Source organism: Nannobrachium achirus, assembly GCF_963921795.1.
Source record: "Nannobrachium achirus genome assembly, chromosome: 4".
Lineage (NCBI taxonomy): Eukaryota > Metazoa > Chordata > Actinopteri > Myctophiformes > Myctophidae > Nannobrachium > Nannobrachium achirus.
This window is the reverse complement of record NC_137813.1, coordinates 70,401,368-70,473,456: the sequence shown is the minus strand read 5'-3', so window position 1 is coordinate 70,473,456 and position 72,089 is coordinate 70,401,368. Positions and strand designations below refer to the sequence as shown.

The 72,089-nt window shown below is 41.3% G+C and overlaps 2 protein-coding genes and 1 long non-coding RNA gene across 6 annotated transcripts in view; all 3 read left to right on the top strand.

The window, feature by feature from the left end:
* The window catches only part of LOC308283223 (butyrophilin-like protein 2), a 61,691-nt gene extending 49,353 nt beyond the window's left edge, over positions 1-12,338 (top strand). Inside the window, exons 1-8 of one of the 4 annotated variants that reach the window (XM_080723605.1) lie at positions 2,989-3,120; positions 7,215-7,559; positions 8,081-8,359; positions 9,297-9,563; positions 10,102-10,224; positions 10,484-10,507; positions 10,633-10,662; positions 10,956-12,338. In XM_080723605.1, coding sequence (XP_080579731.1) covers positions 3,036-3,120; positions 7,215-7,559; positions 8,081-8,359; positions 9,297-9,563; positions 10,102-10,224; positions 10,484-10,507; positions 10,633-10,661 — 1,152 coding nt within the window. In that variant the 5' untranslated portion in view covers positions 2,989-3,035 and the 3' untranslated portion in view covers position 10,662; positions 10,956-12,338. Of the gene's footprint in view, positions 1-2,988; positions 3,121-7,214; positions 7,560-8,080; positions 8,360-9,296; positions 9,564-10,101; positions 10,225-10,483; positions 10,508-10,632; positions 10,663-10,955 lie in introns of those variants that run through there. The other 3 variants (XM_080723606.1, XM_080723608.1, XM_080723607.1) reach the window with 3 other exon arrangements.
* A 14,563-nt stretch (positions 12,339-26,901) lies between these two features.
* LOC308283366 lies at positions 26,902-32,486 on the top strand. The gene is made up of 3 exons (XR_013961915.1): positions 26,902-27,011; positions 27,383-27,447; positions 32,447-32,486. It is a non-coding gene; the product is annotated as an uncharacterized lncRNA (long non-coding RNA).
* Positions 32,487-48,086: 15,600 nt separating this feature from the next.
* LOC308283175 (butyrophilin subfamily 3 member A2-like) lies at positions 48,087-48,949 on the top strand (the record flags this gene model as incomplete). The annotated part of the gene is made up of 2 exons (XM_080723553.1): positions 48,087-48,421; positions 48,636-48,949. Exons 1-2 carry the CDS (start codon positions 48,094-48,096, stop codon positions 48,947-48,949), a joined length of 642 nt encoding a protein of 213 aa, XP_080579679.1. The 5' UTR covers positions 48,087-48,093.
* Between the last annotated feature and the right edge of the window lie 23,140 nt (positions 48,950-72,089).

The following is a 72,089-nucleotide window of genomic DNA, read 5'->3' as shown; positions in this document are numbered from 1 at the left end:
CTGTGCATTTACCAAAAAGTGCACATATATAAGCTATCCAGTGCAAATAACTATTTGCCAGGGGAAAGTAGTGACATATACTCCCGGTGGAGGTGAGTCAGTAGGATACAATAGTGTGTGACACGTGTGTGGGGAGGAATTAACTCACCACATTGAAATGCGACGCTAAATTAGAAGGTGCCAGAGGTGTCACACTGCTGGTGCGAATAGGAGGATTCTATGATTCTATCTAATTATAGGTGGGATGGGGGCAGTGGTGGGTTGTGCTGCTCTGTGCAGGTGTTGTGGAGGTGGGGCTGCCATGGGGCAAGAGGGGCTCAGACCTGTAGTCAGTGTTCTCAGTGTGCACTGGCCACTGGGCTCTGGGTGATGGAATCCCTGGTGGTGATGTGACTGCAACAGAGGGCCTCTCTTCATCTCTCTCTGCCATCAGCAGGTCTCTGTCCAGACTGTCTTTGTCCTAGCGCTGCCATCGGCTGGTCTCTCTCTCTCTTCTGTTCCTGAGTCTATGTGAATAGAGGAAGAATGCTGTTTTATCTAATGTGTTTGTTTGTTTGTTTGTTTGTTTGTTTGTTGGTAGGGAAAATATCACTTCACACAAAAGAGAATTGTGATATTGAAGATAGTGAACAGACACTGGACCTCATTATTCAACATTACATAGTGGTTACCGACTGTCCAGGATTGTAGGTGCTGGCCATGCAGCCAACTGGGTATTTTTTAGTTATCCTAGTAATAAAAACGGGATGGTTAAGTTTATTCCGCAGCTGTAAAACAACAGTTTGAATCTGTAGACAGTCTAGAGTTCTCATAAACCCTACCTCACCCGAACTCGACCCGACATTTAGGGTAGGGTAGGGGTAGGCCCTAAAATGTATGCTAATTAGTCGGGCTGGGTAGGGCTCGGGATCAATGAAAAAAGAAAATATATATTTTTATTATTCTTTTATTACTATTACTCTGTGATAGAGTAATGAGAACCCGACCATACCCGAACCCGACCGGACATTTAGGTTAGGGTAGGGCCTAAAATGTATGCTAACTAGTAGGGCCGGGTAGGGCCTCGGGTAGGGTTACCAACCGTCCCGTAAAATACGGGATCGTCCCTTTTTTGGAAACTAAAAGACGTGTCCCGTATTGAACTGATACGGGACACTCTTTGTCCCGTATTTTAAGGTTGGGGGATAAATATGAATGACGGGATGATTTAATTGAGAAATGACAGCGATTCTGCCTGTCAGTGCGCTTCCACTTCCACTCTGCTCTCCTCTCAGACGACAAGTGCTGCATCCCATTGCTGTGTGAGGCACTGCGCTGTCTGTAGGCAGCTCATTGGCTTATTAACGCAGTGTTGCTAAGACACAGTCTCCGCCCCCTACACCAATCCCTTCCCATGGGCTGTAGGTTCAGTCCACAAGTTGCCTGCGAGAGACGATACGAGTGCGTGCGAGCGAGCATACGACAGTGCTCGGCTCAGAACATTGTTTAATGTCTTAAAAAAAACGTGTGACAGAAGATTGTGTACAAACAGATTAGACATGAATGCATGATAGGTGATAGCCCTAAACAACAAGGTGAAAAAGCAGGCAAGCAAGCAGAAAATAAGCCATGGGATGGTATTCCTAGGCTGGGAACACTACAGTAGTCTTGTCTGCCAACTAAAGCGGCCCCAGACAGGCTGGTATGTGAAATAACATAAGCATGCGTTGATTTTGTTTTTAAAACCTAATGGTTATTACTGTATGCCAATATGATTAAACTAGTGTTGGGTAACCAGAGAGTGGGTACTGGGTACTAGCCTGATTTCAAGACTCTACGCTGGAGCTTAAGAGTCTGAGCCTGTCTGCATACTATTTGATTGAAAAGGGGAGGGGATTTCAAATTTGAAATTCCCAATCACAAGCGATCTGGTGGGAGGGGTTGTGTTTGACTTTTGCACACAAAACAATCCCTCCTTCCCCTCCCCTCAATGACATGCACCCAACAGGTCACTGTCTTTGATGTTTCACTGATTAGAGAGAATCACTAACGAGCTATTCGACACTTATATGGCTCAATCAATGACTGCCCTTTTGAAGTTCAAAGGGAGCAATTAAGAACTCTGGTGAGCCACGCAGCCACCCCTCCCTCCACAGTTTCTGTTGATTTTCACCCCACCCCCCCTCTCTCTTGCTTTGAATTCATTGGTCGGTTTCGCTCGGTTTGAGGGGTTTTCGTTAGCAAGAGCCACGTCATATGACACATCCAGACCAAGAGATGCAGTTCACTCAGAGAGTGGGCGGGTCTATTGGCTGGAGCCAGGCTAACTGGGTACATAATGTTTTGGAAAATTGAGAGAAATACAATATAGGACTACTACATGATTTTAAGGTAATATGTTTGGTGGCCCAAAGACACCCAAATTAATATTGTGAAAGGAAAAATATGATTTAATATACTGTAGGAAAATACCAGTTTTAGCCAAATTTATAACCGAAAATACCAGATTTTTCGGCGGAGCCTTCGGCGCCGCATGTTTCATTAGGTGTCCCGTATTTGAAACTCTGGGAGTTGGCAACCCTAGCCTCGGGCCTGCCCAGTTACTGGCAGTTAGGGCCCAGCACTGGCAGTTAGGGCCCAGTTAGGGCCAGGCCTTAATTTTCAGGCCCATTGAGAACTCTAAGTCTGCTAAAAGTCCCTCCCGACCTCCCTCCCTCCCTCCCCTCGCCTCGCCTCGCCTCGCCTCGCCTCGCCTCCCCTCCCCTCCCCTCCCCTCCCCTCCCAGCCATGCAAAAAAAAGAAAAAAAAAAGAAGAAGAAAAAAAAAAAAAACTTTTATAAGGCATATTATAATAGCCTACCTCATATGCCAGATAGGCGTACCGGATAGACCGGATAAAGCCTCGTGCTCGAGGTGAGTGTTGCACAACACAAACAGGATGGGAGGATATTCACTTGCATGGGATTGGGATCACATGACAAAGTGAAAGAGAAAGTAAAGTAGGCTACTTGACGGAGCCACGGAGCAACAGCAGCAATCGTAGGCTAAGGCTACATATGTTCACTATGAAAACATCAGTGAGGATTTATTTAAACATTGTCCTTGTGTGGACCAGCTACATCCCATATGTGACGCTGACGGGTAAGTTATAGGACTACAAGATTTAATGTTTATAAGAATTAAAGAGAAGTTGATGCATGATACTATGATTAGATACTTAGGCCTACAGCTATATCCTGTGCCTCCAATTTTTTTAGCTTTTTGAGGATTTCACCTTTTTGCGTGTAAACCCCCTATGGTAAACCCATGTGCAGACATAGCTCTGGTCCATCGCGTCACCTCCCGCATCGCACCGGGAGCGATGCGGGAGGTGACGCGATGGACCAGACACACACACGCGCGCGCCCGCACACACACACACACACACACACACACACACACACACACACACACACACACACACACACACACACACACACACACACACACACACACACAGCTTATTAGGCCATATTTTTTCCCAACGCTCACCATAGCTCTTTTCGGTACCTCTCCCCCCGCTTATACAAACCTCTCCCCGAGGTCCAGTGCTACGCTGACCAGTGCGACCAAAGTGAAGCGATTGAAGAAACAAAGAAATAGCTTCATAGTCCGGGAAAAAAAGGGTGATTTTTGGCTGAACGTGGATTCGCCTGTAAAAGTTTTTTTCTCAACTGATTCTTGTAGCTTGGGGTCACCTCTTAAGGATTCAAGAAGATGACCAGTGATATCCATTGAGCATTTTTTATTATTAACCCCTTAATGCCTGAAACATGGGCTTCCATTGACTTTCTATACAGGAGGAAAATACCCAGAAAAAGATAATTTTTCGGGGTATTTAAGGAGGATCTGAGGGGTCTAACTAGGGGTTTGTCATGATGCTGAATCCATTGCAGGCATTTGTTTTGCACAAAAAACATTCCGTGGGCTAGAAATAGCCTCAGAAAACAATACACGTATGGGTGAGTATTCATGTTAGTCGGAGGCCTTAGGGTTTTTTTTCTCGTGCTAATCAGTCTAAAAGTGCAACATTTTGCACAGATGTAGCTCAGGGCTTGCTCTAATGATTTAGCTAGGTCGGCGACCTTCGGGGTCACCACAACACCCACAAAACTCTGAAAAGTGATGACTCATCACTTTTCATCACTAAAGTCGATGGGAGCCCAACTTGATTTGGCCGCTGTGGCGACCCCGAATGTCGCAGACTCGGGCGTCCTAGCTAAATCATTAGAGCAAGCCCTGAGCTACATCTGTGCAAAATTTTGCACTTTTAGACTGATTAGCACGAGAAAAAAAAACCCTAAGGCCTCCGACTAACATGAATACTCACCCATACGTGTATTGTTTTCTGAGGCTATTTCTAGCCCACGGAATGTTTTTTGTGCAAAACAAATGCCTGCAATGGATTCAGCATCATGACAAACCCCTAGTTAGACCCCTAAGATCCTCCTTAAATACCCAGAAAAATTATCTTTTTCTGGGTATTTTCCTCCTGTATAGAAAGTCAATGGGAGCCCATGTTTCAGGCATTAAGGGGTTAATAATAAAAAATGCTCAATGGATATCACTGGTCATCCTCTTGAATCCTTAAGAGGTGACCCCAAGCTACAAGAATCAGTTGAGAAAAAAACTTTTACAGGCAAATCCACGTTCACCCCCATTTTTCCCGGACTATCAGGTTTGAACGCAGCATGAAAGACATCAGAGTTTTGGAACAGATAGGCCATTGTCATCATGAGTCATGACTCATGACTCATGATGACAATGGCCTATCTGTTCCAAAACTCTGATGTCATGATCATGAGACAAAAGACAGATAGGCCTATAGACAGTACAACAAATAATGTTTGATATATTTGAATTAGTGGTCTGATGACAAGGCAGTGGGCAGTGGCTAAATAGATCTTATGATCAGAGTAGAACATCCAATGATGCCCATCTGTTCTAACCTTCTTGAAGTACCTTACTGTTTGTGGTACAATATTATTGCCCAGTTATTTTGTGTGATGTCCATCACAAGCTGGCATGCATGACCCCTGACCCTGAGACTGTATGGGCACAGTAGGAATTATTGTAGAACTACTTGTATTGAAAATGTGGGAACAACTCATAGAGTTATTATCCCATTATTGTTCTCAGTTCCACCAACAGATGACACCAGTCAGATAACCTGTTTTAAAAGGGCTACACTTCCAACCTTGAATGAAAGGTTGAGAACCACTGGTCTACATGAATGTGAGGTTATTGTCTGTTCACAAAGTCATGTTTGTAATACCGGTACACAAGTAAGACACCCTAAGGGTGAGAAGCAACCGCCAGGCCATGCTGAAACAGAGCTTCTAAATACACACATTTAAGAAGCAGGAGTTAAACTACTAATCTGTCAACATACGAGCGTGTGTGCGCGTGCACGCACGCACACGCACGCACACACACACACACACACACACACACACACACACACACACACACACACACACACACACACACACACACACACACAGGTTTGCAATTGCTACTTTGTGGGGACATTACACATAGTCTACTATCTTTGTGGGGACATTACATTCATTTTGAACCCTAACCCTAAGGGTCGTTTCATACCGTTATAAGGACCCTAACTAATTTCGGTTCGGGAGTGCTCCCCGACCCGAAATTATTTAGGTTCGGGGGGAGTTCATCCATACTTTCTTAACGGCTATAGTGCCGAAGTCGCTTAAATATTGGAGGTCTGTGGCATGACAACGTTTGTGGCCGATGAATGAGCATTGCAGGGCGGATACATATAGTCTATTTGACTTGCCCTGGCGCTGCACGTTGAATGACTTGAAGTCCAGTGAGTAGCAGGCAGCTCCAGCAGGCAGCAGCACCAGTGACGGGGACATGGGGTCTCTTCCATAGGTCTCTTTCTCTCTCTCACTCACTCTCACAAACGTCGAAAACATTTAATCTACAAGCTCACATTATAGACGTGCCGTGGCCGCCTCTCTTGCTGCATGCATATCATCACGCAGTCACAACTCGTCGTGGACAACACGGAACATTAGCAAAGTTGTGTCTATGCTTTTCTTTTCTCTTTAAAACGGTCGGCGAGTAGCACTAGCAAGACATGCACCAAAGCTGTGTGTGTGTGTGTGTGTGTGCGCGTGTGTGTGTGTGTGTGTGTGTCGCGCGCGCGCCTCCCAGTCCACCACTCGTATGTATCCGCTCTGCGATGCCCAACACACGGCCACACAAGCATTTGGAAGTCGGCGTGTCTCCCTCCCAAACGACCGCTGTTTCCTTGGATTTACAGCCGAGAATATGCACTTGAAGCCGGGCTGAATGAATTAGAAGACACCGCTGAGTACCGAAATTAAGTCGGGAGGTCACAACATTTCGTCAGCACCGTAGAGCCGAATTTAGTCGGTTGACGCCCCCCCGAACCGGGAGATGCGAACCATATTTGGGTTTGCCTACTGCCGAACCGAACTTTGTTAGGCTCCTTATAACGGTATGGATCGACCCTAACCCTTAACCTAACCCCTAAACACCTTGTGGGGACCTATTAATAAGCCCCCACAAGGTTTTTTCCTCTGATTGTACTATCTTTGTGGGGACATGAGGTCCCCACAAAGTAGTAATTCCCTGTCCGTCCACACACACACACACACACAACCACACACACACACACACACACACACACACACACACACACACACACACACACACACACACACACACACACACACATCGGTTGCCCCTGACAAATACTGAGACTGAATAAATACTGACAACAATACAAATGAAACTATTTTTTTAATTAACTAAACTGAAACTAGAATACTCACTTGTGAATATAACTAGGCTAAAACTAAACTGAATGGACAACAAAACTAATGAAAAATATGAAACTATAATAAAGTGACTAAATTATTATCCATTCAGTTTGCTATTAGGACCAGTACAGTATCTATGTGGCATGTTGAATGAGATGATGTGAAATGTTGATGTATTTTATTTTTCTATTGCGCTATATATTAAAAGTAAGAAAACAGCTGAAAGTGTGGTGAGCTTGTAGATCTTAGGCTATCTTCAGCAAATACATTTGTTGTTGAGGGAAAAATCTGCTGTAATGTCAGCCATGTTATCCTGGGGGATCCAGTCAACGAAGTATAGCCTGTTTAAATGGTTAAACCATTTTGTTTTGTTTTAAGGAGATCCTCAGGTGATGGGGTCCTGCAGTGAACCTGTGCTGGCCAAAGCAGGGGATGATGTGATTCTTCCTTGGCACATTAAGCCAGCTTTTGATCCATCCAAGAAGACAGTGCAGTGGTCCAGACCCGACCTGAATCCGCAATACGTACACGTCCTCGCAGATGGACGTGAGGTTTTCTCCCACAGTAACCCGTTGTACAAACGGAGGACGTCTCTGTTTCATGAAGAACTGCCTCGTGGAAACATCTCACTGAAGCTGTTCAGAGTGCAGCTCTCAGACGAGGGGAAGTACAAGTGTTATGTTCCATTCCTGGACAGCAGCAGTGACATCCAGCTCCTTGTTGGTAAGAATTGGTGGTCGAAACATGACAGAAGAAATACCGGTAGCTAATTAAACATTTCTTTTTCTTTTTCTCAAATATGACTCATGAACCATTGAACTGCCACAGCTCAGTTATGAATTACACTTCAATTAATTGATTCATGCATATCAATAGATATGCCAGAGCAGGGCATGTATACATATCAATAAGACATTGTCTGAACATGTTAATGTATAGGTGTAAGCACCGTCCGTGTGACATCATTCAAATCGCGTCCCCCCAAATATTGAATCACCAATGCAACACTGCCCATCCCTAACTACTAGGCAGTTGACGGTTCCACGCGCCACACAAGGTGCCCTTTTTTTTTTCACTTGAGCAGCCCCTCCTCAAAGTGTCTGTGCACGCCCCTGATTACACATCTCTGGAAGGAATGAAGTTATGAAAGATGGATGGATTGATGGATTGATGGATGGATGGATGGATAATCAATCAATCAACCAATCAATCAATCAATCAATCATGTGTATTTGTTTTTGCAGGATTTGTGTCTCCACCAGTGATCTCCTTAATTAGAATAAAAGGCGGCCTCTTATCTTGGTCATGTGATTCTGGGTGCTGGTATCCACAACCTGAGGTGTCTTGGCTGGACAGTGATGGAAACGACATGACTGCTGAACCCTCAGTGACCAGACGTTCCGAGGGCTGTTTCACTGTCCAGAGAGATGTGACAGTGAGGGCAGGAGAGCGAGTGACCTGCAGAGTTCACCTACCACACATCAACCACACCAACACTGTTGAGACACTCAGTGTCATCCCAGGTAATGCACATTCCATAACTCTTTAAAACCTGAGGAGCCTGTGTAACAATTCTTTCATCATACTACAATAATATATAGCATTTTCCCAAATAGCTGTCATTAATTCAATAGTAAATGGGAAGGTTCAAGGTTGTACTTTATGTTACATCTTTTGTACAGGTACATAAGAGTAACACTTATATTTGTTTGGCTTCCTTCAGACAATGCAGTTGTAATAAAATAATAATAATAATTAAAAAAAAAAGATAGCAATGATAATAATGACATAGACAGATTTAGGGAAAAGAAAGAGAGTGCAAAAGGCAAAAGAGCAAAGAGAGAATAAATGTGCAATTCAAAATGTGCAATGAAATGTGCAATACAACCTCACAGTATCTATGTATGTATAGTAGGTGCAGCTCAAGCATAAGAGTGCAAGGAAGGGAGGGGGGGGCATAGCTATCTATGCCTGGTTGCCAGTTATGTTGTGAAAGCTGATCACAGATTCTTTCTTCATCAAGGATAAAACATGCAATGCATTTTCTCTTATTGTAGGCCGCAACATGGCTGCTAGATTCCATTATGGAATAGTCCATCACTGCCATCTACTGGTAGAAGGACATACTTTGTAATAGAAATTAGGCTAGTCACTTCCACTCCTCATGAATCTACCTATTATGCCAGCATTATGCCAGCGGAAGCCATTTTTTGTGTACTATGGGGCTGACACTGATACTCCTTTAGACCTCAGTCAGGTGTGTTTTCATCATAATTGAGGTAAACGTTTGAAATAACCATAATATTTATTTGAAGTCATATCGCCCAGCCCCACTAGCATGATTTTCTTTTCATAATTGTCAGACGGACAGAAAGACAGACACTGTAGATAGATAGTTTATTATTGTTATTATCATCATCATAATCTTTTATTTTATTTTATTTATTTTATTTTTTGCAGAGGCTTTGTCTCAGCCAGCGATCAGTCAACTTGGACAAACACATGATGGCGTATCTTTCTCATGTGATTCTGGATGCTGGTATCCTGAACCTGAGGTGTCTTGGCTGGACGGTGATGGAAACATCCTCCCTGCTGAACCTTCAGTGACTGTCAGACGTTCACACCACTGTTACATTGTCCAGAGGAATGTGACAGTGACCCGTGCAGGCCGCGTGACCTGCAGAGTTCACACACCACACCTTGCTGAGATGCAGATGGACATCTCAGGTAATGAATGTTACCACTTTACATCACTAATTGGAATGCTCCTAGATTTAGATTGCAATAGTTCAACCCGAAACAGTCAAGATTAAATTCACTTTCTGGACATTGATTTATGTTTTAATTAACCAATTCTTGTGCGTGTGCTTGCATCAACATTATTTGTGAAGAAAAAGAGCACCCCTACAATAATACAAAATGATAATAATACTAATCAGATATTACAAGAGACAGAGTCATACCAGTGTTTCCAAAAAGTAGACTGATATCTTCTAACACTGAGGCTACGGTTTGACAGTAGAATGCTGATTAGAGTACATCACATTTCTCAATAGGACTTGAACAATGTTGACTCCTATATTACAGAACAAATCACTTGCGTTGCACCACGTAGCATATATTATGCATACATTCATTATAAGCAACCTGAAGCTTAAGCTTGCCTTCCTGAACCTAACCCACAGGGTTATAAAGGGTTGAAGAGGTTGTCCATCTTGAACTGCATCACCTCACTTCACTAATCATTTTAAACCCATCGTTTCAGAGGATGCCATTCCGAAGGTGCATGGACAAGCTGGACTGATTGTTGGCCTAGTAGTGGCACTGGTGGTCAGCGTGCTCTTTATAGGCCTACCGGTATGTTGCTATTTGAAGCGAAAGAAGACTGGTGAGTTAAATAGCATGGAATATGGTGTAAATATCTAATTAAAGTGCCTTTTGATCAACTTCATATTAAAGAAAATAAAGGTTAAATCGCTCCTGTTACATACCGGTACAGTATGTACAGTAAGTGCATGAGCTACACTCAAGTATAGATGATGGTATAATCTGTATTGTATATGGCTAGAGAGTGATGATATGCTCTCTGTGCATTGAAAGGCAAAAGAATAAAGAGAAATCTGAAATTATATTTCATATTGTTTCAGGTTTCAGGTGTGTTTCCAACCAAGGTGAGAGACTTTAGACTTTATTATATTCATCACACATTTGTTTACACAGATAATGTAGATGTTGTGTTTGTGCGTGTTAATGTGTGTAATATACCTTCCTATACCTATATCATTCCCTCCTATAGATGGTAAAGAGACTCCGACAAAAATTTAGGGTAAGTACAACATCCATTATGTTCTTAGATGTATCAATAGAGTTCACTCTATGCATTTGTGTGCAGCAATGCACCTGTCATTTTGCTCTGGTTAAATAAAGGTAAAAAAAAAACAAAATAAAGTAAAAGTAAGTAAGAAATAAAACTTTACTTGTGTTTTGCTTTTAAATGCGTGAGACTTCAAAGAAATAAATAGCTGCTAATTTATTGAATTCTTAAATACTTTATTGGTTTAGTTTAAGCACATATTACTTTTGAAAACTGACAGTGTTTCTGATTTGAAACTTTTAAAGGAGACATTGCTGCGGGGCGAGGGCGGCGATCACAGGAACACGATAATCTCAGCCAGGGAGGTGAAAGTGGTGTGCATAATATTTGTTAGGAGCTGAGAAACCTGCATGGGAGTGCTGTAAGATATGGTATCATTTATGTATGGGTGGTGGTTTGGGGCAGAAAGGACAGAGGTATTGGAGCGGTATATACTTTGTGGTGGTATTATTGGATGATGTGCACATGGGTGTTCACTGATATGTAATGGGTATGGAATGTGATGGATGTGTAAGTGTAACGTGACTCTTTTTGAGCTTGTAGATCTACTGTTTTTGCCGTATGTTTGCCTACAGTATTATGGTGGTGACTTGTGATTTTTGCAAGTCGACTCGACTCAGTATAAAGTTTGATGACGTCATCACATTGATCGGGGGGTGAACGGGGAACAAACCCCGAAAATGACTTACCTCTGGACTTCATAGAATAGTCTAAAGTGATCCTTTCCCCCTTAATAAGGCTTTTGTTTTGATGTTGATATTATAGATTCCACTGCAACCAGCATCATTGAATAATTTTGCCCTTGACAATAAGCAATCCTACAGTTTGAATGCTGTTTGAATTCTGTACACATGCACACATGGAGCAAAAATAATGATTGAAAAAAATACAAAGCACTTTTTTGTTTAATTTCGACTTCGACTTTCCCTGGTGGGAGTCGACTTGTGTAATGAAGTCGACTTGTCGACTTTTTGGTTAATGCCCTACTATACTATACTATAGTATTGGCCAAATTGCTTGACATGTCCGTGTTCTATGACCTAATAAGGTCATACATTTATGTTACACTGTGGCTTTGTTTTCCCAAGCGAATAAGCTTTTACAAGTGACTTTGTTACTGGTCATAATACGGTATTATGCTCAGTCTAGTATTCTTCCTGTTTGTCAGGTCATAGTAACTGTCTTTTATCTGGGAATCTGTTTTGTACATTGGCCTGGAACTGATTTTTATTTCATTTATTTTGCTCTGTATATGACTTGGGCTGTTTTGAATTTGATGAGATCAGGGAAATTGCTGTTTTGTATGTATTTCCCAAAACTTCTACACAGTTGTTTCTACATTGATATTATGTGATGTTTCTACTTTGATATTGTGATGCTTTTACATTGATATTATTGGATGTTTTTACATTGATATTATGGGATGTTTCTATGTCTTTTTTTTATGTGACTAGTCAGAAAGATAGATGATATACATAGCCATGGGGTCTGTTATAAAATAATGTCCTTAATCAGCTGTCATGCAGTCTTTGCTTGGTCACTAGGTGCATGCCAAAGTTTAATTTGTATGTACTTATAAAGATGTCCTGTTCTAACATTTCTAACCTGAATAAAATCAAAACATTGTTGCTGTTGTTGTAGGTTGGTTGGTTGAAGTGAAGCAATACAGAAGTGAGTTGTAATCCCTTTTTTTCCCCCCTGAATAGTATTACTTGTTTCTTATACAGTAGCTTGGCATAGCAAGTTAGACTAGAAATGTAGTTTTGCTATACACAAGCAATATAAACACAGTTTCGTTGAGCAGTTTGTCAGATTAGCACAGACACGGACACCAGACAGACAGACAGACAGGTTTGGAAATGGAATCTCTCATCTATGTCTTGTTGGCTCTGGCAGATATTAAGATACATTACTAGATGAAATACTGTGGACAAAACAATTGCATATTTGTATTTACTGTAATAATAATAATGAATATTGCATTTTTATAGCGCTTTTCCAAGCGCTAAAATCGCTTTACAATGGTTCATTCATTCATACATACTGTACTTGCAAGAACAACATTATATATGAAAAACTAAACATAGAAAAACTCTTTGCAGATTTATTTTTTGTTGTTTTTAATTTGTATGATGCGTATATTAAAAGCAGATTTAGACATAACTCAAAACTTAAATCAACATGTAAATATAAAAATAATGCATGAATGTCAAGTGAGGTTTAATTCTCTGAAGACTTCAAGAGAGACACTTTTGTTTAATCAGAACGTCTGCATTAATGTAGCCCCTCTATCCAAAGCACTTTACTATGTGTTTTACATTCAGTCAAAACATGGAGGCAGCCAATGCAAGGCAACCTGCTCATCAGTAGCCGTTTCAGTGTCTTGCTCAAGGACACTTCGACACCAAGTCAAGTTAGCGATTGAACCAGGAACCATCCGCTTCCCAAACCACTGCTCTACCTCCTGAGCCATCCAAAGAAGGTGAAAGTATTAAGCTCCCATTATTGTAAGTTAGTATAGTAAGTAGGTTGGAGGGGCTTATTGCTGGAACGTAGGAGTCTATGTCTGTTAAAATGTGCTAGACCCCTGAGTGATGGATTGCTGAGGTGCAGGTACCTTTGGTACCATGATTTGATACCAAAAAGGTATCAAATCATAACCTCAAAAAAGTCGATAACTTCACAATCAAAGTGGGTGACAAGGTCATCACACGTAAAAATGAAATCGACTTAGGATGTATCCTTGAAGCTAATCTTTCCAGCGAAAATATGACTTTTAAAGTAATAAATACAGAGGATCGCCCCTATGGTCAATTTCAACACACTGAAAACTAGCTGGTGCAATAGTCCAGCCCCTCTTTGACTACGGAGTCCACGTATGGTATCGTGACACTCCACAAGCCCTACAAACTAAGCTCCAAACAGCCCAAAACAAACTAATTAGGGTCCTGCTTAACCTTCCCTATCAGACTCACCTCACCGCTACTCACCAGTTAAGAGTGGGGTGGCTCAGAGTAGATGACAGAGTACAGCACCTTGCAATGGGCCTGGTGTACAAGATACACTACACCACTAAGATACCCATGTACCTGGCAAAATACTTTATAAACGTTAAGGATGTCCATAATTACAACACCAGAGGCAGCGCCACAGATCACGTTCAACCCAGAGTCAACTCAAACAAAGGGTCAAACTCGTTCTTCTGCTATACCACAAAAATGTGGAACACCTGACCGAAGGCCTTAAAGGAGTGTGGATCACTAGCATCCTCTAAAATCGCCCTGAAAAACCACTTACAGGCAGCAGCAGTTCACAACTGGTAAAAACAAACCTAGCCCAGCCTTACCCTCCCCCGACCCTTCTTTGTATTTACCTACTGTATGTTTTTTTTCTTTTTTTCCCGACTATATCTACTGTGTTCTATCCGTCTGTCATTCAATGTTATATGAGATACTTCAATTGTTTCCTATGGAAATAAGCTTAGTCTTTTCTAGGATCTCCTTTTAGTAGACCTTGTACCAGTGAACTGTACCGTCATGAAACTGTACCTTTTCCTATGCAAACTTCTAATAAAGTCTTCAATCAATCAATCAAAAGGCTGGACAATATATCAAAAATGTATCGATATCGAGGAATCAACATGCAAGGTATAAATATCGACGAAGGCGGCTTGAAATGAGGTATTAGTGTATGTGTCAAATTAATTAACAGACACACTATGCATGCACGTACATGCAAAATAGCAGTCCATCTGTAACCAGTTATGGTTATTTCAATAAAACAATTGTTGGAAAATGAAAATAAGGCATTTCATTTCTTTATGCTATGTGTACTGTGCAGTGTGCATGCATGCTATTCATTATCTGGGTTAAACAGGCAGTGGACCTAAAGCAGAAAAACTTTAAAAACTGTATAATGCAAGTAATATCGATATCAAGGTATTCAACAATCTTATCGAATATCAAAGGTTTTCCTAATATCGCTCAGCCTTAACATTGTCTGGCAATCTGTACTGCATTTGATTGATTGAAGACTTTATTAGAAGTTTGTATAGGAAAAGGTACAGTTTCATGACGGTACAGTTCACTGGTACAAGGACTACTAAAAGGAGATCCTAGAAAAGACTAAGCTTATTTCCACAGGAAACCATTAAAGTATCTCATATAACATTGAATGACAGACGAATAGAACACAGTACTATGCAGTAGATATAGGCCTAGTACGTAAAAAATAAAGAAATAAATGAAAGAACAAAATACAGTAAGTAAATACAAACAGAAAGTATATACAAAGAAGGGGCAGGGGAGGGTAGGGCTGGGATGGGCTAGGTTTGTTTTTACCAGTTGCAAACGGCTGCTGCCTGTAAGTGGTTTTTCAGGGCGATTTTAAAGGATGCTAGTGATCCACACTCCTTTAAGACCTTCGGTAAGGCATGAGATGCTTTATGAGATGCTTTATATGTTTATTCTTTAACATGCAATACCAGTCAACCATTAGATTGTGATTATATTGTTCAATTTATACATTTTACATTGTATTGTGTGTGCGTGCGTGCGTGCGTGCGTGCGTGCGTGCGTGCGAGCGTGCGTGCGTGTGCGTGTGTGTATGTGTGTAGGCTATTCAGGAAGCAGATGAACATGCATTGCATTGCAGACACAGTAATGCATGTAAAAACACAGAGAACAGGAAACATCTAAAGAACAGAAAAGGCGTGTGATGGTGTTTGTGTGGTGAGTGTGGTGTGAGTTACTCTACCTCTCCTCTCCCTTGGCTGTTTCTTATTCACAGAAGCATACATCACATCTGGCATGGCACTGTCTGTCCTACTGCCTGCACTAGACAACATCAGCTCACATACGTTAAAAATGTGCAAGTGCATCGTTTTCCCTTCATGTAAACCAGGCTGATGAGTGAACCCTGATTCTCTGGTTGAAAGTAGGGGTGTCCAGATAATTAAAGGACAACTCCAGATCTACAATCATTTTCCTATTTACAGTATATTGATCCTAAAAAGACTGTCCATGGGGTCTATTAGGCAGAACTGCCCCTGTTGTCCAGTTTCCCCAGTAGAACCCAGCAGTCTGCTCTCATATGTGGAGCCCTATCGCTTTTACTAACCCTGCTTTATATTTAGGGGATAGAGATACATGCTAGGCTAGCAGTGTGTGTGTGTGTGTGTGTGTGTGTGTGTGTGTGTGTGTGTGTGTGTGTGTGCGTGCGTGCGTGCGTGCGTGCGTGCGCGCGCGCGTGGGAGGGAGGGAGGGGGAAGAGGTGGGCGGCTTGCTGCGCGTCTTACTAAAAAGGAAATAGACACTTCAGCCATCAAGAAGCAGAGGGGTTTGATGTCAAGCAATGTAGTTGTTAATTAACCAGTAAGTTAGTCCATTTGTCAGGATGAAATTTGCATCGACCATAATACCATGTGAGTACTTTATTACTATTGGACTTTAACAATTAAACTATAGTTAGCCTGTCCCCGTTTTCACTGAGTCAAACTTCTGGAAGTTTTTTCCAAAATGACGGCAATTTTGAAATTCACGCCATGTGAAAACGGCCACTTATTTTGTCTTCCGTGAGTTTTGTAGTCCAAAATTTGACGGGAAAATACCTAGTAATTTTTGCCTAAAGTACTGGGAGATTAGACATTTCCCCACAGTGAAAACGGCATACCGTGATTTTTACTTTTTTCGGACAAGCAGGTGCATGCAAGGAGCCAATATTAACAGTTAAAGCATTGTAATTGGGATTGAAAGCTTCAGAATCCATATTGCATTCGAATGTTATAAGCCTGCCAAACACAGAAGACATTTCTTTCTACAATCTCCAGCCTATACGGCCGCGGTGCTGATAAATGCAAGCTTGCTCAATTCATGGTTCAAGCTTATTTGTAGGCTATTCTATAGCCTATTTGTAATTAAGCTGTGTGGGTTTTGATACAAGTCCGGTCTGGAGAAAGGGAGACGGGATGCGCTCGTAATGTGATGAAAGCTGGAATCTTTACCAACTCTTTTTACGGTGCTATAGCCTATTTTTTGTCTGATTGGGACGCAATGCGCTCATGTGATGTGATGGAAGTTGGAAGCTACCAACTCAAAGAGCTGCATCTGCATCAAATAGTTTCTCGTCGTAAAGTGTTTTACTGAGCAGCGAGCGACGAGGAATACAGTCTGGTCATCCATCGGTGACGCGTAAAAAGAAAAAACAACACGTTGCATAAGCGATCCTTTCTGAACCTTATTCTGAACCTTATGTGACACATAAGGTTCACGTGTGTTGTTTCATGAAGAATATTTCTTGTAACTTGTTAAATCCATTGGTGAGAGAGTAAAAGAGAGACGAACAGAAGTGAGTCGCTGCTGGCGTCCAGACTCCAGACAGTGTGGTGCGGGCTGCAGGTTCCGTTGCCATGTCTGCTAATTATAAGAGACTATGGTCTTGATTTCCGTAAAGTTGCTTGTTGATCGTTTCTGGCTGCGTTTTATTTGTTGTGATCTTTTAGGTCGGCAATTGTCAAGTAGCTGATGTGGCGATGCTTATAGTTTTAAATTGCTTGTGTGGCCTAGATAATATCACTTTTTGGGGCTTATTTTCGTACACCTGGTTGCTTATTTCTCTCGCAAAGTCTGGCAACACAGACTTTCATACCGCCACGGTTTAGTAGTGAAAACGATGTATTTTATTGCTATGCCAGCATTTTTGCTCATGTGAAAACACCCAAAAAACAAAACTCCCGGCAAGTTGAAAATGATTATGCAAATTATTTTGCAGGAAAAATTCCGGAACTGTAGTGAAAACATGCCTTTACCTGCACCTGTACTGTGTTTTAAACGTACTGCAGTGCTGCTATGGCACCTGCATTTCCCCCAAAGGATCAATACAATGTATATCTCTCTAGTCGAGGCAGATCATTAGAGATATTTGCTCAACAAACAGGTTTGGAGGTTTAGATTTTTTTTCATGAAGCGTAGTTAAAGTCTGGAGGTCATATGTCTGTTAAATGTGGTTGTGAAACTGTTAAGAAACGAGGAAAAGGTCAGTATTCAATATAGGTACCAGTTGTTCCAACTTCCCATTAGTCCGACGATACCTAACCTTAACCCTAACCTCAGTAAAACTATGCCTAAACCTAACCTTAACCCGACCCTAACCTCAGTTAAACTATGCCTAAACCTAACCTTAACCCTGGCCCTAAGCTCAGTAAAACGCACACAAGACACAGCTGAGCTAGGAGGGGAAAGAGGCACAACACTGCAGAGCTCAAAACCCTGATGCTAGACAGGAGGGTGTGGAGGGCAGAGTTTTGGATTCTTTGGATTAGGATTTACTCGCATTTCAGGGGATTCTGTTCTGGACGGACTGGTCTAGATCATCTGTGAGCTGCAGGGGAATATTGAATATGGAAAATGATTAATTATTGATTCATTTAAAGTGAAATATATCTTTCTACCCCCCCCCCCCCCCCCCCTCTCTCTCTCTCTCTCTCTCTCTCTCTCCACAGTGCTGTATCTCCTGGTCTGCAGTGGACCTGCTCAAACAGAAGGTGAGACCACTTGCATTATGGGTAGTTAAAACCAAGCCATCTTTGGCCCAATTCCAATGTCCCCCATAAGTCCTCTCTTCAAAAAGTTCAAAAGCTATGTAATCAACAGGGTTTCACTCAGCTCATCACCAAGCCAACTAGGGTTACAGATAACTCTCAAACTACCATAGATCTCATTGTAACCACAGACAAAGCTAAAGTCACCGCGAGTGGGACTATTGAATGTGGTGGTCTAAGCGACCATGATATCATTTACTGCACCCGTAAAGTACATAAGTCCAAAGCTGACGGCCACAAAACAGTTGAAGCTAGAAACCTCAAAACCTACTCTAGCGAAGCCTTTAATCTCAAACTGGAGAAATCAGACTGGTCCCCAGTACTAGCTAGCACTCAGGTCGATGAAGCCTGGCTGGGCTTTAAATCCGTTTTCAACACTACCCTAGACGAAGTGGCTCCTTTGCCAGGGTTGCCTTTGTCAGGGTTAAAGCCCGCTCACAGCCATGGTGGAATTCGGATATCTGTGAATCAGAGACAAAAAATACTCTGAGAAACACAAATATACTATACTGAGAAACGCAAATGTAATCACAAACTCAAAAAAGGCATCCAGATACAATAATGTGTAGTGTCATAAATAATATTAAAATTAAGTGAACAGGCAGTATCTTCAAAGATCTGTATTAGCATTTTACATAGCCTAAGTAAGGCTAAATCAAACCTCTCTGCAATAATTTCACTATCAGATGAATCAGCACTTACTGGGCCTCATTCACTAAGATGTTTGTAAATGTCCAAACAGTGTAGATTATTAGTGTAGATTATTGTGAGTGTAGATTATTGTGTACATGAAAGGGAGTGTAGAGCCTTGATTAGCCTTGTTATGAATCCTATAGCTGTAATCAGTAATCACTAGTGCGTTCCCATGTACATCATCTCCATTTGGGTTCTATTTTAGGACCAAAACTGTTTATACTTTATATAAATGACATATGCAAGGTTTCTGATATTTTAAAATGTGTTTTATTTGCTGACGACACTAATATTTTCTGCTCTGGAGACAACTTGCAGCAGCTCTTGAAGGTGATCACATCAGAAATGAATAAACTAAAAAAGTGGTTTGACAGAAACAAACTGTCATTAAATTTGAAGAAAACAAAGATCATGTTCTTTGGTCATCGTAAAATTGATTCACAGGCAACTGTAATGATAGACAACGTTAACATAGAAAGAGTAGAGCAAATTAAATTTCTTGGTGTGATACTTGACCACAAGATCTGCTGGAAGCCACATATTGCATACGCAAGAGCTAAGCTGGCAAGAAGTGTTTCTATCATGGGAAAAACAAGACAAATTTTGAATCAAAGGGCATTGTACATTTTGTATTGTTCAATGGTTCTGCCATATCTCTGTTATTGTGTTGAGATCTGGGGTAACACATATAAAAGTAACTTACAACCTTTGGTAGTCCTACAAAAGAGAGCAATAAGGATTGTGAGCAATGTAGGTTTTCAGGAACACACAAACTCTCTTTTTTACATTTAAACACCTTGAAGTTAATGGATATGATCAAATTCAAAACAGCACAGATCATATTTAAAGCAAGACATAATATACTACCAGGGAACATACAGAATATGTTTTTTGACAGAGAGGGTGGTTACAACTTAAGAAGGGAGCTTAACTTTAAGCAACTTCTTATACACACCACTATGAAAAGTCAGTGTATCACGGTATGTGGGGTCAATTTATGGAATGGTTTGGATTTGGAACTCCAAAAAAGCACAAATGTTATACAATTTAAGAGGATGTATAAGAACCAAATTATCAAGTGTTATAGAGAGGAGGAAAGTGGATGTTGATTGTATTTGTGTAGGGGTGTATATGTAGTTGTGTATGCATGTATACATATGTGTATATGTATATATGTATGGGTATGTATGTGTGTACAGGTATATATGTATGTAGGTAATTGTATAGATATAAAATAGTTATAATATAGATAAATTGGAAATATATGGATAATGTATAAAGATATCATAGGAATAGATGATTATATAATATAGATACATTGGAAATATAGGGATAATGTATAAATATATCATAGGAATAGATGATATACAGTATTGATTATGGATTATGATTATTATTATATAATAGGGGGGTAGGAGTTAATAAGTATTCACTTCGTCCTACTCCTTTTTGGACTTTTGAAGAAAATGATGATTACACTTTATTTACTTTATTTTTGTTTATGTATCACGTTTTTTATATATTGTGACCATTATTATTTGTTTTAATGTTTTGTTTTTAACTGTGAGTTCAAAATAAAGATTATCAAATCAAATCAAATTGAACACCATAAAAGGCAACCAGAAATATCCAACTTGCAAGAAAAAGAACAGATCTGAAAGCTGACGTGTCACCTCTCACTGCCTTGACAACTTGTAGTTGAGAAACAGTCGAAAACACGTGAGCTAACTCTAGAGAACAATGGCGCCAGATCTGATCTTCACAGAACACATATTTTTTACACCCCTATCTATTTTATTCAACTCTGAAACAGTGTAGTGAGAACAAAGAACTCTTCTGGTCTCCGCCCATAATGCATGGTTTCCTGTGCTTGTGTGGTTGCTGAACAACCCTTGTGGTTACTGGGGGCGTTAAGTGGCGATCATACTCTTTCTCTCATTCTAGTCAGGAACACTCCCGTCAAAGTGGATTTAACCATTCATTGTATAAATGTAATACAGTTAATCTTAAGGGCCCCCATAGAGATATAGCATGCAGAAGAATAGCAATACATTGACACATACCGGTAACTTAAATCAACAGACGTAATCACAAGTATTTGAGCTTTGCCATGAATGATGATGAGTTAACTGGTGTTATTTGTACTGTATGTAGCTCTCTCATACCTGTTCTTTCTTCTTTTCTTCCAGTGTTTCTGAGAATCAGTGCTGAAAGACTGCAATTCTTTACGGAGGGGTCCATGACACTGAGCTGTGAGGAAGACGGGAGAACTATGCCGGGTTGGTCTGTGAAAAGACACACTAAGGAGGGGTGGGATGGCTGCAACGATGAGGGAGTCACACAAGGTGTGTGTGTGTGTGTGTGTGTGTGTGTGTGTGTGTGTGTGTGTGTGTGTGTGTGTGTGTGTGTGTGTGTGTGTAGTCAGTGTTTAACTGAAATCTCGTTTTCCTTTCAATGTCATTCTGTACAGGCGTGTGTCTCAAACATTTCCTGGGTCCATGGGACAGTGGAGCTTATTGGTGTCAGTCAGAGTCAGGAGAACACAGCCGGTCCATCAACATCATGATCTCTGGTACAATCTATAAAACTACACCACTGTATAAACCGATGCAATCATATGGGTAATTGTTGGGTACAGTATATAATCATTGTTAAGATACAACGTTATTCCTATGATGTACAGTATATGATGGATTTCACAATTTGGCTATGTCTAGTATTTTGTTGTTGTGTTGATGGATTGATTGATTGATTGATTGATTGACTAATAATTTATGATCAGAGGTTCTGAAATGTGTCTTGCATCAACTGTAACTGTAATTTCAACACCAAAGACAAGGAACAAATAATCATACATTTAACATAAGATTACAATCACAAGACATAATGAGTCTAACCTCATTAAATCAGGGAACCCAATTCATGATTCCCACCTCTCTGCCTCGAACCTCCGTCTAGAATCACAGCCGCCTCTATTGGGATCATTCACTTGAATGTAAATAGGCTATCGCTGATTTTTACACATTAAAGGAGTAGTTCACCCCCTAAATGTTTTTTTTTCTATTGATTAGTCACGCCATGGAGACTAGAGTTCAATAATATTTTTAGGTTTTTGTCGCATTCCTAAGACAAAAATGTGATAACAATAAATTTACCCCCATTGATTCCGGATGGTGACCCGTTTCGAAAAGGGTCACCATCCGGAATCAATGGGGGTAAATTACTCGAATCAAATTTTTGTCTTAGGAATGCGACAAAAAACTAAAAATATTATATTATATTATATCTATGGCGTGACTAATCAATAGAAAAAAAATCATTTTGGGGGTGAACTACTCCTTTAAATATTAATTCCGTTTTGGACCCAGAGCTTCGAAATCTCTTCCATTCCGTCAACAAGGCCTGGATATGCATTGGAAAATATCTAGACCTTTAAACTTTTAAAACAATACGACAGAGGAATATATAAGGACACAGCAGCAGAATGAGGAAATCGCCTGGCTGCTGGACCTACAGAGCCGTTTACACTGATTCGTTTAGAGGCTATACTCTCCATTACACAAACAACCAACCAGAATAAACTGCTTCAAATGTAGGCTACATGTTGCTTATAAATCTATAACATTTGATATCTCTGGCGTGAAATGGTCGCGATTCCTGAAAAGTTTAGCTTCCGAGCCGCAGAGGGAGAGCCAAGGGTGTCGCACCAAATTTTGGTGCGACACCCTTGGCTCTCCCTCAGCATTTAATGCTGGGCCCTGGGTACAAGGATTCACTGAGGGCCCCCCATGAATGTTCTTCATCGGGGGATTTAAAAAATAGCAGATCTACAAGCTCGCAGCTGTGAGCTTGTATATCTGCTATTTTTCAATAGATTAAGTCTAAAAATAAATACTTCCACCTTGAGCCCTAGTAACTCAGTCCCACTTTTCCCCCCCTTGTGACGCCCCTGCCCACAGCCTGCAGTCGAAAGCAGAGCTGACATACAACACTTCGTGTTGGCTAGCCCTGTTCATTCACACTTCACAGACGTACATTACTTAATCAGTTGCTATTTAACCTAACAAATAAGGTGTAATCATGGGTCATTCGCGTTTTAGCCATTACAGTCTATTCATATTTAAATCGGTTTGAAACGGCTTTCTGTGGTCCAGCAGCCATGGACATGTTCCTTATTCCGCTACTGCGTCCTTATATATTCCTCTGTCGTATTGTTTTAAAAGTTTAAAGGTCTAGATATTTTTCCAATGCATATCCAGGCCTTGTTGACGGATTGGAAGAGATTTCGAAGCTCTGGGTCCAAAACGGAATGAATATTTAATGTGTACAAATCTGCTGTATTTACATTCAAGTGAATGGGCCCATTAGAGGCGGCTGTGATTCTAGACAGAGGTCTAGGCGGAGACAGCGTTTGGAGGGGCGGAGTTGCGATTCGTCCATTGCGGATTGCGGAAACCTCCATAACATGGCATTGGTTCGACCTCCTGTTGGTCCGACCACCTAAACCTAACCTCAGTAAAACTATGCCTATGCGTGCATAGTAAAACTATGCCTAACCCTAACCTCAGTAAAGCTATGCCTAAACCTAACCTAGACCCATAGGCAAATGGCTAGACCCCAGTATCTCAGCCCCTCCGAGCACTCAACTTTAGTCAAAATAAACAAAACTACTTCACTACTCACCAAAGCACCCCACCCACTCTGCAAAATACACTATTTTTGGCATGAAATAAAGTGCATCCAACTCGACCGCCGCTTATTTCCGGGTTGTGAACCATTGTATCTGCGGTGGCTGCTAGGTGGCTCGAGGTGGGTGCGTTTTATTTCATGACAAAAATAATGTATTTTACAGAGTAGGTGGGGTGCTGAGGGGTTCACCACCGCGGAGAATAGACTTTCAACAGCGCAAAACTACCTTTGGTTTGGTGAGTAGTGAAATAGTTTTGTTTATTTTGACTGAAGTTGAGCGCTCGGAGGGGCTGAGATACTAGGGTCTAGCCATTTGCCGACGGGTCTGTCAGAGCGTCACCGGGAGGTGACGTGATGGACCAGAGCTAGGCCTAACCCTAACCTCAGTAAAGCTATGCCTAAACCTAACCTTAACCCTAAGTTACCCTAACCTCAGTAAAACTATGCCTAAACCTACCTTAACCCTAACCCTAACCTCAGTAAAACTATGCCCAAATCTAACCCTAACCGTGGTCGAATCAACGGGAGGTCGTCCCCAAAATCTTGTTAAATGAGGGCCATAGTCTGGTACAAATGCAGAGTTGCACCGTGATCCAAGGTATCCTGGGGCAAATAATTTTTGATTGTCCTACAGTTCAAGTGTTATAGGCCAAAACATGAAGTGGGCTGTTATGACGCCCCCATGAGGCCAATTTGAAATATTTGGAAGGGGGTCCTTCCATGGCCTACTGCTGGGACTGTGCAGTTTCAATGCAATCATCAGCTGCTTTCATGATTTGTGAAATGTTGTGCAAAACAGCCCCTCCTTCAAAAATGTAAAGCCAATTGGAATGGAATCTGAAAAATGTCATTGCACGTCAGAGAGATATCAAATTAATTTGGTGTTTCGGGCTTCAGGTCGGGCTCAGGCTTTCATGGATAGCAGATCAACAAGTGCGTGCTTCCCTTGTGTTGTGACCCTCTCTGCCTATATTTCAGCTAAAGCTTTCCCCACTATAACAGAAAACAAAGACATTGTATTGATCATAAATGTAAAATGGTGCATTTGTGTCTTACACTCATCAGGAGCAGTTAGTGGTCTTGTCCTATAGATGTTCATAACAAAACCTGCTGTTTGTTCTAGATAAAACTGTGATCCTGGAGAGTCCTGTAGTTCCTGTGAAGGAGGGAAGTGATGTCACGCTCCGCTGCCTGTACAAAACCAAGACAGCAAAGACACCATCCTCCAACCTCCCAGCTGATTTCTATAGAGATGGATCCATCATCAGCAGTGAGTCTACAGGAGAGATGACCATCCGCGGTGTCTCCAAGTCTGATGAAGGATTCTACAAGTGTAACATCTCTGACCTTGGAGAGGCCCCAGAGACCTGGATGGATGTGAGAGGTGAGATAGTCATGCAATAATGAATAAATCAATTAACTACGGCAAGGCACTCCACAGCATGGCATGGAAAGAAAGGCAAAACGAGTTCATTTGTATAGCACAATTATAAAATAAAATATATACAAATATAAAATATTAAAAAATAGGATACAAATAAAATGACAGTGCAGAAAGAATTATGTAACAAAAAACTCAATAAACGGCAGTAAGAAACAGAACATGTTTTTGTTGATTGTTTTGTTGTTTTAAAAACTCAGTTTTCCAGACCTATGTTCCATCATGTTATATGATGCATAAAACTAGACACTGCTTCTCCACGTTTTGTTCTAATTCTGGGGACAGAAAGTACACCTGTCCCAGATGACCAGAGAGGTCTGGACCATGTTGGTTACCATGGGAGTGATTTGTTGAAAGCATTTACTCAGGGTTTGTATTAGACTACAGTCTGTGCAGCAAGAGCCGCTGATACAAACGACCTACGGCCTGGTCGCGACTTAGGCCACGACTTGGAGGTCGTAGGTCCCGGTTCTGGAGGTTTTGCGCGATCTCGGTCGTAATTCAGCGACCTGGGAAGTCCGCGATCGAAACTCTACGCTTGCTAAGGGAAGGGACGCGAGTTTAGAAACTCTACGCTTGCTAAGGGAAGGAGCGCCGCGATCGAAACTCTACGCTTGCTAAGGGAAGGGACGCGAGTTTAGAAACTCTACGCTTGCTAAGGGAAGGAGCGCTCGTTTTCAACAGCGTCGGCAGGTTAGCTACTCAGTGTCGGCAGGTTAGGGTTAGGGTTAGGGTTAGGGTTAGGGTTAGGGTTAGGGTTAGGGTTAGAGTTGGGGTTAGGGTTAAGGTTAGGGTTAGAGTTAGAGTTGGGGTTAGGGTTAAGGATAGGTTTTGGTGCACCTCGCGCGGTCCAAGTGACTACAATGGAGCGCTTCCTACCTCCGGTTCAGCCAATCACAAGCTTCAAAAGGTTGAATAGCGCTGCTGCTCTAGAATATTCTGCAAAAAGACGGCCCGGGGACGACCGAGGTGGCGCAACCACGGCCGGGGGTCGCGAAACTAGACCGGCCGCGACCTAACAAGTATGTACCGCGAACTACGACCTCCAGAACCGGGACCTACGACCTCCAGGTCGTGGCCTAGGTCGCGACCAGGCCGTAGGTCGTTCGTATCAGCGGCTGTCTCTCAGTCTGTGCCGTGCTGTTCTCTGCTAATACACATGATCAAATTAGTTTGTACAGTCGACTATAGCTATAGCGGGGCTAAACATAATAAAGTCTAATTTGTCTTGGTGTTTATGCCCTTCTCTTCTAAATTTAAATCAGTAAATATCTACTGAGACAGCGATAGTTCAGATAGACACAGAAGGCAGGATGTGTGCACGCTGATCCTCACACTTCTCCCCCTATTCTCATTTGCTAACAAGTTAATATATAACACTTCAGTTAGATGGCCTTTCCACTTTCACTCAGCTCCCTCCTTCATTCCCCCATTCTCTAGTCTAACAAGCTAAAATATGAGGAGGAAACCTTTTTTTCTCTCTACCTTTTAATAAACACACACTGTCGGCCACATGATAAACCTTCAGTCTCTACTACTATCACTTATACTGTGACTGGCATTGTTTCTTTTTTATTTCTCCACTTGCCCTTTGTTAATTAAAACATATTTGTGTGTAAACAAACAATAAACACTTCAATTTGTATTACAAGCAGGGGAAGGACATTAAATAAAATGAAACAGAACATATTAAATAGACAGACAATGGCGCCTCTAACATCAACTAGTGGTTTTCCATTACATTGAACATTTTTTGGATGTCTCTGATTCCAGGTCACCGTCAGCAGTTGGATCCACTTGTCATCGTAGTGGTGGTACAGGGGTTACTGTTGGTGTGCTGTGTGATCCTGATTGTCATTCTTATTTGCACCAGAAAACAAGGTAAAATAGGTTAATTATATATGCATTATAATGCCTTATTATCTGTTTCTCATGGCTGTTACAGTTTCTATTATTAAAAATAGGGTTTGCATTTAAATACATTTAATAAAATACTTGATGTAAGGGAAACTTCATAAATCCATGAAAATACTCCAAAGTAACCAAATAAACCTAATGCACACATATTGTATGGGGCACTACAGCAGTGTTAAACCAGTAACATTATTTCTAATGCTATTGGTCACAAAATTAACTATTATATCATCCCTGTCACGTGGAAACCTTGATACTCCATACCTCAACTTCTATCTTTTTTTGAATTACATTAATTCCATAGTTTTACTTCTTAATTCCATGTCTTTACTTTATAGGAACTCGGAACATTTCATCTCATCGTGGACATGACCAGACAGCTGTCAATCAGCCAAGTGGTCCGGTAATTATTTTTCAAGCAACCAAATTCAGTGACTTGTATTAATGATGCACCCTTATCTAGCCGCCTTACACCAAATGGCTAAACGTTTTAGGCATGTTTTACTATTTTGAAAAACATTTTAAAATAGTTCAAATAGTACATTGAACCGTTGTGAGCTTGTCACATTTGAACCATAGCTGGGCGATTTGAGCTATTTAATGTTTAGGCATAAGGGCAAGCGTCGCACAAAATAGTACCATGACTTTAAATGATACTTTAAATTTCCCCCTTACCATGAAGGAGAGGACCTGATAGTGCTGTGGAAACATGTTTAAAAGTATTTTTTTTGCTGTCAACATAATCAGCTGTTGTTTCAAAGCAAATCGATTGAACATTTTGTATCTTACATGTTGATGAACTACCAACTTATACATCCATGTGATAGATGCTAGCTGAAGATTACCCTGAATTGATACGAGATGTCCTTTTCCCCCAAAATGTGGCTGTGGGGTAAAGTGAGACAATTGCTTCGGGGTAAAGTGAGACACTATCTCACATTACCCCAACATGACAGACAGGGAGAAAGCTGTAACAACCTGATTAAAGGGTCTACCAAACTTGTCTCAGTTGATTCTTATTGCGACCGTCAGGGAGCAGTTTACTATGAAAACCTCCACCGGCCGTCCATCGGGCGGTCGGTCGGTCGGTCGGTCGGTCGGTCGGTCGGTCGGTCGGTCACACGTCACACGTCACACCTTTGCCCTGCTCATATCTGGGCTCGTTTGTGTATTGTATGACATCACGCCACATCATCGGCTGAGGACTGTGTGATGTCATCATATCTCCATATATGGAGACATAAGTTGCTCATGCCCAAATATGGGCTGGTGAGGTCAGACTTAGTGTGATGCGTAGGTTATCTCCATATATGGAGATTCAACTTCAATGAGTAACCATGGCAAATCACACCGTACACAAATGACCCTTATATAAGACCGGCATTATCTACCGACAGCTGCTATAAGCCAACCCTGGCGATAAGGTCTGAGTCGAAGAAATGCTTCTTTCCTGGTATAAGACCGGCATTGTCTGTCGTACATTTCGGTCAATTCCAGTGGGGATGCCATTGAAAAGTTAATCTAGTTGTACAAAGTAATCAAAGAATGGGTTGACTGGTAGGCTGGTTGACTGCTTTATCTGTGGAGAGTGTATGTCACTGAGAGTCCTTTTATAGCGATTGAAATCATGATGAGGTCACGATGAGTCATCTATGCCCAAATATAGATTTCTAGGTCAGATGGCACATGGAGTTTGTGATGTCAAACCTAGCAACCCAATATAAACAAACCTGATGTCAGACCTGAAGTATCCTTTTATACCCATATATGGAGATACAGAGATCTCCATATATGGGCATATTAGAAAGCCCATATATGGGCATATACGGATGACATCAGGGATATCCATATATGGGCATAAAAGGGACAAGGGCTTACAGTTAAGAGATCTCCATATATGGGCATATCAGAAAGCCCATATATGTTCATATACTGATGACATCAGGAATATCCATATATGGGCATAAAAGGGACAAGGACTTACAGTTAAGAGATCTCCGGGCATAAAGGGACAAGGACTGTTACAGTAGATATAGAGATGTCCAGATATGGGCATAAATGAACAAGGACTGACAAACACTGAGATCTCCATATAACCTATGGGAATATAAGGGACGAGGACAATGCGTAGCATTGTGAGCTTGTAGACCTATTTTCTAAATATTGTTGTACATTAAAAACTTGAAATGGGTCGTTCTGCATAGTACTTGGGATTTGTTGATGTAAATGTTCACATAGAGTGTAATAATTGGTAAAACAAACTTTTGGCCTATTTGTGGAGATAAGCGACCAACGGTCGCTTATCTCCCGATTAGGGAGTCTTACTGGTGTATTTTCCCCTGTATAATCCATTTATTGCGACCGTCAGGGAGCAGTTTACTATGAAAACCTCCACCGGCCGTCACGTCACACCTTTGCCCTGCTCATATCTCCGCATCAGTATATAGGGCTTGTTTGTTTATTGCGACCGTCAGGGAGCAGTTTACTACCAGTAAGACTCCCTAATCGGGAGATAAGCGACCGTTGGTCGCTTATCTCCACAAATAGGCCAAAAGTTTGTTTTACCAGCCCATACTTGGGCATGGACGACTTATATCTCCATATACGGAGATGGCCATATATGGAGATACGATGACATCACAGAGTCCACAGCTGATGATGTGGCGTGATGTCATACAATAAACAAACAAGCCCTATATACTGATGCGATACGATGACATCACAGAGTCCACAGCTGATGATGTGGCGTGATGTCATACAATAAACAAACAAGCCCTATATACTGATGCGGAGATATGAGCAGGGCAAAGGTGTGACGTGTGACGTGTGACCGACCGACCGACCGACTGACGGACGGACGGACGGCCGGTGGAGGTTTTCATAGTAAACTGCTCCCTGACGGTCGCAATGAAAACCTCACCCGGCCGTCCGTCGGTCGGTCGGTCGGTCGGTCGGTCGGTCGGTCGGTCGGTCGGTCACACGTCACACGTCACACCTTTGCCCTGCTCATATCTCCGCATCAATATATAGGGCTTGTTTGTTTATTGTATGACATCACGCCACATCATCAGCTGTGGACTCTGTGATGTCATCGTATCGCATCAGTATATAGGGCTTGTTTGTTTATTGTATGACATCACGCCACATCATCAGCTGTGGACTCTGTGATGTCATCGTATCTCCATATATGGCCATCTCCGTATATGGAGATATAAGTCGTCCATGCCCAAGTATGGGCTGGTGAGGTCAGACTTTGTGTGATGCGTAGGTTATCTCCATATATGGAGATTCAACATTCCAGGCAATGCTCTCTTCCCTGGTGAGAATTGCCCCTTTATATAGGGCTTGTTTGTGTATTGTATGACATCACGCCACATCATCAGCTGTGGACTCTGTGATGTCATCGTATCTCCATATATGGCCATCTCCGTATATGGAGATATAAGTCGTCCATGCCCAAGTATGGGCTGGTGAGGTCAGACTTTGTGTGATGCGTAGGTTATCTCCATATATGGAGATTCAACATTCCAGGTGTAACTATGGCTACCCGTATGACGTGAGAGGTGGAGGTTGTGATATTTGTGGAGATAAGCGACCAACGGTCGCTTATCTCCCGATTAGGGAGTCTTACTGGTATATATATTAGTATATATATATATATATATATATATATATATATATATATATATATATATATATATATATATATATATTAGTTTTATATTGTGCATAATTAATGTACTAATTCGCATATTTGACTAAATATGCTAATTATCTCATTAGTTATGCACAATACAACAATATACTTTGCAGAAATGCATTCTACAGGAAAAAATACATTAGGATCAACTGAGGAAAGTTTGGTAAACCCTTTTAAATTATTTTATTGCGGCCGTAGGTCGCAGTTTAGTATCAAAACCTCCACCGGCCGTCCGTCGGTCGGTCGGTCGGTCGGTCGGTCGGTCGGTCGGTCGGTCGGTCGGTCGGTCGGTCACACGTCACACGTCACACCTTTGCCCTGCTCATATCTCCGCATCAGTATGACATCACACCACATGTGTACACAAACCTTTGTGTACGTTGCTGTGGCAACAGTCTGTTGTTGCTGGTCTGTTAGTGTACGTTAGCAACCACCTTAGCAACCATGGTTTTACCCTAGCAACCAACTGTTTACCCTAGCAACCAACTGTTTACCATAGCAACCATGTTTTTTTACCCTAGCAACCAACTGGGCATAAAAGGGATTCTGTTAGGGATCTCCATATATGGGCATAAAAGGGATTCTGTTAGGGATCTCCATATATTGGCATAAAAGGGATTCTGTTAGCTGTTAGTGATCTCCATATATGGGCATAAAAGGGATGCTGTTAGGGATCTCCATATATGGGCATAAAAGGGATTCTGTTAGGGATCTCCATATATGGGCATAAAAGGGATTGTATCCCAGATGATGCCCTGTTAGGAGATCCACACTAACAGAATCCATATATGGTCCTACCGACAGCTGCTATAAGCCAACCCTGGCGATAAGGTCTGAGTCGAAGAAATGCTTCTTTCCTGGCAAGAATTGCCCCTTTATACTGTAGGGCTCGTTTGTGTATTGTATGACATCACGCCACATCATCGGCTGAGGACTGTGTGATGCCATCATATATGGAGATTCAACTTCAATGAGTAACCATGGCAAACTGTCAACTGCCCGTATGTCTTGATAATTGGTAAAACAATTGTTTTGGCCTATTTGTGGAGATAAGCGACCAACGGTCGCTTAACTCCCGATTAGGGAGTCTTACTGGTATATATATATATATATATATATATATATTTTTTTTTTTCTGCCCATGTGTCACACTATTTGACACATGGGTGGAAATGACAGGACAAACGCTATTAAAATAATGTCATTATTTTAATCATTAATCATTAATGTACATTTTTGTATTGTGCATATTTAACCTGGCTAACCAGGTTTTTGTGTTTTTATGGTAGTTTTAAAGTGAAAAAAGTAAGTGGATCACTTTACCCCGTTGATTTCTCGGATCTGTCTCAGTTGTGGTGCAGGTGTAAACTGAGACACTTTTTTTTTTTAAATCATATTTTCTCTGCCTTTTCTCTTGAATACGTTCTGATATCTTCCATTGTTAGGAAACATCCCAAATTTCTGGGAAATGTGTACATTTTTACTGATATATATTTTAGTTCGCCTAGAGGGGAGCAAATGTAAAAAGTGTCTTAGTTTACCTTGCTCTCCCCTAAACCGGAGATCCTGTTCTTGGGACTGAACAAATAACTGTTCTATAGTTCCCCCTGCTGACTGTTAGGGTGATTAAATGCAGAGGACAAGGGTGTGTGCAAAATGTATTTGACCAAAGAAATGTTGTTTCCTACTCTACATTTGTCAGACCACAGGTCCAGACTCCACCTATCAGAGCCTCCAAGCAGCCACTGTGGGTCAGGATACCTATGATGTCCTGACACCATCTACCTCACAAGCTCATGAGTATGAACATATAATCACCACCTTTTCACATTATTGCTGTTGGCTGTGTGATGCTCATACTGTAAAATCCTTTTAACAGATTTTAAATCTATTATTGGCCTGGCCCCCACTTACCTGGCTAAACTGGTCGAACAAGCCAGTTAGGGCTTTATGGTCAGCTAGCTGACCTCTCTTTGCTATCCCCTACGGCTACCTCCCGACTTAGGGGCAAGGCCTTTGCCATGGTTGCCCCTAGGCTTTGAAACGACCTTCCCCTTCATGTCAGGTCTTCCCAGTCCATTGAGGCTTTATAAGTCCCTCCTCAAGACTCACTTTTTTATAAGTCCCTCCTCAAGACTCACTTTTTTAATTTGGCTTTTAATAGTTTTTCTCTTGTTGTACAGCACTTTGGTCGACACTATCGTTTTTAAGCATGCTTTATAAATAAAGTATGATTTGATTTACTGTTACTTGTTGTGTTCTGGTCTTCTTTCAGGAAGAGACCGCAGCATGGACGTCGTTAGTGGGAGAAGCCTCACCTGGTTGGATGTTCTGGAGAACGTTTAGCTTCCCAGCTCTGTCTGCTTTCTTTTCAAGATGTGCTCCTGGCTTTTGTTTGATTTATCATTACATTCTTCTTTATTTTCCATTCATATGCACTTCCCTATATATACACTGTTACACGGTTGTCTTTTTATTGACGTTTACGTATGAATGTACTTTTCTTCTGCTCTTCAGATGTTGTAGCTACATTCATGACAACAATTTTGTTAAAATGTCTTTACTTGTTTTGTAAGTAGTTGTTTAATAAACAGTTTTCTTTTGACTGACAACCTTTTGTGTTGTTCACCCCTTTTCCACTGTAAATATCATCCTTTTCTTGTTCTTTTCTTTTCCTTTTTCCCCCTTCTTTTTGAATGCTTTTTCCCTTCTGTTATTGATGATATCCTATGCAAAGGACGGTGTTCTATCCGTATGTCTTTTAGTGTTACAGTATATGAGATACATAAAGTTGTCCTGTGTAAATAAGCCGAAAAGCATAGGATCTCCTTTTAGTTGACCTTTACCAGTGATATGAAACTGTACTTTCCTATGCAACCTTCTAATAAATTCTTCAATTAATCAATCACTCAATCACAGTTTGTTTGTTTGTTTGTTTGGTCGGCTGGCTGGACGGTTCATGTCCTTGGAGGTTGTAGTTTGGCAGGCAAGGAGTGTGTGTGTGTGTGTGTGTGTAAAATCTGGCATGGATCGGGTCAACGGGTGCGGAGATATAAGCAGGGAAAAAGTGTGACGTGTGACGTGTGAGCACATTTGGTCATTTTTTACATCTGGGGGTCCCCCAGGTCCCTGGGGCTCCGGGGGTCCTTGGAGGTTGTAGTTTGGCAGTCAAGGAGTGTGTGCAAAATTTGGCATGGATGGGGGCAACGGTTGTGGAGATATGAGCAGGGCAAAAGTGTGACGGACTGACTGACCCACAGACAGCCGGTGGAGGTTTTGGTAGTAAATGCGACCTGACGGTCGCAATAAGCTTTTCACCCTCAGGGCGTCTTACTGGTTAGGTAATTATACTAAAGGTATGCCACAGGATTGAGATTTCAGTTACTTCTTTGTTGTTCTCAGTTCAGTGTTGGCTGGAAAGATATAGGATAATGTTTTGTCTGAAAGTGTCTTTCCAAGTTCCCTTTCTTCAGCATGTCGGCCAAATCTAGAATGTGTCATGTCATGTGAGACCAAAAAGCCCCTCGGTCAAACTTTAAGACATGGTTGCTCACCTTTACAATAATTATTGTTGATGCCACTAATATACTGTCTAACCCTAACTGTTAAATACATCCTATGCTGACTGGTTATGTCCACTTTGTACAAAGTAAAATGTCCTTTATGTTAGTGAGTGTGTTTTATTTGGTGTTATGTATGTCATATATTATCTCATTATAGTGAATAAAAGGGGTGTAACCCTTCAACATTTCAAAAGGTGGGTAAATGTGGTAGGTTCAGGGGCTGGTGCACAGAAAATGTGTAAATAGACTATGATGTATATGGGTCTCATACAAATAAAACAATTCCAGTATATAATACCGTAACTTGATACATTGAAATTAATTATTAATGAATGCATTATTAAAAATGCACACTTTTTTGGGCTAATAGAAAAAAGAAATTGCTATGAATCATCAACAACTGTCATGTATCCCCTATCCAAAAAATAGCGTTGTTATTGCGACCGTCAGGTCGCACTTACTATCAAAACCTCCACAAACTGTGAGTCAGTCAGTCAGTCAGTCAGTCCGTCCGTCCGTCAGTCTGTCTGTCACACCTCACACGTCACACTATTGCCCTGCTCATATCTCCGCAACCGTTGCCCCGATCCATGCCAAATTTTGCACACACACTCCTTGCCTGCCAAACTACAACCTCCAAGGCACCCCGGAGCTCCAGGGACCCCCAGGTCCCTGGGGGACCCCCAGATGTAAAAAATGACCAAATGTGCAAAAATGACCAAATGAACACCCCAACGGGGCTGCTCACGGGGAATTCCCGGGGACCACCGACTCCTGGTGCTCCAGAACGGATGCCAAAGTGGTGGCGCCCCCAGTGGAGGACCCCCTCCACTGCAGCTCACATAAAATGCCGTAACTCGGGCTAGGAGCGTCCGGGAGAGCCGGGGCCAGTACCTATTCGTCCGCCAAGGCAACGCGGAGACCCCACCCCTCATTTCTCACATGGCCCTCTTCTAGCGCCACCATGAGGCCGATTCTTGCAAAACACATTTTTGGACACTGCTCCTACAGATTTTGCCCTAAAATCACACAAATCGGTACACACTATGTCTACACTCATGTCATCAACATGGATCTGTCCCATATAGCGCCACCATCAGGCCGATTTTTTCAAACACATTTTTGGACACTGCTCCTACAGATTTTGCCCTAAAATCACGCAAATCGGTACACAGTATGTCTACACTCATCTCATCAATATTGATGTCCCATATAGCGCCACCATCAGGCCGATTTTTTGAACCACATTTTTGGACACTGCTCCTACACATTTTGTCCTAAAATCACGCTGCGACCTGACGGTCGCTTATCTCCCGATTAGGGAGTCTTACTGGTTTTAATATGGAATAAAACAAAGATCTCACACAAGACAGAACAGAATCATTTTATAGTATGCCACTGTTGCTGTGGCCCCCTTCCTCCTTCCCCATAATCCCCAACTTCACTCTAGGCCCGGCTGCCATACTTGATTCATGAGCAAGTCAATAGAGCATCGCAGCGGAAGTGGTTTACTGGTGCCACTTAAAAATCGTCATTCATTTTCCCCACATTTACAAAAATATGTATAACAATTATGTTAAGCCTCGAACCAAGCCATCCAGGATGGCAGTGGAATCATGACCATACACCCTTTGTTTCTATGAAAAGAACATTTTGAAAATCGCTAAAACAAAGGGTAGTTATTAAATGTAGTATATCAAATAATGTAATATTAAAATATATTTTCACATAGGATCAAAGGTCGTATGGTTATGATTCACTGCCATCCTGGATGGCTTGGTTCTAGGCTTAACATAATTGTTATAAATATTTTTGTAAAAGTCTATGTGGAAAATTTATGACGATTTTTAAGAGCCACCAGTAAACCACTTCCGCTGCAATGCTCTATATACCTCCAAAACAAACATTTAGATCTGGTGCTGCAGTGGTTATGACTTTGTATGTGTTGTGACCTGCCAGTCACACCATAACATTGCGACACCTGTCATTCAAAGACGCTCGTATCCGGCCGTATCAAAAGCTGTATGCTTTTTTTTCTGTGTTGCTGAATCTTCAATAAATGGTCAACTTCACCTTGACTGGATATTCATATGTTTCCATTATATTTGGCGTTTTAATTGTAATGGACGTTTTTGATATTACTACACATAAGTTAAACAGATCAGGAAGATGCAGGACTGCAATGTCAGGAATCAAATACTTTATTGTAGATCTCATCACAGAGGAGAGAGACTTGCGTCTCCCTCCAGAGCTTCCCTCATAAGCCCCGAACACCAGTCATTTATACTGGCAGGAGATACATAGATGTACCAGTATTTGGCCACTCCTTACATGGTCCTTATTCTATAGCTGACACACACACACACACACACACAGTCTGCATTTGACATAGGTTTGTGTGAGTCAGCTGTTTGTTAGAAGTTTGTCAGGGATGAACAGGTGATTTAAGTTGCATCTACTAACACATTTTAATAAATCAATACCACAATGACTGTTATATGAATTGTGTCCACCACAATGTGTCAGGTTGTTGTTGGCCCACCCCCCCTTTGAGAGTATGTTGCAACAGGAAGTGAGAATTTTTTGACCAATTTGAAAGTTTTTTTGTTTTTATGGCCCTTTATCATAGATGCATATTTCATGATTTCAATTGACAAAATAGATCCTGAAATAAGGGTATCTGTTTAGATTTGTTATCAAATGTTGCCTAGCAGTGGTTTTCAAACTGGGGTCCGGGGACCCCCAGTGGTCCTTTATAGGTCTGATAAATGAACACTGAGAACTTTATAGGGTAGATTGGGTTCCCTGAGATAATAAAACTGGGGGTGAGAAACTTGAGTGAGAAAAAAAAAATACATTAAGCTAATCATCTGGGGACCCCACTTGGGGTCCCGACCCCAAGTTTGAGAACCACTGAGCTATGAAATGCTCAGTTTTCTATCCGGCCGTACCTGAAACTAAAACTGTCCTCTGTGGGCCTCTCTAAAATGAGCTACACATCCTGTTCAGGCTACACATTTGTGAGCCTCTGTGGTCTGTCAAAGGCAGATATGGCCAACCACAGTGAGCTGCTGCATGTGGCTTTTCTTGTTGTTTGCAAGGCATTGACACACAAACAATAGCACACTCTGTAACTCTCCAGCAAGAATACACAAGATCACACATACAGAGTAAAATGTTTTTCAAATATGCTTTTGTGTCTGGCATACCTAAAAAAATAAATAATAATAATAATAATAAAGGAAAATACTCTTTCTTATTGCAGTGCTATCTGAAAGCTATACATATTTCAGGATATCATTTTAATAAAATCATAATTTGTTCACAATGCAATGCACCTTTGCACCTCTGGCACAGGCTGAAATATATTAATTTGGGGTCACAATATGGCAAATTATTATGTTGAATGAACACACACTATACTTGCTATAATATAGTGACATAAAACAAACTTTGTGTGCTTACAGAACTGAAGTGTTGCTTTTAATAATTGGCGCTATCTCCATGGCTGTGTTGAAAGAAAACAAAAAGAAAAACAGATCTTGTCATCTCAAGGCCTTGTCCACGTTTTATCTTGTTTGTCTATGTTGGTATAATTACTCAACTACTGTTTAGTGGATTCTGGTTTATTTTCCTCTAGTGCACAATTCATTATCTTGTATTTTATGTTGCTATCTGTATTACTTTTTTAAGTAAATAATCAAAATTAAAGGGTTGTGGGCTGGCAAAGTTCCACAGGAAGTGCACCTTTCATGTGCCCCTTAGTAAACCTTGATCAGACTAAAGCTTTCATTTGAATCAGCTCCCTGTCTAAACACAAATGACTGAAAACATAGAACTGTGTGTAACTACAACTGATATTCTAAAATGAGACCCATATTTATAGAAGAATCTTTTACTTTCCTCTAAACTCCACATTGAAAGCATAAGAAACTAGGAGAAATACTTTCTTAGAAACAATGTTTTTGACACTGGAGAGTATTTTAATGTATTGTTTCTCCCCCCCCCCCCCCCTTTTTTTTTTTTTTGCTTTACCTGTCATTCTTTTTTTTTTTTTCTTTTTTTTTTTTTTTTCCCCCACTTCCTCTCTTTTAACAAACTGGCCACTCAATGTTTTTCTCTGTTTTTTTTTGTCTCTATGTGAAACTCCACGTGTTCTATCCTCAGCCATGATCCAAGTTCCCCAGCAGATCCCTTTGGGAATAGTCAGAGTCCATGAAACCATCACATTATGATGGCCGAGGTATAAGCAAAGTCCTGGACGTACGTACTGACATCTTTACCACCTATATGTGCCATGAATTGTTCTGACGTACATTTGCAAAACACAAAAAGGTACAAAGGTTTGATTGCATACATCGGACTATACAGTAGCATACTAAGATCTCATCATATCCTTTATTTAACCAGGTGACATAAATCATTTGCTATGTCTATACCCTAAGGCAGTGGTTCAAAGGACAACCAAATTGATATGTTTTTGACTACGGACCCTCATCTGAAAATGTTTTGTGCCAGGGACCCCCAGAAGAGAAGATTTGTGTTATAAATGAATAAATAAATTCCAAACTTTTTTTATGTTTCAAATATTTTCCAAAATAGCAGATGTACAGAAAAAAAGTTTAAAACATTAGCTTGGGACCCCTTGGAAGTTGGAACCCCCTCCTCCTCCCCTTGATGTTCTGTTTTACACACCATTACAATTCTTATTAAGTGTGCCTGCCATGCAATGGCAAAACACTTATTGTAATCCGCCATACTTAAGTAAATAAGTAAGTAAGTAATTAATGTTCTTGCAAATTTCGGCACGTAATAACTGCCGAACGATTTACGCCACCGCCGCAATATATACATCAAAACGTGCGGCTCGGCTGGGAATGGGGTGCTATTACTTTTCTAAGAGAAAAGTTGTATCGTTTAATTGATATTAATTTATTAGTGAATTAATTTTACCCATTGACTTATAATGGGAATCGCAAAAACTCACATTCAATATTTTTTTTCTCGCAAACCATAGGGGCTACAGTTTCAAAACTTGGAGAGGAGATTTATAATGATATCAAGGATTAAATAAAAAATAATTTCGTCAGTTGGCCTCATGGTGGCGCTATAACAGTCCACTTTACCTTTCGGCCTGTAACTCTTGAACCGTGGGTCGGAAAATTAAAATTCCTTTTTCCGTGGATTCCTTGGGTCATGACGCATCTCCTCATATAGGCCACGCCCATTTGCGTCACGATATATTTTCCGCCATTTTGAATTTTCTTCAAAAAACACTTTTTGCTCCTTTTCCTACATATTTTCTCCAAATGTCACAAAAATCGATACACACGATCTATGGACTCATGCGATAAACATATTTAAACGATATTTTGATAGTCCATGCCGTTCTTCCGTAACAGGGTTCCAAAGTTAGCGGGAGGAGCCCGTTTTGTAAGAAGTAGCCATAAATCACAAACGAAACATCCAGTCAACACCAAATTTTAACCACAAGTGGGGGGCGCTATACTGAACATATACCCAAAAGCATTTCCACTTCGACCCATAGGGGGCACCACAAACGCGCAAAACGTAACCGTTTCATGCCAAAACGTGTTTTTCAGGGGGAACGACCCTCTCAAAACGAAACACTAACACCAACCGCTACACAAGGTTGCACAGACTTAGCGAGCTGCAGGCACACTTAAAATTTCTTAGAAATTTTCTTTTCTAGTTTTGATCATAATACACAATTACTGAATGTCAGTCTCCAGGTTTTCTTCAGAACCTCATATAGGCCACGCCCATTTGCGTCACGATATATTTTCCGCCATTTTGAATTTTCTTCAAAAAACACTTTTTGCTCCTTTTCCTACATATTTTCTCCAAATGTCACAAAAATCGATACACACGATCTATGGACTCATGCGATAAACATATTTAAACGATATTTTGATAGTCCATACCGTTCTTCCGTAACAGGGTTCCAAAGTTAGCGGGAGGAGCCCGTTTTGTAAGAAGTAGCCATAAATCACAAACGAAACATCCAGTCAACACCAAATTTTAACCACAAGTGGGGGGCGCTATACTGAACATATACCCAAAAGCATTTCCACTTCGACCCATAGGGGGCACCACAAACGCGCAAAACGTAACCGTTTCATGCCAAAACGTGTTTTTCAGGGGGAACGACCCTCTCAAAACGAAACACTAACACCAACCGCTACACAAGGTTGCACAGACTTAGCGAGCTGCAGGCACACTTAAAATTTCTTAGAAATTTTCTTTTCTAGTTTTGATCATAATACACAATTACTGAATGTCAGTCTCCAGGTTTTCTTCAGAATATGTGACACTGATTTAGCCTATGGCACATATTATATGAGTCCACTAGTACTAGTGGTTCAACTTCTCAAACGTTTTATTAGCAGGGACCACCATACAGTAACCAAATGGAACGCTCTCAGATGGTCATTCAGGGTGATCTCTTTATGTTTCTGGTAATAGCATACTCATTTATTATGTGGCAAAAAAGGAATTTTGGCAAAAATTTCCACCACAAGCCAAGACCCCTGACCCATAGGGGTGCATTGACGTGTATTGTAAACACACATCGGAGAGTTTTGACACAAATATTAGACTGAATTCATAAGTACGAAGTTGCTGTGCATAATTCTTAGCCCTTGTGCTGAAGAGAGGAGACGAGAGACGCAGGCAGGTTATCAGGTTCTTCCATCAGTTTATTGGACAGACAGAGACAGCGGAGCAGCAGAGACTGAGCTCCCACCGGTCAGCTCGCCGGTGGGACATACACTTCTCACACCTCTCACTCTAAACTTACATGTTCAGAGTTACTTATATTGTTAATTTCTGTCAATCATTACAGGGCTTATCTTGACCCAAACCTTGAAAAGAGCCACAAATAGGATGAGAGCGATCCCAGCTGTTGGTCAGTCACTTACATAAACATATGTTGGCTCATTCTTACCTAACCTGCATGTACCCATCATATGAGTGTATATGTTAGCGTAAGGCGTTACAATGACTTGGATGTACCATCTTGTACATGTATGGACATAACCAGACCATAAATGTAGGCCTACTTAGGCCTAGTACTTTGCTTGCATTGTAATCCCAAACGCAACAAAATGGAGCGTGTAACAACAAATTAATTATGTGGATGCATATTAACCATAAATAAGAATATGTAGTTTTTGATCCACTTTGATATACCTCAAATCCTCCCTTTGAGACATAAACACTATGTCTCAACACCAGAAAAAGTGGAACAAAAACAGTATGAAAGATAGATCAACATACATGCGGACATAAAGATTACACTGTATTGTCACAAAGACAGGTGATTTACGTCACATCATTAGCGTGAAAACATGTAGGTCCAAACTTATTATTTGGACATAAATATCAGGAGACTGGACGTGCCGTCTTACATCTGATGCGTAACTTCGACTGACTGCAGAAGGCAAAGCACTGAACCAGTCGTACGCCTGATATTTTTGTCCACTCATCTACTTGTGTGTTACTCTCAGTGTGCAGGATCTCTCTGTTCTTCCTTAAACTCTTGAGCTAAAATGCCAAAAATAATAAACATCATAAACATCATAGACCATGAAACATGTACTCTTGAGGGACCTTCCGCCCTTTCTAGTCACCATGTTCATCAAAACCTCCACGCCATAAAAAGCGGAGAAACTCAAAATCCACATTAAAACCAAGAGACCAGAGAGTGAAAAGAACCTCCTTCACAACACTATATTGCCAATTGCTGCCAATAGCCCTGTAGTGGAAATCACAATCATCACAAAAATACAGTATAACCTATAATGTACAGCAAACATGTTAACCCATCCATCTGGTCTTGAATTGTTCATCTCTCCTTCGATAATGCTGTTGCAAAGCCTTTTCGCAAAAGTCCGCAAATGTCAGTGTTCTCACTTACGAGCAGAGTTGAGTTCTGTGTCCTGTACAGGGACATGCTGGGCCCCTGATTCAGCCCGAGCAAAAGGAGTTGGAGAGGCCCACATTGCATAGTGGCCTCCCTTGGTGCTGATATGGAGGAATGGCCCATATTGCACCTTGGCCTCCCTTCATGGTGTTAGCCGCTGCTGTCCATTGTCTTCAGAAGTCTGTCCTATCCCCCCTTTTTTCTTTCTTTTTTTTTGTCTTTTAACACTATCATATCATCACCGCAATGGTGAGGTCGAAGCGTGGCATCATCACAGGAACTGGTGTAGAGCCTGCAAGGTACATGCTTGTAGATCAGCTGATGTTCTCCATTGGTGTGGTGGTCCGCAGCATCCCCATCTCCGCGTAGGAAGACTGGCCTGGTTCACAGAACTGCTCCAGTGACCACCCAGGTGACGTGGTAGCCTCTTCCGTGTATGAAGACGACCTGGCATCTGGATCAGGTCAGCGCTCAAAAGTCACCGTCCCAATGCAACAAGGGAAAAAAGAAAGAAAAAGATACACAGACTTCGCACTCTCTGGTTCTGTCGCCTGCAGCGGAACAAGTCCATCCGTGTGGAGTGGAACACGTCTGCTCCAATGACGACGGGTTTCAAGGCACCATTCTGACGTGTATTGTAAACACACATCGGAGAGTTTTGACACAAATATTAGACTGAATTCATAAGTACGAAGTTGCTGTGCATAATTCTTAGCCCTTGTGCTGAAGAGAGGAGACGAGAGACGCAGGCAGGTTATCAGGTTCTTCCATCAGTTTATTGGACAGACAGAGACAGCGGAGCAGCAGAGACTGAGCTCCCACCGGTCAGCTCGCCGGTGGGACATACACTTCTCACACCTCTCACTCTAAACTTACATGTTCAGAGTTACTTATATTGTTAATTTCTGTCAATCATTACAGGGCTTATCTTGACCCAAACCTTGAAAAGAGCCACAAATAGGATGAGAGCGATCCCAGCTGTTGGTCAGTCACTTACATAAACATATGTTGGCTCATTCTTACCTAACCTGCATGTACCCATCATATGAGTGTATATGTTAGCGTAAGGCGTTACAATGACTTGGATGTACCATCTTGTACATGTATGGACATAACCAGACCATAAATGTAGGCCTACTTAGGCCTAGTACTTTGCTTGCATTGTAATCCCAAACGCAACAAAATGGAGCGTGTAACAACAAATTAATTATGTGGATGCATATTAACCATAAATAAGAATATGTAGTTTTTGATCCACTTTGATATACCTCAGCATCTATATGCGTATGCCCTTTGTCTTCATGCATGGGGTCGTGGTCTGGGCCGTGACCCGTAGCCTACTCACCTGCATGAAGGACGAGTAAGCTTTAGACCATGGGTCTTCAACAGGGGGTCCGGGACCCCCAGGGGGTCCTCAGAGTTACTACAAGGGGTCCTCCAAATCTTTGAGTGATAGAACGTTTTTTTCTCCTTTTTTATATGAATATTCTGAGAACTTTGGCCAAAAATAGCAGATCTACAAGCTCACAGATCTACAAGCTACGAGCTTCGGCTATTTTTAGCAAAGAACTTTGGTGTAGAGGGGGAAAAGAGCAGACTAAGTACAGAGTGAAAGGTCAAGTTTATTAAGTATTGACGGTTCAAGTGTTTAAATATCTGAAAACACAAATTGACATGAATCCAAAATACACTGATGATTGTGCTGTCAATGAAACTATATGGAATCTATGAACAGGTTGTGGGAGTCCCTGCTTCATCTCTCTCTCAACTAAGGGGTCCTTGGCCTGAAAACGTTGAAGACCCCTGCTTTAGACACTGAGACCCAGGCAGGCGCTTGGAAAGTGCCTTGTTGTGATGTGTGGCGCCCTCAAGTGGCCGAAGGCAGGATCTCACATCACATTTTCTCACATCTCTATCGCTCTTTCTCTAGCCATGCGTTGCGAACGATATGCCACTTTGATTCTGGCCCACACTCACACACAACCCAAGAAAACCTGTCTCTCAGCAATGGTCCGGGGCTTACCCAATCCCAAAATGTCAGGCTCGAACAACACCCATTATTAGCAAACGAAAGTAAATCCGATAGGCCTATTTACTTTTGTTTTCACTTTTCAATGTTGCTGTGAGTGTAGCCAATATACAGTAACTAACCCACGAGGCTGGAGCAGGTCATCATGGTTGTCTCTCATTTGTCATCGATATATATTTATTTCATTTTCCTGGTAGCATGGACCAGCTGCTACAACACTTCTGTGACAGGTAATGTTAACAGTTAAGGGTATCTTCTAAAAGTTAATTAGAGCACAGTTAATAAGAACTGCTCACTAAAGATAAGAATAATAATTGAAACAAATGTATTATTTTGTTCTACAGGTAGGGTGCGCTTTAGTTCAACATTTACAGAACCGAACGTTATATCATTGTCAGTCAGTGTGTTATAGGCTATGCTGCGCCTTACAGTGCAGAGAGGATGTGTCAGCGGCACAAAATAGGCACGCACGCACGCACGCACGCACGCACGCACGCACACACACACACACACACACACACACACACACACACACACACACACACAAACACACACACTTTTCTGTGAAAACGAAAATGAAATTTAGAAGCAAACACTAGTAAGTTAATTGTTTCAATTTCGTTTTGAACCTGATTCCCGCCCCAATTTAACAGCATAGGCCTATTTTCTGGCGATGTGGTTAAACAATGTTTAACCCTTTGAAGTTTGAATTGACCTTAATGGGTCAAAAGTAGAGTAGTTTAACCATGCAGTACATGAGTGACTACAGTCACCAGCACTTTCGCCTATAACATATTCGCCTACACGCATTTGGTCCTTTCGCCTGGCATTTTCGCCTTGGAGGAGAGTCTTTTCACCTACCTGTCTGAGCCATTTCGCCTACCCTCAATTCTGCTGTCAGACTGTCCATGTTTGCAAATTATCTCTTTGTCATTTAAATATTATAGTGACTGTGACAGTGGTGTCAAGTGAATCTAACAGTTTACTTGACATTTATTATTTACATCACATTTTATTCCTAAAAAATGGCAAAATAGTTTTTTATGCCTGTTGACAGGCAAGGTTGATTCTATAGGCTATTTAGGTGTAGCATATCTTATATAGACCTATATAGGCTAATAGCCTACATATATATTTTGTATAGCCTAATGTTAAAACAACATAGGCCTACAATACTGTTCATTTTACAATACTGTTCAATACTGCACCAAAGAATGTATAGTATCGGGACATGGATTAATTAATTATTTGGGCGCACCTGATTCCAATAGCTCTGTATTTATGTGATTACTATGGAGTGCATAGGATAGCCGTGTGTAGGTTTGACATGTAACACCACTGTCACAGTCACTATAATATTTAAATGACAAAGAGATAATATGAAAACATGGACAGTCTGACAGCAGAATTGAGGGTAGGCGAAATGGCTCAGACAGGTAGGTGAAAAGACTCTCCTCCACGGCAAAAGTGCCCCGCGAAAAGACCTGGCGAAAATGTTATTGGCGATTATGCCTGACACCGTGAATACAGGTGCAGCCTAAGAAAACAAATGAATCTGTGGAACTTGAACTGGGCTGGCCACATTAGGCTATAGCCTACCTATGTGCATTGTGCACAGCTCCAAATAATACATGCATGTTAAAGACAGTGTGTGTGTGTGTGTGTGTGTGTGTGTGTGTGTGTGTGTGTGTGTGTGTGTGTGTGTGTGTGTGTGTGTGTGTGCGCGTGTGTGCGCGTGTGTGTGCGCGTGTGTGTGCGTGCGTGCGTGCGTGCGTGCGTGCGTGAGAGAGAGAGAGAGAGAGAGAATGTGTGTGTGTGCAGTGTGTGGGTCACCAGCCTATTCGCCTATAACTTATTCGCCTTAACAGATTTGGTCCTTTCGCCTGGCTCTTTCGCCGTGGAGGAGAGTCTTTTCACTGCCGTTGAAGAGCCATTTCGCCTAAATGTTTAAGGGTCCGTCTTTTTTATCCATTTTGCCTGGCTTAAAATTTTAAGTTGGGTGTCTTTAACTAGGCAACGATGACACGCGGTGCACATGGCTGGGCTCAGTGGGATGCCACGCTGTGGGCAGACAGACAGACAGGTAGACAGACAGACAGTAAGAATTTGGCACAGAGCAGAGGAGAGCGCACCAGAACCAGACACAGAAAGTTTATGCTTGGGGGGGGATCTGCACGCCTCCCACCAGAACAATTTTGCTGCATATCCTATATATTTTACAAACCTTCTTCACCATAAAGCAGCAGTAGTAGGCTATCTTCCAAATCAAATGTTATGATGTATATCAGGAGGAAATCATGACTCATGACCTTGCGCAGCAGTGCACGTATAAATTAATTAATTATTTGGACACTGATTCCAAAGCTCTAATCTGTATGTCTATGCTAGCAGACAGGTGAGGCAAACATGGACATTCTGAGGGACTGAGGGTAGGCGAAATGGCTCTTCAACTGTGGTGAATCGACCAGACAGGCCTGGTGAAAAGGCTCTCCTCCACGGCGATAGTGCCATGCGAAAAGACCAAATCCATCAAGGCGAAAAAAAACATAGGCGATTACGCCTGACACCTGTGTGTGTGTGTGTGTGTGTGTGTGTGTGTGTGTGTGTGTGTGTGTGTGTGTGTGTGTGTGTGCGTGCGTGCGTGCGTGCGTGCGTGCACGTGTGCGTGAGTGAGAGAGAGAGAGAGAGAGAGAGAGAGATGTAATTGCATTGTATGTAGGCTATGAATGTTGTTCATGTCAATAATATACTGCATTTCAAGGGGCTATCTTTTCAATAAAGGCTATCTCTTCAACAGCAACACAGCTGCACCAAACAAATGAATAATGAGTGTGTTGGACTTTAGTTGTGTCCAGAGCCAAGGGAATGCCAATGTGCAAGCATAGACACTGACACTGACACTGACACTGAATCAAACACATCCATTATCAGCTGCAGCTTTGTTATGCAGCATGCCATTATTTACCCTGCTGTAGTTTTTGACCTGATGTTGAAAACAAACTACAAAGTCAACCCAGGTTGACATGCACCTTTATTTTACAGTGTACCCAGAAGGGTCCGCAATCAAAGTTAAATTAAGACAGCATTTTGCAGTGTAGCCTAGACTGGAGATAGCAATCACATTCTGTTTTTGATAGCCTGTGTTTTTAAACACCCACATGGTGGCACTATATGACAAAAGAAAGTTGTCAAAATTGTCATTTGCTGATAGTCAGCTACATGTCAGGATGCTGTATGATATAAGATAGCATGCCTACCTTTTTGGTAAAAAAAAAAACAACTAAATTCCTTAAGTGCCTTGTACATCTGCTATTTTCATCAAGGAGATTTGTTGTAGAGGGGGATGCTTTTCTTTTTTTAAAGATATGTTTTGGGGCTTTTATGCCTTTATTGATAGGACAGTAGACGGAAATGGGGAGAGAGAGGGGAAATGTCGCTCTTTCGACAACGCAACATTTCGACAACGGAGCATAGGCAGGACAGCGCCTCACCCCACAGAGGTTAGGGTTTGGGTTAGGTTTGGTTGTGAAAAGATGACATGTAGAAACAGCGACACGAGATGGGGAGTGACATGCAGCAAAGGTAGTCGGGATCGGGACTCGAACCAGCGACACACTGTCAGGCTACTCTAAGCCTATGTGTTATGCACCTGGACCGGTAGGCCCCTGTGGATGCTTGTAAACTTAGTAGGGTTTAACACCAAACCCTAAATACTTAGTTAACCAGAGTCTCCCAGGGGTCTTAACAAGGACCACTATTTATTTTTTCTCTCTTCTTTCTCAAAATGTTTATTTTAATTAGAACCTCAGGTGATGGGGTCCTCTCAGACCGTGCTGGCCAAAGCGGGGGATGATGTGACCCTTCCTTGTCACATCGAGCCACCTGTTGATGCATCCAAGATGACAGTGCAGTGGACCAGACACGACCTGAAACCACAATATGTACACGTCCTCGCAGAAGGGAGGGAGGTTTTCTACTCCAAGAACCTGTTGTACAAACGGAGGACATCTCTGTTTCATGAAGAACTGCCTCGTGGAAACATCTCACTGATGCTGTTCAGAGTGCAGCTCTCAGACGAGGGGAATTACACGTGCTATGTTCCATCCCTGGACAGCAGCAGCGAGATCCAGCTCCTTGTTGGTAAGATTTAGTGTGGTAAACATATGTATACGAAAATAGACTAAAAACTAGACTTTTTAGAAAGTCTTCTCAGATTTGACTTGTGGATTGTTGTTTTACTGCTACAGTACATTCCACAGCCAAGTTGTCAATTACACATCTCTGGAAGGAAGGAAGTCATGAATAATGATGGATGGATGGATGGATAGGTAATTGTGTTTATTTGTTTTTGCAGGGGCTGTGTCTCAGCCAGTGATTTATTTAATTGGAATAAAAGGCGGTCTCTTATCTTGGACATGTGATTCTGGGTGCTGGTATCCACAACCTGAGGTGTCTTGGCTGGACAGTGATGGAAACAACATCACTGCTGAATCCACATTGACTGTCAGAGATCGACAACACTGTTACACTGTCCGGACGACCGTGGCGGTGAGGGGAGAAGCACAAGTGACCTGCAGAGTTCACCTACCACACTTCAACTACACCAGCACTGTTCAGACACGTAGTGTCATTCCAGGTAACACACATTCCATAATCTTTAAGCCTTAAGGAACCTGTGTGAAAGTGCGTCAACTTCAGACCTTAACTCATCCAGTGCCAAAACCGAACATGTTCGGTTTTTTAAAAACGTATTACATATGCCAAAACCGAACATGTTCGGTTTTTGAAAAAAAAAAAAAAAAAAAAATTTGAAAATTTAAAAAAACATTTTTTTTTTGGGACCCCATCAAATCTAGTGAACATGATTTCAATCGCGATTTTGCATGTTCCACCCCCATACAACCCCATCTAACATACAGGGCAGCCATGTTTGTTTACATAACATGTAAAACATAATGGCGATTATCTCAAGAATGCCTGAACGGCTTTCCAATCGGATTTTTTTTGTTTGAAAGCTGTGAACAAACTGCACAAATCCACTCCAATGCAATCCAGGATTGCATTGGATTTTTTAGAGTTCATTCTTCTCTGTTTTTTTCCCATGCATGAGGTGTGCAAGGTTTAATCATGGCTAAGTTCACGAAAATAAGGCTTCTAAAAAGCCAATAGCTAACTTCAAGCTAACTTCATCCTCTTCCTGTACATGCACAAAGGAAAGTGTTCAGGCAAGTCATGGCTGCAGGGCTTCTGCATATACCAGCATATCTCTATGGGATTTTCTATGGCACCTGGGGCGCCCTCTAGTGGTGAACGGGTGGCACTAAAAGAGATTTATACTTTCTTTTTGTTCGAATGGCACGATTACATTATACAAAGTTAATGCAAAGATGCAACATGGCACGCCCAGGGGCGATGTTACAAACAAGGTGACGCGAAGGAAGCGACCTGTCGCCTCTGTATTTTCGCTCCAGTTGGAAAAATCCAAGTGCAAGCAATGTCGCTTCCCCTCCCCTTGGGTTATATGCTGTACAGCAACAGTCCCAGACTTTTTTTGGCCCCAAGGACCCTAATTAACAGCTTACATTTTGGGAAAGTGAAAAACAGTTGCCGCAGTTCCGTCACATGCTAATGGTCAATGACCTCGTGCAAGTTCAGATCAATTGCTCAAGCCACTGAGGAGGGAACCCTGCTGAACAGGTGTTGATGACCGCATTCCTATAACAGAATTCCTTGATGACAGAGGTTTGCTTAATTTTAGTAGGATAGTATATCTGGAATTATGCTCAATATACTGAAAAAGCGACTTAACCCTCTAAGGCCCACGGTTGTAATATTACAACGTTTGTATTTTATCCAAAAAAAGGTTTAAATCATTTTATTTTAGCTCCCCCTACCACCTAAACACCACCATTGGATTCTATTGTTTAGTATTACAATGCCATTGGCCACAATATTTGCATATAAATACCCCCCACAGGGGCTGACATTCACACCCGCCACACCCGCTGAAATTCCAGAGTTTTGACGAACAACATCTCACTTTTTCATGGAAGCTATACCTCACAAAAACATAAGTAAAATGCCTGTACTATTTTTTTTGGTGATCATTAGAATGTCTAGAACATGTACATATGTTATTATTGTGAAAAATATCCCCCATATGTAAATTAGAGCATGATTTATGATTTTTGATTTATGGCTATAAAATCTTACAAAAACATTTTTTTGAAAAAAACATTACATTTTCCTCTGATTAAGACTCCTACAACACCATCTGATTTTTTTCAATTTTTTATTTCAAGTATTTCTTAATGCGGGCCTTAGAGGGTTAACAACATTGACCAGCACAACCAAAGAGAAGCAATTGAAGTGACTAGAAAGTAAAAAGAAATCTTCAGGTCTGAATGCACCTTAACAATTCTGTCAAGCTACAATAATAATGAATGGATCAGAGAAGACTCATAGCCTACTCAGCACCGATCAGGAGAGCAATTAACACATGAAGTGCTGCGTGATGAACAGTCTGAATTACTGATTACTGAGAGAGAGAGAGAGCTCTTACAGATACATAATAAAAGGTTGTGATTATAATTTCCAAAAAGTTCAGTTTAGTCAATAATCTTTTGACCAAGACTTCTAAAATACATGTATGTTTCCTGAACTATTTAAATAGATGAGCATCTTTATTTGTTTTTGCAGGGGCTGTGTCTCAACCAGTGATCTCTTTAAATGGAATAAAAGGGACTCAAGCATCTTTGACATGTGATTCTGGGTGCTGGTATCCTGAACCTGAGATGTCTTGGCTGGACAGTGAGGGAAACATCCTCCCTGTTGAGTATTCAGAGACAGTAAGAGGTCCACACCACTGTTACATTGTCAGGACCAATGTGACAGTGAGGCGAGCAGGGCACTTGACCTGCAGAGTTCATCAACCACACATCAACGACACTGTGGAGACATACTTCCCCGGTAATGAATGTTCATTTGCTGTTTAGAATGCTGCCAAAGTGGATTTAATTTGCAAGTGTGTTTCGGCTTTTAGGTCAAAACAACATCTTTAGTATTATTTTCTGATATTCATGAGTCAGTGTTTCCCCTAGGATTAGGCCTAAGTTGTTACAGTAGAAGCGCGTGTTGGCCACACTAGGAGCCTCTGGGCACTGTGGGTTGACTCCGGGCCTGGCTCCTCCTGTGTCTGACCAGAAGTAACTTCTTTGTGTTGTGTCGTCGATGCTGCTGGTATCAAGCATCTCATTCTTAATTTATACTCCATGGCACAAGTGTTCTTTCTTGACAAAACAAACACATATACTGTTGTAACTTGATTTAATAGGCTGAGCTGAGCTGATCAAGTAAGCACAAATTGACCTGATTATGAAACGATGCACCGTTCTGTAAATAGCATACCTAAAATATATCAGCTGCTAAGTTGTTAAAGTTGCCTTTTACTATGCCAACTAACCATCGATGTGTCCATGAAATGCATGCAACCAACATTACCATGCTCATAATCAACAAAATCTTCGTTGAAATCATCTTAGAAAAACTATACAAACCATACATAGCTGTGAAAATCAACAAACAGCGGACAGCTTGCAGGTTGCTTTATTGAAACCTGTCACATCATGGTCTCATCTGAAATGAGACCATGCAGAATAAGGCCTAGTTCATTTTGGCACACGGCGATGCTGCTCACTGAAAATATCAGGCATCACATATAATATTAATTTACATGAAATGTCAGCTGTGGCATTGACAAATCCTGCAGCAGTGGCGCGCCACTGTTAAATGCATATAGTCCATGCCCAAAAGCTCAAGGAATAAGGTTGAACCTGTGATGTTCTGCCGCACTTTTTATTTCATTTTTATGTATTAGTTTGCTCATTAAGGTACACAGAATGAGAGGCCTGCTTTGCTGGAAACATCGCGAAAAAAAGTTATGGCCACTTGTATATTCACTGTCCCACTGACTCCACAACACAGGAAAGGAAATATATTTAAACAAAAGAAAATTTCTGCTTCAAGTAGCATGTGAGGGATCAAACTGGAGGGTTTTCATGATTCTGAATCCATTGCAAGCATTTGTTTTGCACAAAAAACATTCCTTGGGCTAGAAAACGGACCAACAAAAGTATGAAAAGTGATGATTCATCACTGTGATGACTGTGAAAAGTGATGACTCATCACTTTTCACACTTTTGTTGGTCCGTTTTCTAGCCCAAGGAATGTTTTTTGTGCAAAACAAAAGCTTGCGATGGATTCAGAATCATGAAAACCCTCCAGTTTGACCCCTCACATGCTACTAAAAGCAGACTTTTTTTCTTTTTTAAATATTTCTAGTGGAGTCAATGGGACAGTGAATATACAAATGGCCATAACTATTTTTCGCGATGTTTCCGGCAGAGCAGGCCTCTCATTCTGTGGACCTTAATGACCAAAATAATAGATAAAACAGAAATAAAAAAGTGCGGCAGAACATCACAGGTCCCCTCCCATTTTGAGGGACTGGATCCCCGGCTAATAGCCTACTATAGGGGAAACACTGATAGTTGCATTCTTGTGGCTCTGTTTGCATTTTCCTGGACTGTACCTGTTAATGGAGACTAGGCAGGAATCAAATCTGTGAGCTTGGGCCCTGGGGCAGTGCCTCTAACCATTTTAACACCACTGTTTCAGAAATTGCATTTCCAAGGCGTGAACGAACTGGACTGATAGTAGCGATGGTCATCTTGGCACTGATTTGTTGCTACATGTATTTGAAGAAAACTGGCAAATTACAAGATTGCTGTAACTCTGTGTTCAAATCCAAGTCAAGACAAACTGGTAAGTCTGGAACTGTTAACTAATTAATTTTCACAAATATTTATTTTTCTTTTTTGTTCTTTTCTTTTTCAATACTCCCATACATGCTTCTACTGTATAATGGTGAGCACAACAAATAAATTAAAAAAATGTCAGTGACATGTCAATCACTGTCTCACACGACAGCATTTACAGGATTACACACAGAATGTGTGGGAGAAAAGAAATCAAGGAAATAAGTAGCAAATCACGGCTAAAGAAATGATATTATTATTATTAATAATAATAATAAAATAAAATAAACACTTGAACCCCAGCATCCATATTCTGGGGAATATTTATTTCCAGAAAATAGCTGATTTACACGCTCACAATGTTTCAAGTTCAGTTTATCATACTGTTAAATATTAATTCATTTCACAATCTTTATTCAATACGTTTGTTTTAATTCAACTCAAACACTGACTTTTCAATTTCCTTTTTCTTTTTTTTCTTTTTTTCCCTTTTTTTTACAGTTTCAGTCACATTACAGTCAAACGCTAAAGGCTAAAGATATTCTTTTAAATCAATAACTATCTTTCTCAATCACTGATTCTATTTATTGCACAAATGAAGGTAAATTCCGATCAAATGCTATTTCTACTAAACATATTTCTTTATACTTTCCAGTGTTCCAGTGAGCAAACAGTTTCCCCATGAACAGATGTTTCCACTTAAAATGTTTTCTTTCTTCTTTTTCTCCCCTTACTAACACCATATTTAAAACAGCAGCTTACATGGCATTCTACTGTACTTCTATCCACAGATCGACAACACCAAACAGGAACTGCATAGCGGATACCTACTGATGTCAGAGATAATCATCTTTGGTCTGATGATTTGGCCTGGATCTCTCCTTTAATTACAGGAGATCATTGATCATTCAAATATTATGATTACAAATGAATGGTCAGAAAACCACTGATCTCGTGCACATGTAACTGGGTGGTTCTTGAAATTAAAAGAGCACCACTACCACTTGTATATCCACCTCGTTTTCCCACTTGGGTCCCCGATCTGGAACCCAAGTGTCAAAGCTGCCACATTGCATTGTGGGACGTTTATACCAGGTCATCATCATCTGTTTTTTCTTTTTTTTTACGCCTGGAGTCTCCCATCCAGGACAGACTACAGGCGCAGGAGACTTAGCTTAGATCTGAACCCATTTGATTTGAGATTCGTAAGAGATTCATTCAGAATCAGACTGCATACCCTTCATGACGTCAACCCCCAGCAATATTTGAACCCACAACCTTAAGCATGAAAGGCTCATGTATGCTCTAGTCCAGTCTAACCGATGCTCTAAGATGCATAGCTTTCAGACATATTAATTATTTGGTCTCCTGTATAATTAATATAAAGTGTAATACATAAAGCACAACCCTAACCATATCTGTACAAATGTATTAATCCAAATAGCCTCTACATAGTCTCCCATTCAAATTTGGCATACTGAATAATATATTGGCTTCTGCCTTTATTGATAGGAGTACAGTAGGCTGACAGGAAACGGGGAGAGAGATGGGGGAGTTGACACACAGCAAAGGTAATCAGGATTGGGACTGGTAATTACCAGCCTAGGTGCCTAGACCACTACCCTGTGGCCCAGTCCTATAAAAGGAATTTCTTATGCATATTGTTTCCATTCCATATCCGTTTTATATTGAGTTTTTATATGATATGTTTTCTTTATATTTTCTTTCTCATGTTTTCTTTCTCATATTTTTATTGTCAAGCATTGTTTATATAAAATGTATTTGTCTTTTTGAGGTGGATGCAGCACTGAATAAGCATATAGACTCAAAACACTAAGATAAATTAAAGCTGCAAGCAGCATTGACCAAGCCCTCACACATCTGTGCACTTATTACACTATTACACATATTACACTTATTACACTTATTACACTACTCTTATTACACTATTATAGTATTATACACGTATGACACTTGCACTATTTGTTTTATTGCACTATTGCACACTTCTTTTCCACTCAAATGTAGCAAAGGGGCTCAGGACCTCTGCCTGATGCCAAAAAGCCTAAAATTTCACACAGCCAAGGGTGATTCCCCTTTTGGCGAGCGGTTACTTTAAGCTAGTGGCTACTATAGGCTAGTAGTTAAGATGTGTAGTGGCAAAAATGTATTTTTGTTTAGTTTTTTGTCACATTCCTAAGGCAAAACATTGATTACAATAAATTTACCCCCATTGATTCCGGATGGGGACCCAAATGGATGGGGATCAATGGGGGTACATTTACTATAATTAAATGTTTGTCTTAGGAATGCGACAAATAAAAAAATATATTATTCAACTCAAGTCTCCATGGCATGAGTTATCATTAGAAAACATGTCATTTTGGGGGTGAACTACTCCTTTAAGTTTACTTATGACTGTACAAAGTAATTGGAACCAGTCAATGTTTTTAAAAATGTCAAGAGCAAATGCATTATTAACTTTGTGTTCCCTTTATACACAACAAGAGAACACAACTGGATGGAGGCTTGGTTGGTGGACAGATCCATACAGGGCCTTCTACAGCCATGCTATATACTCTGACAGGCTACCAGGTGAAAACATGGTTTGCTTACTAAACTGTGATGTAAACAGACCTGCTTAGTCGACAGATGTCCTGTTAGTAGAGGCTCATAGTCGCAGGTTTAGCAGAAATGAAGGCATAGCTATATCAATCAAGGACAAAACTTTGTAGTATTGTCATATCTAGATAGATGTATAGATGTTGGCTTTCCACATGAGAGACCCGGGTTTGATTCCCAGGCGTTACAATGGTGCCCTGCCTTGCCATGCCATGGAGGAATTCCCCTTTAGGCTAACGTCCATGCAGGAGATCTGGGGTCGATTCCTGGGTATTACATATTGCCTATTTTTATGTTTGCCTTTATGCATGGGTTGTAGTTGTGGTGGGCAGAAGGGACCATTATTTTGGTGTCACAGGGTTTAGTGGCTTTATAACGTAAGTAAATATGAGTTGATTGGATGGTTCATGTTGTTATGTTGTTGTGTGACATTTTGGGACACTGATGGGTAATGGGTATGGAATATGATGGATGTGTAATGTAATACTTTTGAGCTTGTAGATATGATATTTCTGCCGAATGCAGTCTACTTTGGTGTTTATAGCATTGCCGAATTGGTATGATTTTTGGAGGTATCTGTTTAACTTATAAATGTTTTAGTCTGATATTGTTCTGTATGTATGACCTGTTTTGTATAGCCATGTACTGTATGTGTCTTTTAGACATTGATATATAAATATGAAAATAAAGTATGTAATCTGAGTAGAGTGAAATATACATAATGGTCAGATAACCCCGATATTCAGATTTGAGTGAAAAAAAAAGATACACATACAGTAGTCTATATATAAGAAGAACAAAAAACCATCACCTTTCTGCTGCAGGTAAAATAATAGAAAAGTGACTGATTTTGGAGTTTTGTGTAAGTATGTGTAAATAAGTAAGAATATGTGTACCTCTAAATGTGTAAGTCTAAATGTATTTGTGCATGCAAGATGTAGCAAGTTCCATCACGGTTAAAGTGAAAAAGTGAAGGATTACAGACACTGTACATTACAAATATTAGCTTAGTGAAATGTTATGTATTTCCTTCATTATATACATTTCAGGGAGGAATGCAAGTCAAAATAATGGTATGATTCATATATTAAATAATGCATTAAATGAAAATGAATGTAAGAAGAATCCCACGAGTTCCTGTGTTCACATGAATCACACTACAAAGCCAGAGTAGTTTAGCTTCTGTCCTGCCAAAGTACAGCCTATAAGAAGCAGATAATAAGTATAGTTTAGTAGATTTTATGGATATCATTTGTGCTGATCAGGACAGAAAGCATCATTCTTTTCAGTAACATCAAACAGTGAACACATGGTGAATGTTCACTTGAGACCTTGAACTTCACCGCTTCAAAAATGTTTTTTATTTTGATTTTATACAATTATTTTACAATGTCAGTCAAACGATGATTCTGGTAATACAAATAAGTTACACACATCTGTGAATAGGCTACAAATTAAATATGTATGTTGTCTGTACTCAGGAAAGCAGATAAACATAAATTGAATTACAGAAATCGGGATTGTGTCTGTGTACGAGACTTTACGCACGCACACACACACACACACACACACACACACACACACACACACACACACACACACACACACACACACACACACACACACACACACACACACACACACACACACACACACGTAACACTGGTGAAATAATGTGTGTGGGGTGTTCACAATACACTACCTCTGCTCTCCATTGGCTGTTTCTTATTCACGGTAGCATACATCACATCTCCATTCTGTCTGTCTGGCACGCTCTCTGTCCTACTGCCTGCAGCAGACAAACAGTTTGCATCAGCTCATATGTACATTAAACATGTACATATTTACCTCCAGCAACCATGTGCTGTCTTTCCCCTTTGGCTGATGAGGGGAAAAATCCATCACCATCAGCATAATCATAATAATCATAATTATTTGTGTTTAGCTGTGCACAATGTCTCTGACCTGTGTTCATCTCCAAAATGGAGTTGATGTCTTGTCCTGAGACTAGATCCTGGACCCTGGCTGTAAAAAACAAAATGTTGTGTTAAAACAGTTGACACTCTGTGGAAATAGTGGAGAGAGAGAGAGAGAGAGAGAGAGAGAGAGAGAGAGAGAGAGAGAGAGAGAGAGCAACTAAACTACAGAATGTGATCAGATTGTAGGCTATGTGAGTTTGTATGAGTGTGATGTTGGGGTACTCTACCTCCCTGAGTCACATTCACAGCAGCATATGTGACATCTTCACTCTGTCTGTCTGTCCTACAGCCTGCAACAGACAAACACTCAACTTCAGCTCATTTAAATCAGCTCATATAAATGACAGTAGTTCGTCTGTTAGCAGGAAAACACCACTATGTTTTGATTGGGCCATAACTGATTTACTGCATGGTCAAACGCACGCACGCACGCACGCACGCACGCACGCACGCACGCACGCACGCACGCACGCACGCACGCACACACACACACACACACACACACACACACACACACACACACACAAAAAACACGCACGCGCGCACACACACACCATGTCACTGATAACCTCCAGAGTGCCACTTGAGTGTCAGCACCTCATACTGTATAGGTAGGATAATGCACCAATACGTTTTATTGGCAAAAACAAGCACCTTACAGTTTATAGACAAACTGTCACCTCTCTCTGCAAATTGTTTTTAGCAATGGTATCAGTGGGATGTGGGATTCAAAGGTTGGTGCAGCAAGCACGGCTGATGACGTTCATCTGTCTGTCTCCCAAACAAAATATCCCCTAAACTACAGACTAGATTTCCATGGACCAGAGAGGATGAACCCTAGTGCTTTTGAAGCCAGCATGGCCTTTCCTCTTGGCAACAATTTCCAATTGCACAGAGGATATTTCCAATTCTGGTGGATAGACTGCCATGAAAGAAAGGTATATTGAGCACATTCATGCATTTGAGCACAAACCTCCAGCACCGCTCTCAGGCCAATGTCTCCAATTGTACAACTTTAGAAAATATCTCACAATCTAGGCATTGCAGAATGAAATCTACTGGTTTTGGTATATTTTGATAGCCTTAACTTAAAGGCCTGTCCATACTGTCTCCAAACACTGAACCTTTCGTCAGAGAGTTCATCAGAACTTTCCGAACTCTAATTCGGGGTAAGAGTCCTGATGAAGCCAGTCGATTTGACATATGGTCCAAAAAAAAGAAAGACAGAAAGAAAGAAAGAAAGAAAGAAAGAAAGAAAGAAAGAAAGAAAGAAAGAAAGAAAGAAAGAACTATAGTCTGGTTGCTGGACTGGTTGGTAGGGCAACCACACTAATGGTGACATCTCTATTCAATTCTATGTAGACTACATACTGTATGCCATATTTGTCTGCTTGTAATGTCAAGTCAAATGACATAGCTATTGCAATTCATTTTCCCATCAAAAATAATTTGTTGTATACTATGAGCCCTATTTTCATCCGTGACTTACCCCTTTAAAAAAAAAAAAAAAAAAAAAAAAAAAAAACATTTTAAAATGTTCAAATAGCCAACCTACAAGCTCATTACATGTCGATCAAGATCGGCTAGTTAAACTATTTCAAAATGCAAAAAACAACAAAAAATATCACTTCACTGTGTACTCATGTAGCCATGATTTTTTCTCTTCAATGGGCCACGTTGCCATGGTTACCATAGACTTCCATGTAATTGCGCAATTGTGTAAAAAGTGCACGCCCATGCCTAGATGATGCACCACGTGTGTGCAGGCTGTTCACAGCTTTCAAACAAAAAAATCCGCTTGGAAATCCGTTCAGGCATTCATGATTTATGAGCCATTATGTTTTCTTCACATGTAAACAAACATGGCTGCCATGTTTGAAAGAATGGGTTGGTATGGGGGTTAAACATGCAATTTCGCGATCGCGATCATGCCTAACACATTTCTGGAGGTCCCAAAAAAAAATTTGATTTTTTTTGTTGAAAAAACGAAAAAAAAATCTTTTTTCAAAAATGGCCCAAACTCGGGAAACTCGGGGTTGGCACAGCACTAGTACCAATACAAACTCGGGAAACTCGGGGTTGGCACCATATGTGTTAAGCATGGCCTCACTTTTTTCTACCTGAACATGAAGTAAAGTAGTAAACACCAAACGCATCCCATAATACACCTCCCGCCAACTACTTAAAGGCAATTTTATAGGCACATACCCTGGCCCTGTGTATAGCATAGGGTTACAGGGCCCCTAATTGATTACGGAATCCTTGTATGGTATCGCCGTGCCCCAGCTACAAACAGCCCAGAACAAACTGATTAGGGTCGTGCTTGGCCTTTCTTCTCGGGCCCACCTCACCGCTTATCACTGCATAAGCGTAGGGTGGCTCACATTAGCTGACAGAGAATAGCATCTTGCAATGGGCCTGGTGTACAATATACACTACACCTCCAAGATACTCATATACCTGACTAACTACTTCCAAATGTCAAGGATGTCCACAGTCATAACACCAGAGGCAGACCGACTAATCATGTTCAACCCAGATTTAACACTAAAAAGGCTCTAATTTGTTCTCCAGCTATACCACCAACATGTGGAACGTCCTACCGCAGGCCTTAAAGGAGTGCAAATCCCTAGCCTCCTTCAAAATTGGTCTGAAAAGTCACCTCCAGACGGCTGCTACTCAAGACTTGTACATAGAATAAGCCCCCTCCTAATTTAGTTTCATTTTTTTCTGCTTTTGTAATTGATGTTATCCTATGCAAAGTATTCTGTTCTATCTGTCTGTCTTTCAATGTTATATGAGATACATAAAGTGGTTCCTATGGAAATAAGCCGTAAAGCTTACTAGGATCTCCTTTTAGCTGACCTTGTACCAGTGATTTGTGCTGTCATGAAACAGTACTTATTCCTATTGCAAACTTCTAATAAATTCTTCAATCAATCAATCAATCAATCAATCAATCAATCAATCAATCAATCAATCAATCAATCAATCAATCAAACCTAGCATCATTTAGTTTAGTTGTAATAATACATGTGAAAAAGATGGCATTGTGTGAACATCAGTGATGTACCTATGTTTTTCTTCCAGAGACACAAACCCAGAATCAGTAGGAGGATGGAGACTCCAACACACATCAGAGGGTAGACATATGGAGGCAGAGAGACAGACTGGTCGTCGTCTTTGGAGGCCAGAGAATCTGAAACTGCATACATATATTCCTCATAAACACACATTTTAAGAGCTGAGAATCTCTTTTAAATTGTAATAATTTCACTTCTGTCTCAGCAGATATTTACAAATGAGCAAGAATATGAACCACCAATACAGATTGGATTTATTTATGTTTAGCCCCATTAGCTAGACTGACCTACTGAGACAAAATCTTTCGCTGAAAACAGCCAATGGGCAAGCTCGTCACAACGCGTTCCAGCACGACACGTCGTGAGCTTATATCGATCAGCGATAGCTTTCCCCACAATAACAGAAAACAGAAAGTCCTGAAGGACTCCAGTCAACTACAATGAGGTTTACCGGTAAGTGGTCTAAGGGCCACGTTTTGGTTTAATCCATCATCAACGCATTACTATCTCACTTCTCATGTTAATCCAGCTCTCTGGTGACTCTCCAAGGTCAGAGATGTTACACTTGTAGAATCCTTCATCAGACTTGGAGACACTGTGGATGGTCATCTGTCCTGTAGACTCAGTCCTGATGATGGATCCATTTCTATAGAAGTCAGCTTGGAGGCTGGAGGATGGTTTCTTTTGCTGTTTTGCCGTCTTGCTGTTTCTGGACAAGCAGCGGAGTGTGACATCTCTTCCCTCCTTCACAGGAAGTACAGGACTCTCCAGGACCACATGTTCATCTAGAAGCAACAGCAGGTTGAGTTGTGAACATGTGGTCATTGGGGCGCTTCACAACCTCATCAACCAATGAGCTATTTAAAGAGGCGGTGCCATAGTTTTGTACTTTTTCTGGTTTTCATGTAGGAGGTTGACAGTACTTCATTAGACCCCCTGGTTTGGTTGTTATGAGCAATTATGTATTGCCTTTCTATTTGGGTTTTGTCAAACGTGCCGGTCTAAAAACACACATACTTATTACATCACAGAATCAACCCCTCCCCTAATTACCATTCACCCAACATACGTGGGTGTGACTAACTTCAGCTGGGTCACCACGCACCATGACAACCACGCATACCAATGAACTGGTGGGTGTGGCCACATGAAAACATAATTTGAACTCTTTCTGTACACGTTTTTGGAAAAAAAATCTTCCTCCTAGTATAATCATAATATCTGATAATCATGTTTTAGAGGGGGGGGGGGGGGGGGGGGGGGGGGGGATCATGGCACCACCTCTTTAATATATAATATCTGTTCACAGACCACCCCAGCATAGTTCTCCCTTCTTCCTCACAGCTCAGTGTAATGGACTCGTATTGGAAGAACTGACATCTTTCAGGACTGATTCTTAGAAACACTGGAATAAGAGTGGGGGTGAAAGAAAGAAAGAAACAAAGAAACAAAGAAACAAAGAAAGAAAGGACATGGGTGAGAGTGACACATTCTGCGTCTAAATGATCTGCTCTGTTTAGAAGAGAGCTGCTATGTGTTAATAAGAACATATACGATAAAAGAACAACAATACATGTGGTTGACTGTTCTTCATCTCTGGAAGTCTGTTGAGGATGTATAGAGATCATCTGTTTCTTGTTTTATATAGGCTATATGAAGAAGTTGTTTTCATGATAAATCAGCTTTTGTTTTGATGTGCGCAAGATAATGCATTCCATCACCCACTGAGACAATCACAAGTATGTTAAAATATGTAAGTAAGTAGATTTATCCAAGGTGACTTACAAAGCTTGTACATTGCATTCACCCATTCACACATCGATGGCAGAGGAAACCACGCAAGGCACCAACCTGCACATCGGGAGCAACTAGGGGTTCATTGTCTCGCTCAAGGACACTTTGACACTAACTCTGGGGCCCGGGGGAGCTCAAGTAAACATTGTGTAAGTCATTGTGTAAGTAAGTGTATTAGCAGGATGGTTGGAACTTGGAGCATATCAGATTTCTTGTCTCACACTAAATGTAATGATTTGAAGTGCATGGACTCACCTTCTGTCTGAGCAGGTCCACTGCAGACGAAGAGATACAGCACTGTAGAGAGAGAGAGAGAGAGAGAGAGAGAGAGAGAGAGAGAGAGAGAGAGAGAGAGAGAGTTTAAAAATTCACCAGGTTAGCATTCACTAGTGTCGACAGGTTAGGCATTTCAGCAGGTTAGCATTCACCAGCATAAGTTTTACTGAGGTTAGGGTTAGGGTTAGGGTTAGGTTTAGGTGTATCTCCGTTCCCCGACTTTCGGCATCTCCGCGCAGCCAATCACAATTGCTTTGGTCTGCCTTAACCCAGTTGCCTTTTTGATACACTCGGACTGAACGACCTGCAAAAAACACTCTCCCTTGAGAGGAAAACGGGAACAGGTTTCCATTTCGACCCCCCCCCACTTCGAAACCCCCTCACTTCCCCCCCCTCCCACTTCGACCCCCCCCCATTTCGACCTCGCCTCAACCCCCCCACTTCGACCCCCCCTCCCCACTTCGACCCCCCCCCCCATTTCGACCGCGCCCCACCCCCCCACTTCGACCCCCCCCATTTCGACCACCCCCCCCCCCCCCCCACTCCGACCTGGGGTGTGCAAGCGACCTCCACGGATCCCGCAGTCTCTCTCATTCTCTCTCTCCATCTCCATCTCTCTCTCCCTCTTCTCTTTCTCCCATCTCCCTCCCCCCCCCCCCCCCTCCTCTCTCTCTCTCTCTCTCTCTCTCTCTCTCTCTCTCTCTCTCTCTTTATTATTGCTATTATTATAATTATTATTATAATTGTTATTATGGCGCAGGGTTTGTCCGTGCGTAATAGGCTACTAAATGACTAATTCCTACTCTCATACTCTCTCTCTCACTCTCTCTCCCTCTTCTCTCTCTCCAGACAATTAAAACATGATTTATATACATTGAATGAATACAGACACTTCACAGATATACAGTACTTAAAATTAGAAAAATCCCTTGAGAATTGACCGAGCAATAAGGCTTTGTGCGTCCACCGAGGCGGCGCCAACACCCAGGCAGCATCGGAGCTTCCTCCGGGGGGTCCCCGGGCCCCGCGGACCACCGCCTGTCACCCCGCCGTTCAGTGGGCACCTGGGCCAGCCTGCCAGGCCCACCGGAGCCCCGGGCAGCCCCCTACGCCTTACTGGAGCCACTGACGGCAACGACGCGCCATTCCCCGCATTAATGATTGAATAATATCCTACAGAACAGATGAAAATCACGTAGCTGTAATGTAGGCTATATTGCTGGCTTAATTTGTTAATTATCAGGAGCAATAAATATAGTCTATATATGCCTACTTGATTTAACAATAAATAGGCTCAAGAAAGTTGCAAAATTACAATTGGTCACTGTGACATGGCTTATTTATCAAATCTAATCAAAGCTTTATATAGGCTATGGCTTTGCGTCGCTCACCGAAAAGATCTGCAAACTCGGCAAGCATGTTGTGTAGAGTAGGCCTATGTATAGACATACACCTCGTTGTGTGCTTGTAGGCCTAAAATCGTCTATTTTTCGCTGTTTGGCGACCAATCCCGACCCTCCGCGGGTTCTGGCTGCACGGGGTCTGTCTTGTTATCAATCTTCGGCCAAAACTGAAGGACATGGAATATAGGCTACTGACAAGGCGCACCTTCGCACGACGCTAATAGGCTCTTATTAATCAGAGTTTCTGATTAATAGAGGCTGTAGCGTCGTGCTCTATATCTCCTCTGATTCAGAGGAGATAGAGAAAGGTGTGTGCGTGTGGGGACTGCAACTGGACCCTCCTGTCTATATAGGCTACTTTCCTGTGCGTCTTTGACCTACTGTACAACCACAGAAGCCTACCACACACACAGACACACTCCCTGGGTAGGTCTGTTATTGAGCTGGCCATATAACAGTAACGCATTGTACTTTTTCTTGGAGTAGGCTATTTGCTTTATTCAATCATACATGCATTTTGCACCAGTGCTTATTACTGCCTATTTTGCTTAGGCCTATTTAATATGCAATGAATTAATTAAACGGGTATAGGGATTAATGGCATCAATGGACTGTTACTGTATATGGACAGGCCTTAAGCGGAGGACACATTTCTTTATGGCTGCTTTTCAACCAGTGGTCCTTGAGGGGATCCCAGGTGGTCCCCAGCTAAAGAGTTGTGGACCACCTATATCTGTAACTAAAATGAAACCAAATGGACCAATTGACGGTATAGCTGGCACGGAGCGCGACGCGTCTGTCTGTCTGGAGCGCGACGCGTCTGTCTGTCTGTCTGTCTGTCTGTCTGTCTGTCTGTCTGTCTGTCTGTCCGTCCATCACAGCGCCCCCCCCCCCCCCCCCCCCCCCCCCCCCCCCCCCCCCCCGGTATTTATCTATCCATCCAGAGCGCGCGCGACAGACAGAAAGGCAGGCAGCGCGGACAGACGGCCAGCGCTTGTCTCTCTCTCTCTCTCTCTCTCTCTCGCATCTCTCTCTCTCTCTCTCACAGAATGGAAACGACAGTTACCATACTACCAGACCAGTAACGACTCATCGAGAGAGGGAGAGGTTCATATATAGAGGATACAGCCAAAAGCGACCTGATCATTTAGTTGACAGCGCCATGCAGCCGTTAACTGCTGCTGCTTATTTATTTAGGAAAAGAAACAAATGACAGAAAGAGAGAGAGGGAGAGAGCGATCGATCCACTCCCAGCCAGTGTGCATAAAGTTCAAGTTCATTTAGGCCTACGTGTATATTCGTTTTTCCCGAGGGGCGATTTGGTTGCAGCAATAGGCCTACATAACTTAAGAGCGCAAATGTGTGCGTATGTGTGTGCATGGCTGTGTGTGTGGCGTGTGTGTCCAGAAACGTTTTGGAAACGCCACCTTAATTGTATTCTTGGCTTGCGATCATAAATAGCCTACGAATAACGAAACCACCAGCAAAATATCCTATATCCTTCATCAGATAAATTAAGGGGACTGGGGTAAAGGGATATAAGAAATTGTCCATTTTAGAAGTATTTAAGCATTTTTTGTTCGTTTAATGCACTTGTATATGGAGCGATTGGAGCCTATTAGGCTATCTTATAGGCCTATGGCCGTCAGGCGCACAAATATGGATTGTTTATGTGATGATGATAATGATATAGGCCTAATGCAACAGCGCGACAATAGGTGCATTTACATGACCAATCTGATCTAAATAAAGACAGACAGACAGACAGACAGACAGACCAGACAGACAGACAGACAGACAGACAGACAGACAGACAGCGTTGTGCACAACTGTGCGACTTGTCAGTAGCTATATATTCCATGTCCATCAGTTTTGGGCCGACGATATCATTTGATAACAAGACAGACCCCAGCCAAACTGCGAAAAATTGTCGATCTACAAGCTCACAAAGAGGTGTGTCTACAGACTACACAACATGCATGCTTGCGAGTTTGCAGATCTGGTGAGCTACCCAAAGGCATACTATAAAGCTTTGATTAGATTTGATTAAATAAGCCATGGCACAGTGACCCATTGTAATTTGGCAACTTTTTTGAGCCTATTTATTGTTAAATCAAGTAGGCGTATAGACTATATTTATTGCTCCTAATAATTAACAAATTAAGCCAGCAATATAGCCTACATTACAGCTACGTGATTTCATCTGTTCTGTAGGATATTATTCAATCATTAATGCGGGGAATGGCGCGTCGTTGCTGTCCGTGGCTCCAGTAGGGCGTAGGGGGCTGCCCGGGGCTCCGGTGGGCCTGGCAGGCTGGCCCAGGTGCCCACTGAACGGCGGGGTGACAGGCGGTGGTCCGCGGGGCCCGGGGACCCCCGGAGGAAGCTCCGATGCTGCCTGGGTGTTGGCGCCGCCTCGGTGGACGCACAAAGCCTTATTGCTCGGTCAATTCTCAAGGGATTTTTCTAATTTTAAGTACTGTATATCTGTGAAGTGTCTGTATTCATTCAGTGTATATAAATGTTTTAATTGTCCCTCCATCAAACCATCAAGCTTGAAGTAGGCCTACAGAAATAATACTAGCCCGTTACAAGATTGCGTTGAGAGAGAGAGAGAGAGAGAGAGAGAGAGAGAGAGAGAGAGAAAGAGAAAGAGAGAGAGAGAAAGAGAGGGAGAGAGAGAGAGAAAGAAAGAAAGAAAGAAAGAAAGAAAGAGAGAGAGATGGGGGGGAGATGCACATAAACTCATTCCTTTTTTTTTCTTCTTCCACCCTATGAACTGCCGCTCTACGCACAGCTGAATCGTTCGCTTATAGAAGCAGCGGCCGCGCATTGCTTTTGCAAAAATAGAAGGGCTTTCCTAGGGTCGGAGTGGTGATGTCTATAGCAAAACGGGGACACCCTGCCTTTCCGACAGGTTTATTCGAAATGGCGTTGTTTCTAAATCGAGACGTTTAGGGTCGTAAAGGCGATGTGCATAGAAAAGAGGGAGCACCCCGCCATTTCGACCCATAGAAGTCAATGGTCGGAGTGGCAGGGCGTCGGTATGGCGGGGTGTAACCGAGGAAAACCATGTGTCATTCTGACTTCCTGTAAATGCTTCACTCTCTTTCTCTTTCATACACTTTCTCTTTTCTCTTTTTTTCTGTTTTCTCTTTTACCTCTTGGAATGTCTCACCAATTAGGTGCTGGGTGGGTAAATAGATCAGTCAATCTGTAACATCCCTGATCGCTGGTGCGTTAGGTCAGTCGTTCTCAACCTTTTCAGGCCGTGACCCCCAAAATAATCATATTTTAATTGGGGACCCCCCCCCCCCACCCGGAGGAGCACTAAGAGTTGAGGCATTACATTTTGTATAACACATTTCTATTGTGAAAATAGCAGATCTACATGCTTTGCGAGGCGTTGTGAGCAGCATGTAGATCGGCTATTTCCACAATTTCTGCCTCTAATATTTGACAATTTGGCCAATGTTTAATTTGTCATTTTAGAAGTATTAAAAAGTCCTTAAAGTGTCACTTTAGAAATGTGCAGATACCCTCTATACACTTAAACGTTGGTTTGTTTACTGTTGAGTGAGAAAACAATGTTGCACATTAAGTTAATCATCTGGGGACCCCCCCAAAATAATTTGGCGACCCCCCTGGGGGTCCTGACCCACAGGTTGAGAACCACTGCGTTAGGGGAGTATTTTCCAAAATGTCCAAAGCCGAGACCTCTCACACAAACGTTTTAGGTTAAGGTTAGAGTTGAGGTTAAAGTTAGGGTTAACCTACCGGTAGATACCTGTTGGCCTGTTCCTCTTTTCTTACCAGTTTCACAACCACATAATGTAATAGGACTGCTACTGAGGAAACCTCAGATTGATCTAAACCTAATTTCTTTCTCCAATGCTCTGCCTTGACTAGAGAGATTTATTGATCAAGTGGGGGGAGATTTAGGTGTCATATAGTAGCAGCACAGCAGTACTCATGAAACACAGAAACAATAACATTTAATGGTCCAATAAAATACAATTTAAATAAAGTACTCACATGATATTCTATAGGTTGATGTAAATTTCATCCTGACAAATGGACTGACTGAACGTTGTCTGGTGTCCATTTCCTGATGAGCAAGATTAAAGCAAAAGTGCAGAAAAAGGAAGAGAGAATAAAATGTACAGGAAGGAACAACCAGGGGCAGGGCTTTGTTTAGAAGTATGGTTATGACTCATGATTCTCCAGTATTGTTTGCCTGGCCCGGGGGTCAGCAACTCGCGGCTCTAGAGCCGCAATCGGCTCTTTAGCGCCACCCTAGTGGCTCCCTGGAGCTTTTTCAAAAATGTATTAAGGGAAAAAGAAAAGTATATTTTGGAGTTTTAATATGGTTTCTGTAGGAGGACAAACATGACACAAACATGACACAAACATTCTTAACGTTTTCCGATGCTGTAAAAATGTGTAGAATAAATATTGAATTTAATGTTCATTATGTATTTGTAGCCTACTTAGTCATTTTGACAGGAGGCTAATATTTTCTTTTTTTTTTCTTTTTTTTTGCAAAGTAAAGCCCTGCTTCATCATTCACTGACGCACAAAAGTAGTGAAAACAGCCGCTCTACAAGCACACGGCTGTTTTCACTAGTTTAGTTAATTTTGTAAATGATAAATACAAAACAAGTTTTGGACTTACAAGGTTTCCACCCGACAAAGACGATATTTAAGGCTTTTATAATTTTTTGCGGCTCCAGACAGATTAGTTTTTAGTTTATTTGGTCCAATATGGCTCTTTCAACGTTTTGGGTTGCCGACCCCTGCCTGGCCATATGTATTTAGTATTTCCACAATGTTAGAATCATAACTGCTAACCGTGTAGAAAAACACATATTGGCCATTTTTACACTTTGTTAATGTACTCTAGACTTTCTGTAGGCCAAAACATGGCCTGGAGTAAGCCAGGTTTACAATTGCCAAAGTCAAAACATAAATTGGCTCAAATCATTTAATCCTAAAGCAATATTACACAAGAGGGTGTGGGATAACTGAATTATTTGCACGACAGTGATGCGGTCCGGAACGAGCCGTAGGCGAGTTCCGCCGAGCCTCACTGGAGTGCAAATAATTCAGTTATCCCACACCCTCGAGTGTAATATTGCAATTATACAACTGTTGCCCTTAAAAAAAAAACATGTCAACTTAATTTCATTGTAATTAAGATATTTGATAGGAATTTGTAATTTGTTAATGCCACATTTAGCTACTCTGTCCCTGAACGTCACATGAAAACCGCTAGCCTAGGCTGCCTAGCCGCCTAGCATAGTGTGGGGAGAGAGGAGCGCTTGAGGTCTTTTGTGACCAACGCAGCTGATTTCTTTACTTGATGAGAGACCGTGCATCTGTGCTCGTTATATGCACGGTTGGAGAGCCTGTTTTCCATTGAGAGCCCGACTACCTGTTGTATAATAAATGTTACATAACTGTCAGACTGTGTTATTTGTATGTCGATAGTCATATATGGGGTGAAATGATTTAGAAATATCATATTGTTGGTTTTTGAAAAAACAACCAAAAAAATACCATTATTGTGAGGTACTCTACCTCTCTGGGTCATGCTGACAGCAGCATATATCACATCTTCACTCTGTCTGTCTGTCCTCCAGCCTGCAGCAGAGAGACACTCAACATCAGCTCATATGCCGGTATTATGACTGAAAATCATTTCCTCTGTTTTTGTCTGTCTGTCCATCCATCTTATCCAGCCTATCGAGCAGTTGTGAACATATTTGCACAAAACGCGACATACAGGTTCGTCCTTCCCCAGCCAAAGAAGAACGGATTCATTTTTCACGTTACGTATTAAATTTTGTTATGAATACATGAGTACTAACAGCATGCACGCACTAATGCGCGCGCACACACACACACACACACACACACACACACACACACACACACACACACACAGTTAAAAGTAACATTTCATTACATTAACATTTGATTTGGTCATATTTATTAGTCTACTCTAGACCAACTATAATAATTATTAAAGCTGCAAGCAGCAATGACCGGGCCCTCGGAGATCTACCCACGTCACAAGGGGTAGCAGCTTATTAGCATTAGAATTTAAGAATCAGCATTAGCATTTGTTAGCATTAGCATGTGTTAGCATAAGCATTAGCATTTGTTAGCATTAGCATGTGTTAGCATTAGCATTTGTTAGCATTAGCATTAGCATGTGTTAGCATTAGCATTTGTTAGCATTAGCATGTGTTAGCATTAGCATTAGCATGTGTTAGCATAGCATGTTAGCATTAGCACTTGTTAGCATTAGCATTTGTTGTGCGAATCGTGTTGTGCGAGAAAAAAAAATTGAGAAAAAAAAAATTGAGAAAAAAAATTGAGAAAAAAAAAATTGAGAAAAAAAAAATTGAGAAAAAAAAATTTTGAGAAAAAAAATGTTGAAAAAAAAAATTTGAGAAAAAAAAATTTGAGAAAAAAAAAATTTGAGAAAAAAAATTTTGAGAAAAACAAAATTTTGAGAAAAAAAAAATTTGAGAAAAAAAAATTTGAGAAAAAAATTTTTGAGAAAAAAAATTTTTGAGAAAAAAAATGTTGAAAAAAAAAATTTGAGAAAAAAATTTGAGAAAAAAAAAATTTGAGAAAAAAAATTTTGAGAAAAAAAAAATTTGAGAAAAAAAAATTTGAGAAAAAAATTTTTGAGAAAAAAAATTTTTGAGAAAAAAATTTGAGAAAAAAAAATTTTGAGAAAAAAAAATTTTGAGAAAAAAAAAATTTGAGAAAAAAAAAATTTGAGAAAAAAAAATTTGAGAAAAAAAATTTTGAGAAAAAAAAAATTGAGAAAAAAATTTTTTTTGAGAAAAAAAAATTTCATATGATACCAGCCACAACTCTGTACGATAAACGGTTGATGATTAACAGCCAAAAAAAGGAACAATTAAGTATGGACCAATCAGAAGAGGGGGCACTTCCTGTTTGGCGAAGAAAGTTTGACGCTTCGCCACGGGCACTGAGTTTTACGAAAACTCATGATTCGCACAACTTTTCATCGTTAAGGTGTCTTGAGTATGCCGAGCGAACTTGAAGTTGATCCGATTAACCCCCTAGGAGGAGTTCGTTAAAGTGCGACCTGTGAAAACGGCCAAAAATACACCAAAACGCCACTAATTAGTCAAAATGGCTGACTTCCTGTTTGGTTTCGGACGTGGCGCCGAGAGACTTTTTTGTGAGTCCGGACACGATACAGATGTGTACCGATTTTCGTACGTGTAGGTGAAACCGTATGGTGGGGCTTGAGGCACGAAGTTTTGTAGGGGGCGCTGTTGCGCCATTAGGCCACGCCCCCTTTTATTTTTTTTTAAATACGTACATTTTCGCCACTTGTGATGTGTGTGCAAAGTTGCGCAACTTTTTGAGTACGTCTTGCGGCTCAAAAACGTGATTCATTCGGCGGAAGAATAATAATCTTTGCAAATACAATAGGGTCCTCACACTGTGTGTGCTCGGGCCCTAATTAACACATGGGATTCAGAATGTGACAAAAGTATAACAACAGTTACAGTGTGAACTTTATTGACATAGGCCTAACTCTGCATTTCTTCCAGAGACACAGACCCAGAATGTAGTAGTTTATTTTATTTGGTAAATTGGTAAATTAAAACAATGCAGTATAGTTATTGAAACAAGACAAAAAAAGAAATCAGACCAAAAGGAGTAAGGCTGAAGCCTAAGCTTATTGTGCCTACCCTTTAAATGTGTAAATAAACTTCACACTAGAAAGAATAATAAACAAAAAAAACGTACTAACATAATCAGAATCAGTGTGAAGAGGAAGA